This window comes from Gadus macrocephalus, chromosome 5 (genome assembly GCF_031168955.1).
Source record: "Gadus macrocephalus chromosome 5, ASM3116895v1".
In the NCBI taxonomy this organism is placed as follows: Eukaryota; Metazoa; Chordata; class Actinopteri; order Gadiformes; family Gadidae; genus Gadus; species Gadus macrocephalus.
Window position 1 is genome coordinate 10,533,606 of NC_082386.1, and position 70,124 is coordinate 10,603,729.

The window sequence follows — 70,124 nt, forward strand, 5'->3', positions numbered from 1 at the left end:
ACCTCCACCTCCTGTCAGAAGTCCTCCAGAACAGGTCAGTGCTCTGTGTGAGTAGAGTCTTTTCAGGTCAGTTTCAATGCATGGCCTGAACCACTTCTTTAAACTTGTGGACTGCTCTGTCTTCATTCCCAAAAACGGGATGCTCATGTCTGGTCTCAAGTCTTTTCTGGCCTTGAGTTATAAAATAATAGTTCAATTAATTGTGTAACTTGGTTTCGGATGAGTCAAATAAGTTTATTGTTGGGCAAATGCTGATATAAACCTGCTGCTGTAGCTGAAAGGCGAGGCTGAGAGGCTGGGGACCGGAGGCTTGTGGTGCCAGGGTGGACCGGAGACTGAGGCTGGAGACCAGGGGCCTGCAGCACCGGACCAGAAGGTAACCATCACCAAGCTCATCTGAAACACTAAAATCCACGGTAGTTTAGGTCTGGTTTTGATCATCTTATCACTTTAAATCTGTGCCAAGCTGTGAGTAAATTCATACGGGGGTTATGCAAGAGTCATATGAGCCACTAATGTTACTAGTGCTGATACGACTGTATTGGATGAATTGCTGAACGTGACAATCTGCAGACGTTGTCTAATTTAAGTGTTTAAATTTGTCTTCCATTTTACAAGTGAACCTCAGATGCATGAGGTGGGGTGTGTTGCGTCCACAGGTGATTTACTGCTGAGACCAACTGTGTTTGAAACCAGGAATCCATGGCTGAAGGAGCTGATGGAGGAGCCGTGCTGGAGGCCCTGGGCTGGTGGAGGAGCTGGTGGAGGGCCTGCCTGGTGAATGACGGCTGTCGTGGGGTAGATGGAGCTTGACTCTGAAGTGATCATCACACTCCCTGCCACTTCTCGTAGAATACTGCTACCCCAAACTACCGGCGTTTGTACCATATATACCAGACGACTAAATCTGTTTTACCACATGTTGAAGCAAGACTTCCGCTGTTTGTTCCAGACCAGGACTCTGTCTGAGGAGAGCTGCTGGAGGAGCGGAGACGCTGGAGGACGACTAGGAATCGACCAACAAGGATTCCTCGTAAGTTTGTAATTACTTACATGGTTGACTTAAAGGGCAAAATACAGCTGTTACTTTGACATGCGTTAACCAACTACCGCTGTGTTTTTCTTACTAGAACGTGTTTCTGGAGCGGAGGCGAGCTGGTAGGGGAGCTGTGAAGGGAGGATGGAGGATGACATCACTCTACCAACAAGGATTGTAAGTTTGTATTAACCAAACAAACTGGAAATAAAGGGCTTAAAAATAAGACAAACTACATGTTTGTTACCAGACTTTAGGGCCAGACTCGCGCAGTTTGTTCCAGACCAGGACTCTGGCTGAGGAGAGCTGATGGAGGAGCCAAGACTCTGGAGGACGACATCACTCCACCAACCAGGATTCTCGTAAGTTTGCCTAAAATAAACAGAGTGGACTTGTTGTAACGTAGGATTAGTTTGTCCAGTACAAGTTATGGCATACTATTGTGGTTGTTTACCAGACAAACTACAGCTGCTACTTTCTTACGCGCCATTAGAGCCCAACTACTCCTGTGTTTGTGACCCTACATTAGAGACAAACTACTACTGTGTTTGTAACCTGATATTAGAGCAAACTACTCCTGTGTTTGTTACCTTGCATTAGAGCCTAACTACTCCTGTGTTTGTTACCTTACATTCGAGACAAACTACTACTGTGTTTGTTACCTCACATTAGAGCCCAGCTACTACTGTGTTTGTAACTTGATATTAGAGACAAACTACTACTTTGTTTATTACCTTACATTAGAGCCCAACTACTACTGTATTTGTTACCTGATATTAGAGCCCAACTGCTCCTGTGTTTGTTACCTTACATTAGAGACAAATTACGTTTGTAACCAGACCAGGAATCTGGAGGACTGATGGAGAAGCCATACATCTGGAAGGCAAATCCTGAGGACCACCAGGACTCTACCATCAAGGATTCCTTTATAAATGTGCATTATCTGGACATAGTGGACTAGGTAGGGGGTTGGGGGTTCAACTCTCAAACGAATGGTGCCGGGTTCAAGTCCTCAGAATACAGTGATGCGTCCTTGAGCAAGGCGCCCTAAAGCCTGCCTGCTCCTTAATGACTTATCTTTGGTGCAGATAATGTTGCATCTTTTGAATATTGAACCTAATCATTGTCCTTGTTTGGTCCGGGCAGACACACCTGAGCAGAACCTCAGCTGATCCTGTTTGGTCGGGGGTAGACACACCTGAGCTAAACCCGCCCTGATCCTGACATCCTGCTGGTCCCGTCTCCTCAGTTCATCTGAGCCTCGTCCTCCAGAAGACCTGCTGAGCTCAGCAGTTGACCCCACTTCTTGACCCCACTTCTTGACCCCACATGTAACCTTGTGCTTCCACACGCCTTTCCCTCACGTCGATCACTAACCTCACTACTTCACTACTCTCTACTGCTTCCTCTTTTCTTCCTTCTCTGTGGTTCAAACCTTTACATTGAAGGCGCGTCTTCCTGCCCTCAGAGGGTTTAGCGTTAGGGTTGAGAGTCAGGGTTTAGAGTCAGGGACAGAGCTGGTCAGGGAGGACTGCTTTTACACAAACCTCTTCACTTGCTTTCGGAATGGTGGTGACATTTTGAAAAGATTCATTTGGGAAAATGTTTTCCTCTGCTTTCCTTTACAAATTGTATTAACTTCTGTCAAGTGTTTTTGTTTATATATTAAAATCCCACATTGACTTCTACATGTTTGTTGCGGTTCATTTAATTGTCCTTTAACTTGGTTAATGTCAAGCTAAACTCCTGCTATACATTTAATATACATGATTGTTATTCTGCAATGTTCACATATTCCATTTTGTAAAAATATGAAACCTCCATATTACTACTAAATTCAAGCCTATTCATGTATTTAACAATGTACATACTGCCCCGCAGTATGTACATTGTACTATAGCTACGTTCAGTGGCGGACTCAGACTGTTTGAAGGGCAGGGGCGAAAAAATAAAAAGGGCACATTCTGGACAACATGGGGCCCCACCAGCGGACACAGTGGCTTTTCCACCTTGATGGTGTTTTGTTCCCCCAACGGAGCCTTAAAGGCAGCGCTGCCTGGAAGGTCCTATCCCCTAACCTTAGCAAGCGCTACCTTGAAGGTCCCATTCGGGGCACTTGTTACATCTCCATGTAGCACTTAAAAGAATAGTTGGGCTCATAATTTAAACGTGGGGTCTGGGGGTCCTCCCCCAGAAAAGAATTTGCTTCAAAGACACTGTTTTCCCTTATTCTAGCGACATTATAAACACCAAAATGAGTTGTTGACATCATTGTGCATTTTCACATTTTAGCCAAAGAAAGGAGGATGCCTTACCTCTTTCATCTTTACTAACATTTAAGTAAAAATTTGACTGGAGAAAATTCAATGTGCTGCTAACATAAAGACTTTGACCGCTGAAAGCCAGCTACAGAAACATTTAAGGAAGTTTTCTAACTTGGCATCTAATTGCGCTTTTCCACTATGGGTACTGACATACTCTTAATCCGCTTTTTGCTTCGTTATCCAGTGGAGATTTAAGTACCACTCGATGTACCTGTTTGTCATGGCGACGCCACATGAAAGCAATGCCTCGCATTCCCCGTTTGTCAGCTACCAAAGAGAGGAACGTCTGCACCTCAATAGCTAACCACAACATGTTTTTTTGGGTTTGCCATATTCTTGCTCCAGAGGGCACATCATCATCAGTGCAACCTAGGGCACTCATTAATTTTTGTTCACGTGTAAAGGGCAGCCAATAAGGCACTTTCTCTCATTTTCACCACCATAGAGGGCACTTTAGCACACTTTTTCAACCATGGGGGCACCAGACGGGCAGAAGGGCACTAGAAGGGCACCAGACGGGCAGAAGAGCACTAGAAGGGCACTATAAGGACCAGACGAGTAAAAGGGCACTAGAAGGGCACTAGAAGGACCAGACGGGCAGAAGGGCACTATCAGGGTACTAGAAGGGCAGAAGGGCACTTGAAGGACCAGACGGGCAGAAGGGGACTATCAGGGCACTAGAAGGACCAGACGGGCAGAAGGGGACTATCGGGCACTAGAAGGGCTCCAGACGGGCAGAAGGGCACTATCAGGGTACTAAAGGGGGCACTAAAAGGGCACCAGACAGGCAGAAGGGGACTATAAAGGCACTCATTAAGGCACGTCATTGAATTTTCTTGTTCTAGAGGGCACATTACAATTTATTGTATGAAGGAGCACCCTAGAGGGCACCTAATCATGTTTTGCACGTGAAAAGGGCAGCCAATAAGGCATTTCCTCTCGTTTTCGACACTCTTGAAGGGCACTTTAGCACGCTTTTTCAACCATTGAGCCACGAGGGGGGAAGGTCGCCCCCCCCTGCCCCCCCCCCTGAGTCCGCCACTGGCTACGTTGGTTCAAACGGTAAATGTAGTTTGGTGTGAGACTGTTGTCCAGCAGAGGGAGCTGTCACACACCTTAATTATACAGAAATGTCTGTGTATTTACATTTTAAAATGTTCATGGGCTGGTCTAGTTTGTCTACAAAAAGCTCTGCCTCCAGCAACAGGATTGGTCGAAACATGTGAAGGAAATAAAAGCCCAGTTCACCAGATCTGAGGTCAGCTGCGGTCAGATTTTGGATCATGAATGTATTGAGCTCGGAGGAGGACGGCAGGACGCGTGTTTACCTGGTCGATTAGGTCCTGAACGCAGACCCTGAACCCAGACATCCTAATCACAGACCCTGTGTTTAATTAGCCCCGAATATATATATATTTTTTAAAGTAAAAATATTTATAATTATTTATAAGTACAAGCCTAGTCTAGATAGTCCTTCTGGCAAGAGAATAAACAGTTTAAAAACATAACCTTTTTACCACCTCAAGTGAATTCCCCAGTCAGATGTGTGTGTAAAGTCTGTCTCACTTGTATTAATTTTACTCTGAAATAACTTGAATGGAACTTTAGACATTTGGGGATAAGCAGCACAGCAGTCAGGTAGCTATTTTAAGCTATAATAAACTGCGCATTTTGTTTATTTAGGTGAAGCATTATGAAAGAGACTCAGCCTTCAAGGCTGGCGACCAGGACCAGTACAGGATGGCCAGAGCAAACCTGAGGAGAGGGATCAAAGCAGCCAAAGTGGACTACAAGAGGAAGGTGGAGAACCATCTGGCTGACAACAACCCAAGGAAAGTGTGGTAGGGTCTACAACCCCTGACGAACTACAAGGGCACCCCATCGGATGCAGTAACTGCTGACACAAGTTCAAAAACCCCACCTTGCTCCTCCTCCTCCTCCTCCTCCTCCTCTGTCCTCCCAGCCCCTGAGCACCCACCAGCTTGAGCTGCAGGAACATCAGGTGAGAAGAGTCCTGAAGGCCTTAAACCCACACAAAGCAGCAGGACCAGACGGAGTATTGGGAAAAGTACTGAAGGCCTGCGCGGACCAACTGTCAGGGGTCCTAACAAGGATATTCAACACCTCTCTGGAACAGGCTATGGTCCCACCCTGCCTCAAAGCAGCCACCATTGTCCCAGTTCCAAAGAAATCCACCATAGGCAGCCTAAATGACTATAGACCAGTGGCACTAACATCTGTCGTCATGAAGTGCTTCGAGAAGCTCGTCCTCCACCACCTTAAGTCCTGCATCCCTCAAAACTTTGACCAGCATCAGTTTGCTTATAAAGCAAACAGGTCGACAGCGGATGCAATCGCCACGGTCCACCTAACTGCAGCGAGTCACCTGGAAAAACAGGGGAATTATGTCAGGATGCTTTTTGTTGACTTTAGTTCGGCGTTTAACACAATCCTGCCGAACATTCTCACCAGGAAGCTAACTGACCTGGATTTCCCTGCCCCAACCTGTGAATGGATTTACAGCTTCCTGACGGACCGTCCACAGACAGTGAGGATGGGGACACAAACATCTCCCACCCTGACACTCAGCACGGGCTCCCCTCAGGGCTGTGTGCTGAGCCCCTTCCTGTATTCTCTTTACACGCATGACTGCGTCCCCGCCCATCACTCAAATGTCATCGTCAAATTTGCGGATGACACTACATTGATGGGTCTCATCTCCAACGGTGACGAGACGGCATACAGGGAGGAAGTCCAGAGGCTCACAGCCTGGTGTTCAGCTAATAACCTTTTGCTGAACGCCAGCAAAACCAAGGAGATGATATTTGACTGGAGCGGGACGAGAGGTGACCTCACCCCACTCCAGATAGACGGGGTCTGCGTGGAGAGGGTCTCCTCCTTCAAGTTTCTGGGGATGCAGGTCAGTAAGGACCTAACCTGGCACACCAACACGGCTGCGGTGGTCGGAAAGGCTCAGCAGAGGCTATTTTTTCTAAGACTGCTGAGGAAATGCCAGGTTGGGAAAAAGCTGCTGCAGACCTTTTACCGGTGATGCTGTTGAAAGTGTACTGGTGTATGGCATTACGGTGTGGTACACAAACTGCACAGCCAAAGACAGGAAAACCCTGCAGGGGGTTATTAAGATGGCAGGAAAAATCATAGGATGAAACGGCATAGAATCATGCCGTTCCAACTGAACGGCATGTGCTGTTCCAACTGAACGGCAGTTACCGTTCCTGGACGGCGTATGCCATGGTATGTCAGTGGTCGCGGTGGCACATGCCACAGGCCAATAAACGATCTCGACGTCTCTCTTCTTGATACACCTACAACTGGTTCAGAAATGTAATTCACTGTCTCAGATTATTGTATAAAAGAGGGGGAGTTAATTATTCGCTAGTAGATGAGCTATGATGGCACAATTGGATCGGGGAATCCAACATAGGTTCTTGAAATGCAACACTGCTCAACGGCTTGAACAAATCCGTCTCTCTTCTGCTCTTTTCAGCTCTCTCACATTACTCTCAAACCGTGCCTACTAGTGATGGGAATTTCGGCTCCTTTTAGGGATCCGGATCATTTGGATAAGCTCACCATCTAGAGCAGGCTCGTTCGGCTCCCAAACGGCTCTTCATATTACCACCTATGCCTTTTATAATTCAGCCAAATGTAGCCCATTTTGACTTATGATTTGTATGTGTAGGGCAGGCCTATATGACACTTAAATGATTCAATGCATCCTATTATTATTCAAAAGTAAAAATTACATTTTCTAATATCAATAAATTGCTGTAGCTGATTGTTTTCATTGCATATGAGTGCAACGTGCATTCCCGCCCCTCGCTGCTTGCTTATGGGTATGATCCTTGTCTATCCCCACTTTATTGGTTGCATGCATGCGCGTGACAGTCAGTCACTGCACATATGCATAGCATGCACGTAGCCCTGTAGCGCGGAGATCTTCATATAATTCTGCCTAGGCAAACTTTATATAAAAATAAAATAAAATAAACAGCTTGCGGTCGGGAGCCGACTCCCATCGTTCACTTAAAAGAGCCGGCTCTTTGAACCGGCTCGTTCGTGACGGACCCATCACTAGTGCCTACAGCGATTTATCTACTAGTTTAAAGTCGACACCAGGATATACCACAAGGTGTCATTTTCCCCCTGTGAAATAAATACATACAAAATACATAAATACTAACCTGCTAATTAATTCCCTGTTAAATCATGTTGGTTGTGTGTTTTTCCAGCACTGAGACCACCTATCACTCCACCATTCACTGTGTCCTGTGTCCTGTGTCCTGTGTCCTGTATTGCCTAGCAACCATTCTCAACCCCATGAAGCACATAACAGAAACCCATTGACGCATGATCACTGCCAGTCCCGTAAGAGAGATTCAAGAGAATTAAAAGTATCTCAATCTTATTTATCAGGGAAAGATGTATTATACTGCAACCTAAATGGTGTGTTTTTGTGCCAGTGAGACAAAGTTAATGAACAAACTTGGTAAAAAAGTGAAAATATTCCACGTAATCAACACCATGATTACAATGCTTCCCCATGACGCATCCTAAACCAGAAGCAAAAAGAAAAAATAATTCTGGCCTTCTTGCTAAATTTCAATAACCAGTTCCTAATCCCCTTTTTTTGTAAAGCACTTGTAATAATTACAATATGAATATAATAGATACTATGATTATTCTTATAGGAGATTACAGAGTAAAGGTCAATTATACCATTTTATCCCAATTATCTAATAATTCAAACACAATGCTCTGTCTCCAGTAATAGCCAACACTCTATAGTAATGTTTATCCTTTCCCATGTGATCGGACTCCCATGTGATGCTAAGGAGGGGGGCTATCTGAAAAGAAAAGGGGCCTGAGAAGAATGTGGTTGATGAGGGGGTGGATGTGTGTTAGTTTGTGTGAGACAAGAGAGGGATAGAGAAGCAGAGTACAGCAACAGTGCGTAAAGTGCACCAAGGGGGCAGCTGACAAATGATGAAGGTAAGAATTAAAAATGTGTCTTCTGATTTTTCATAAAAAAGGTTGTTACGGTGATAAGTGTCCATCTTTGAACCGGTTTGTAGATGGACGGGCAATTTGAAGAACATTTTCCTGAAAGAAACAACTTTCACCCCCTATGGGCCTCTTGATTACACATGCGATTTGGTGACCCACAGGGTGGGTTTTGTGTGCCAGTGTTGGTTAGTTTGTTAGAGCCTGGTTGGTTTGTTATCACAAGGGGTACAGGGATTCCTTCCACCAGAGAAACAAGAGAAGCAATCAGGCAAGGAGCCAACATCATTTTGTACAAAAAATGTTATTCACTGCTCGATAATGACAAAAATATTTGTTTTACTATTGACATTTTTCTCCAAAGCTACTTCCAGTAATTACTATTACCGGAGTATTGCAAAAATATTCCTACATACAGTTTCAAAATCTAAATCATACGATACAATATAGCAGGAGCAGAGGCTGAACTCATTATCGTTTTTAAATTTATAAAATGTTTTTGAATGGAAATACTCAAATCTTGTTAAATAATTATCTGTGCTCAAGATTCAAACCAATAATTGACAGACGGTAAGTTTGTCAATATGCTGGTGTGGATTTCTCTTATATTCTCAGTGTTTGGAACAATGTACATCATGTGTCAGTTTCAAGAGTATTCTCTCAAAACAGTGGAAAGTCAAATAATCTTTTCTTTTTTTTAACATTTATGCCTGAATTGGCTCCAGTTAAAGTCCTCAGGCTCAGTCACATCCTTGTCCTTTGTATGTTTGCATTCATAAAATCTAGGGTAAACTCACACTACTGTAGACATCCAGGATGAGTGCAATCAGCAACCTGACACAGCAAGCAGCCTTGGAAAGCAGCAGCCTCTACAATGGATCGAAGGGGTCTTACAATGGGAGCAGCGGTTACCAGAACCCCTTCTCACCCACTATGGACAAAGCCATCAATGGCTTCACCATCATCATCCTCTTCATCACGATGGTGTCTCTTGGGTGCACGATGGAAGTGGCCAAGATCAAGGACCACATCTTCAAGCCAAAGGGGGTTGCCATTGCTGTGGTGGCCCAGTTCGGCATCATGCCGCTGACTGCCTTTTGCCTGGCCACCGTCTTCAAGCTGGAGCAGATTGAGGTCCTGACTGTGTTGATCTGTGGGTGTTGCCCAGGGGGAAACCTGTCCAACATTTTCTCTCTGGCACTGAAGGGAGACATGAACCTGAGGTAAATCATTCTCGAATCGTGTTAAATGATTACCTGCTTTTTCATCAACTGCAAATACAGGACTACAAGCCTAAACTTGAACCTGAAAGTGTTCAGCGTTCCATGCCTGATTTCTGTCCTTTTTTCCCCATGTGTTTCGTTTCAGTATTGTCATGACCACATTCTCGACGCTCGCTGCCCTGGGAATGATGCCCCTCCTGCTACTCATCTACAGCCAGGGCTTGGGCAGTCTGCAGAACGCTGTGCCATACACAGGCATCACCATCGCCCTCTTCATGACCCTCGTTCCCTGTGGCTTCGGCATCGCCCTCAATCATTACAAACCCAAATACTCAGCTGTGGTGATCAAGGTGGGCCCTTCCTTCCTTCTGAACTCAGACATTAGTTACCTCCACCGAGGAGGTTATGTTCTCGCCACGTTTTGTGTGTCTGCCCTTCTGTGTATCTGTGTGGGAAACTGCGCCGGCAACCAGAAGTCTCAGAAGATGATTTTGAACATAAGATGAACAGATTGATTTCTGCAGTGGACTGTCTCCAACATGGGTTTGATTCTAAACCTTTACAAACACTTTGTCGAAGGATGTTGGTGGCCAGACGGGACGTTTTAACTTGTTTTCCCAGCGGCTAGGGGAAACATTGAGTTGGTTTGCTCTTTGGATGGCATATCTTTTATAAGACCAACAATACTGCTGGAACAGGGTGATGGCATTTCAGCTGAGTCTTCCATTCAGTGTGAACTGAAAAAGCCACCAAGTCATCAAAAGCCATGACAGAATAATCAAAATACATAAAACCTTTTTGAGTCAGTTCTTTTAGTGATTGTCACCCCAAGGAAATGATTGGTGCAATCATTTTCAGGCGAAATAAAGTGAAACGCCCTGGACACACAGATTAAGGCTTATCTGCCATCAGATTTAGGATGTTTAAGTAAAGGCTGATTTGTGTGACTAGTGTGCGGTATATCTCAAAACCCTATGCTAATTGTGCAATGTCTCATGGTAATGAAGATGTTTGGTGACCTCCCCAAGCCCCGCAACATTTCTAAAGGGACCTTCTGGGTTGTCATTGGATTCAGCTCGGAGCAGCCAATTGGCTCCCTCAAAGCCAGGCCGACTTCTACTAAGCTGATTCCTTAGCAGTGGTCTTTGCTCTACTGAGCACATTGCTTAGTTGAACAGTGATTTGTGGTCACATGTTAACATTTGTTTGCCTTCTTACAATTGACTTTTCCTGGATGCGATACGCCTCTCATCTGAAGCTCCCTCTTGGTAGGTTGGTCTCAGCATCTGTCTCATTTCCTCGGTGGCCGTCGGCGTCATGTCGGGCATCACCATCGGGGGGTCGGTGTGGGTGGTGCTGTCGCCACAGATCATGTCTGTGGCCGCACTGATGCCGCTGACCGGCTATACGCTCGGTTACGTCATGTCCACCATCTTTAAACAAAACCATCAGTAAGTGAACTATTTTAATGGAACTCATTTAACATTTGGGACATTTTGCTGAATAAGTGTCACACAAAGCAAACTTTTTTTTTTTGGTTAGATGTAGAAGGACTATCTCCATGGAGACAGGCTGCCAGAACATCCAGCTGTGTGCAACCATCTTGAAGGTGGCGTTCTCTCCTGAGGTCATCGGGCCCCTATATCTCTTCCCCCTCATCTATATTGTGTTCCAGGGAGGCGAGGCCCTCGTTTTCATCCTGCTATTCAGATGTTACGAAGCGTTTAAGCCCAAAATTGAGGGTAAATGTCACAGCTGAACATATTGTGCTATCATGTTTTTCTTAATTCTCACCATCTCCAGTGTGAAGCAAGCAAGTTCAACCCCTCATCTTTCAAAAGTCTTGCTTCTAATCCATTTACTTTTTGTTTGTTTGCTTGTACAGAAAAGACAGTACATCAAAATGTTAACGGTAACATGGAGGAAATTAAAACATATTGAAGGAGTTTGCGGTTGGATCTCCCAGGCTGAAGTGCTGCAGAACGATGTGTACAGTGTCATCAATGGAGGGTCGAGGACAAACAGCCTCCTCTCTTCATGTCGTTTACCTCAGGCAGTAACATGACACGGATATGTGTGTCACAAGTCTAGAGACACTGCTCTTTAGTACGCATAAATGGAATTTTTATATTGAAACAATATGACGATTGGTAAATTAATATTGCCATAAAGAACTATCTTTTAGGGTAAATGTTTTGAAATAATATATCACAAGATCATTAGAAAAATAAGATTGTGTTTAGTGTAAGATTAGACATGCTTTTATGATGTTATAATAATTATGTTTGCGTGTAAATTTACTTTGAAATATGCAGAGATGTAAAGTTTATTAATAAATTACCATAAGGAGGCCAACTGAAACACATTTGTCTGCGGTATTTTGTGGCATTAAAAATAACAATGAAAACAATGGTAAAATCGACACCTCAAATAATATTTAATTTGAATGAACATATTATATACAGTTAAAACATAAGTTATTATTTTTACAAATATTAAAATACAATCTTTAAAACAAAAAAAGTCCATTGCTAAATCCAAAAGGAAAGCAAAACGTAAACTTGAATTCCGACATACCATAATGAACAATAAGTAATTTGTTTCAGATTTTCCCATCAACATTAGAAGCTGTGATATTACATGCCTGCGGTAGAGTTCCACCCAAGCACTGTGAAAAGATCCTTTTTAGAAAACCTTTTTCCAGGATTGTGGAAGCATAAAAAGAAACGGAAATAAAAGAACTGTGGCTGATCAACAGCAATCTGGACATAAACACTCAATACTAACCCCATAACCAAGACTCAGCGAGAGCAGCCTTTGCAAGCAACCAGAATAAATTAAGTTTGGACATTTTTCAGGGGCGAGGTGTGTTAAAGCTACACAAAACGATCACGAAAGGCGTCGACGTCAATTCACATTCATTATGAAAACATCATTCAATTCCAGTGAATTCCTTTTCTTACAGATGCTTGTGCATAGAAGTGAAAAGCTAAGGCCATTGGAAGGGGTATGAATGTAAACGGTAGAGAAGTCCTAGGGCCCCAGCTCTTCTGGGCTAAAGGACCAGACGACTCACTAGATGGTTAAATCCAGTCTACGCGCATCTCACAGTCTTCAGAGTCCTGTGACTCTGGACATAATGGAGGGGAAAAATAAAAAGATTAAAAGAATGTGTGCTTGGGTATGACAGTCCCGGGGTTGGCTTGGCAGGCCTTCATGCATCATTCCTGGTGCACGTGTAGTGTGTTAACCCCCAGGTTAACAACGTACATTGGGCAAGACATAGTGATGAGATGGATCCCTCTCTAAATACATACCTTGCTGCTCCCTCATGGGGCTTTCTCTCTTTTTTTTTTGCGCCTAAATCGCAAGCTAAGCCGAATTGACCAAAAGATCAAACTTATGCATTTGAGTCAGACATTAAGTACACGCAAGGATTCCTATAAAATGTTGAAGCATTTACGTATGTACAATGTGGAATCCCATCCCTCTAGGGGTGCGGGGGGGGATTCTGAGAGTCAAGCAGCCTGTTTGAACCGGTGCGTCGGGCGGTCAGATGGGGGGGGGGGGGGTCTTCTGTGTTGACAGCTGCCGTCGTCTTGCTCAACGCCACAGTGTGGGGAAGAAGCAGCAACGGCACCATGCAGTCTCTGATGTGTTCGGGCACTGCGTCCGGTCGGTCAGTCTCAGGCCTCCTTCAACAAAGGCATATCTGCGGAGGGGGACAAACAGAGGACCACACGTTCAATATAGCGCTGTCAAGGGATTAAAATATTTAATCGCGATTGATGTCATAATTAACTCTTTCGTGCTAAAATTGTGCTGCTAGCCTTTTAGTGAGATCAGATTGTTGAGAAGGACAGTAATAAAATATGTTTGGTAGGATGGATATAAGAAGAGAGACCCGCATTGAATTCACCCCGGTCCAATTGACATCGGGTAGGTGCATGACATTGGTAGGCCTACAGTAAAACTTCAATAGCCCAGGCTTTTATTTGTTTCAATCACTGAACTTTCGAAAACAAAACTCTTGCTCAGCAAAGATGGGAAGTACTATAATATTTATTATTTAAACCAGTATGAATATTCCTACCGTACGTAGGCCTACACACATTACCAGGCTATCGAATAACGCCCACACACACACACACACAGGTAATCTGGAGAGTCGGGAGAATTCCCGGTGGGCCGTTAATGTTTCGGGGCTATCGGGCTGATTACTGTGGGATAACAATATTGCATTTATAAAAGTTCCTTGCCGCGCCGTCCGGCAGCCTGAGCTGTGCATCCGCAACCTCTCACTCACTCAACAACCGCGACACAAAAATACTGTCAACGTCGCAACCAAGTCGATTTTGTCTAGAAGGGAGTAACTGAGCGCCCCCTCCCAAAGTGGTACAGCCCAGGTGGGCCTTGAACTGCGATTGGTCAGAAAGACGTAACAGCTAATGACAACATTGAACTCTCGTGCAGGCTCGAACAGAGTGACACACAAACATACACACACTCTTAAGGAGTTTTTCACCCGGTCTGTATCCTTGCTTGCCCCAACAAGTTTGTGCGGCGTGCTTGCTGTTTAGTTTCCGGTGTAGCTAGATCCGGTATGGTGTTGTCGTTTTTCTAACGTGATTAGATGTTTGTTGTTGCTAGACAGCAGGTGAAAAAACGACAACGTTTGCCAAGCCAAAAGAGCGCGCTAAAAAAATTAACGCCATTAAAATTGGTTTGCGTTAACGCCATTAATAACGCGTTAAACTGACAGCACTAGTTCAATACCATCCTTCAACAACAACAACCCTAACAACGACAGCTGCTTAGCAGAGCGAGCGAGCGAGCGGTTCCGGGCCCTTACCATCGGAGAAGTCCATATCTGAGTCCACCAGGGACAGGCTGTGTTGATCCCTGCTGGTGGGGGGCTTGTTATGGTGGGAGGGGGCCGCGCCGGCGGCCCCTGCGTGGTGCTCCAGGGCCCAGCAGGACGATGAGGGGGACGGCGTGGAGGAGGAGCAGGAGGAGGAGGAGAAGGAGGGCGGTAAAGTGTGGACCACCGCCATCTCCGAGTGCTGGTGGGACGAGGGTCTGGAGGGGCCCGCCTCCGGACTCTGCTCGCCCTCCGACAGCACGATCTGCACCCGGGACTCGGGACCCGGGGTGGGGGGCCCCCCGCCGTTCACCGCCTCCTCGTAGGAGGGCAGGGTCACCTGGACGCCCTCCACCATGATGGACACGGGCTGCCCGGTCACTCCCTGATCCCGGCTGGCCGAGAGAACACAACACCGCTTTACTGTGAGGTTACATTACGACACTCTACGTTAACCACCCAACAAGCGCCTGACCCGACATACGGTCTGAACCCGGATGATCCGAGATGAGAGGCGCCCGGGAAGGGAGGACCGGCGACCGCACTCACCGGTGGAAGGACTTGAGCCTAGGCTGCAGCAGCACAAACAGCACCACCAGCAGTAGGACCAGAGCCACAGAGCTCGCCGTAGACGCCACGATGGACAGCGTGGGCATCCCCAGTGGCAGCTTTGGATCGCGGTCTGTGGGGGGCGGCACGGACATGGGAGTAAACAAACAGGATTTCTAATGCCATTATACTAATGAAAAGAATAATATATCTCATTTATCTAGCACCTTTCATTGTTAGTGAAAATCTCATGGTGCTGTTACAGTGCATTAAAGTCACTAAGAACAGTAAAAACGACAGCAGGGGAAAAACTAGATAAACCGTCCCCTGTTTACCTCCATCCATCAGGCAGCTGATCTGCATGGGGTCGTCCCACTCCCCGTTCAGGCAGGTCAGGTACTTGTAGTCCCCCTTGAGGATGAAGCCCTCGGCGCAGAAGTACTCGATGACCGTGGCGTGGGAGAGGCTGCGGCAGGGCGCGGGGTGGCAGGTGTAGCCCCCGTTCTCCGGCTCGTACGGGGGGAGGCACACTGTTCGCGGATCGACAGATTCCTCATTAGAGAGACTCTTACTCTGGGACCCTGTGTTCCGGAAAGCAGGCAGGATGATGGAACCATGGGGGAGCGTCTCTGCTGGCCGCACTAGTGCGTCCGTTAACCCTGACGTTTGACCAACACACAGCATTAAGCGCCAGTGTGAACAACAGCAATGTCTTACTTGCATCATTTTGTCATCAATGTACTGGTTTGTGCAATTCCAATTGTAGCAGGCATGCGCACGTTCCAACGCCATCAAGCGGAATTAACACCGCAAAGCAATTTTGACAAATGATATCGGGAACGGCTGTTTATGTGAAGCCAGGAGAGACGGACACACTGGGTCGATCCCCCAGACTGGGTCTAGCGTGGTCCTTTAAGGGTCACGGGGCGCTGGTGAATTTACCGTCACTCCGGATGCAGCGGGGCGGCTCCGACGACCAGCGGCCCAGCGGGCTGCAGGTGAGCAGGCTGGCTCCCTCCACCAGGAAGCCCGAGTCACAGCTGTACTGCAGCACCGTGCCCACGGGGAAGGAGCCCCGGTTGCTCTCGCTCAGGTTGGTGGAGCCGTGCTGCACCATGACCGGCCTCACACACACTAGGGGGAGGGACAGAGGAAGAGAGTTACACACCACTAGGTCACGGCAAAATAGGCTCGGCGGTATCAAGGGTGTTTAGAAATACCGTTCAAATGATTAATCAATACCATCAAAAAATACAGACTCTCTATTCAACTAGTTTCTGACATCTTATGAATAAATATATTATGTTGATAATAATTCTGTAAAAGTTAGTATATATAAATAAATAGTCCAAAATAAATTTGCCGTTAAATTTTGATTTGAACATCCTTACTGTACTGATAGTGATATATTATTGTTTCTCTTTCTTCTGACAAATGAACTCATGTAAGTCACTTTGGATGAAAGCGCCTGCTAAATTCCCTAAATGTTAAGGTAATTTTAGAAAGACATAGGTTTCTTCGCCAACAATTAACAGCTGGCACGGTTCCCAAGCGTTTCACGTTGTTCCACGTGGTTCCACGTGGTTCCACGTGGTTCCACAACATCCTGACATCAAAGCTGAAGGGACATTTATAGCAGTTTAGCGATGACGTACGTTAGAGTTGGAACCAACCACCAACCTTGGCTGACGCAGCTGACCTGCGTCGACGCGTCCCACTGTCCCTCCTGGCAGGTGACGTATTTGTAGTCCCCCTTGAGGAGGAAGCCCTGGTCGCAGAAGAACTCGATGACGGTTCCGTCGGAGAACCGGCGGCAGGGCGACGGGTGGCAGGTGTAGCCGCCGTTCGCCGGCTCAAAGGGAGTCCGACACACTGATGAGGAGGAGACGAGAGCACAGCATGTAGAACAGAACGCACAACAGGGTCCCTCTTTGGCAGGCTTGAATCATGTTGTTTTTTTGACTATGGACAAATGATACGCCACTGCCATTTTTAAAACAGCAGGGGAGTGTGTGTGTGTGTGTGTGTGTGTGTGTGTGTGTGTGTGTGTGTGTGTGTGTGTGTGTGTGTGTGTGTGTGTGTGTGTGTGTGTGTGTGTGTGTCGTCAGCAATTGAGTAGACGAGCGAGGAGAGCGAGCGGTAGCGTATGTGTCTCAGTCTAGTGAAGAACCGAACAAGTCCGGTTATGTGTAAGAATGAAGTAGTCAATCTACTTGCCTGTCAATCTGACAACTTGACCTGATTGATACAATTTAGCCAGACATTTAATTTGTCTGCACTAACAGCTAATATCATGTGGCTGGATCTGGACTGGAAGGATAGGAGGGATAGAAAGGTGTGTCGCGCTTCTGCCTTCTCGCACCGCGAGACAGGTTTGTGGCTCTAAGTGTCACGATTTCAGTTTCGATACGCATATCATTACAGCCCTAGTGGAAACCATAGTTGTAAATATCACGAAACTGTAACCTCTGTACTCAAATTACCTCCTGTGCTTAGTTAAATACTAACAAATGAAAAAAGCTGTATTTCTCTTCAGGAAGTATAAATCACAAGCGTTTATAAAGAACAGTCAAACTAGTGACTGTGATTCATACCTCCTCAAAAGGGTGTTCAACTCTTTGGCAGGTCGGTCTTAAGCAGGCAGATTCTATATCTTATAGAGAAGCAAATGAAACAAACCCAACCCCACATAACCTAGTATGTTCGTCTTACGGCCACTGTGGACGCATCGCGGCGGCTCCGCCGACCAGTGTCCCAGCGGGGTGCAGGTGAGGGTGCTCGGCCCGTCCGCCACGTAGCCGGGGTCACAGCTGTACTGGAGCACGGTCCCTGCGGGGAGGGAACCCCGGTTGCTCTCCGTTAGGTTGACCCAGCTGTTCGGCACCATGTAGGGCCTCACGCATCCTGGGGTGGAGAGGGGAGAAAGGGGCGCGATCTGAGAAAAGGTTTTGCGGTTTTAGACTAGAAATCAAGCGGCTATTGTAGCAGCTTCACGTGTGCCCTGCGTGAGACTCGACATGGCTGCTGTGTTGTTGAGCTGCAAGGAAAACAAGAGCCATGAGAGGAGAGCCACCTGTGTCTAGAACGATAGTTCTGGGTGGTAGAAGACTATACATAAAAATGTAGTTAGAAAGAATAGAAAGAGTAAGTGTAACTCTATGGTCTATATGGAGAAGTTATAAATGGGTCATATTACAATGTGATATTGGAACAAGTGAAAGTAGGCAGGACAAGCTATTATACTTCTTATCAGCTTTGGCAGGGTTGCAAATCTGTCTGCCTGTTGACCTTATTTATGGTGTTGTGCGTTTTCTGGGTCAGGCGTGTGGGGCTTTTTATTGCTTCCCCACGGTTGAAGTAAACTTAAGTTAAGTGTTGGAAGAGAGCCTTGTGATGGTGAGAAACTAACCTCCTCAGGTTGTCAAACCACAAACTGGCCAATTGACTGCAATATATATGCAATTGTAAACACACCTTTGTAAAATGTCTGCTAGCTATTGCCACTCTTTGACCCAACTAAACATACTGGAGGAAAAGGCTGGCTGATCAATCTAAATATTCAAGTCAAATGTAATTTGAATTTTCAACAGAGGTTTAAGTAAACGTCCAAGATTTCATGCAGGTTGATTATCTATTAAAGCAAGTTGCCACATTGTGCCAGGTGAGACATGAGTCATATGCATGACTGATATTTTAATTGATTACTAATGTATAACACAATTTGTATATTTTTGTTAATCAGACAATTTCACAGTTTATCTCACTGGCCCAGTGGTAATTGTGGAATCCATAAAACTTCCAACTGTGTAACTCACCTAAGCCATGTCCAGTCGACAACACTGCGAGAACAACAAGCAGGGAGAAGGGTCGTATGTTGCCAGAAGTGCAGGGCCAATAGGCGTCTGATATTGACGCAACCATTCCATTGCACATCTTTCCTGGCAGACACAAGCCGACCTGGCAAGAACACAGGAGGACTTAACGTAAACAGACATAAACATGAATGCAATGGCGACCAATCCGAAAACCTTGACCCAATGCGGACACCTGCATGACGCATGAATTCTGCATAAACTGGACAGTTGCCAGTGAAATGGGCGTAATTTACGAAGGAACGTTCTTATTTCCTAGTACTTTAACACGGCGACGAAAAAGGATCTTCCGCTTGTTCACAAACAGTCGTATACAGTTTGATTTAACGCACTGGATTTAAATCGACAAACAGGTGAACGTTTGGTTGAGTTAAAGTTAGACTATGAGCTGTGGTTGTGACCTGGTTGGGAACGGCCGGACTATGCAGCTACACGCCCATTTCCACTCGCTTCCTTGTTGTTGCCCTACAGCCCCACCAGAGAGAACAATGCAACAGGACAGCTATTATAAAACATCGCCAACACATGAATGCTCACGCCATTGATATGTTCGGAAATATAATACCTGAATACAAGGAAAAACGTTTTACCGGGCTGTCATTGTTAGCTTCCCTGTTGGTTAATCCCATATTATTTTAGCTAGCGTGCTAACGGGCTCAATAGCAAAGCAATTCTCGACGGTACTTACCACAACACTGCCTCGTATCCCCCTCAACCTCTTCCACTCTCGCTAAGTGGTCATTCAACACGAGTATAAATCCATCATCAGGTTCACATAAGGTTTTACTGGAAAACAGGGGGTATACAATTACACCGAAAGGCAGTGTGGCTAAAGTGACAGCTAGCTAGCCTGGTAACCTCTAGCCCGCTAGCCGAAGTGATCGAATCTGAATCCCCAGCTGGGCGGGGGGTGGACCCTGATGACGTCACGTAACCTTAGAAACCAAAAAGTCACGTTAACTATATGGATGTAAACATCCGGTTGAGTTGGCGTCCATAGTTACCAACCGAAAACGTAAAATGTATTTTAGTAGCGTCTGGTTTGGCTAAAACCCTCAAACAGAACTACTAAACAACAGCCAGGACGGATATGACGAGGGGCACTCTGGATCGAAGACCCCGGTCTGCATCGAGTGAGCGGCCAGGTAGCCGGGCATCGAGCGTGTCCTCAGACGAACCTCAGGTTGTCAGCAGGACTCCAAGCGGTCTTTCAACCCGCCTTGATGCTCTGAGGAACGAGTACGCTAGCCCACAGGTAAAAATAAATAAATAAATAAAGATGTATTGGCCTATATTTACGGAAGAGTATTAGCGCCATACGTGAATTATTTTGAATTCTGAATAAAGTCTGAAGTCTGAGAAAAAATTAGAATGTCAGCAGTCAATTTAAAATATAAAATCAAATGTTGCCCTAATCCTCTACAGTATAAATCTTTACAGTAAAACATGTACAGGGATATCCTAGAAGGCTTCACGTGAAATCTGCTCAACGAAGCAAATACATATTTAACGCACTTTGATGTAAAAAATATGAAGAAAATCCAGCATCTACAGGCCCATATGAAAAAGGCCCATATCTTCGATTTTTCCAAAATCTCACTTTAAGGAAAGTCAGCATTACATGATATTTAAAGCATTCGCACTCCATCATGAGGACACAAATATTTTTTTAATTCTAAAGCGGAAACGAGAGCTTAATGAGGCTGAATTAACATTTTATTAATTTATTCATTCCGCGATAAAGAACGTCCATCTGTACATTATCTCGCCTATTCCATTTTACACCGAATATAGCATGCGGTAATTGACCAATCAGAATCGAAAATTCAACAAAGCCTCTCAATAAACCAATATAAAGGAAATTTTATATTGGTGGTTGCACAATCTTTTATTAGGTATCCACGATGACCTTAAATGATGATAACTACCTTGAGGATGAGCCAAGTACAAGCGAAAGCAGTCTCTTACAAAATCATACGGACGAAGGTTAGTGTACAGTAGGTAGACAGTCTCAAGTTTCTAAATTATAAAGAGAGGAAAGTATACCATTATTTTTACCATGCATGTGCCTAGCTGTATTTCTCATCCCATGCACGATCAACTTCATGTCCATTATATAATTTAAGTTTACAATTGGTATTCCTATAGGGTTTATGGAGATCCAAAAATGAACCATAATGTATTTTTCAACTGTAACATGCACATGTGACATTCTTTCAGATGCCAAGGCTATGCCTACTAACAGAAAACATAGGGATTGTAAAACTCAAGAAGCACTGGTTGAAATGGCCAGATTGGACTTTGTCTTGGCTGCATCTGAACTAAAGCTTAACCAGGTTAAGTTACAAAGGAAAGAATGGAGTCAAAAGCGTTGGAGCGAATACATGGTATGTAAACAAATTGTGGTTTTAAATAAGTTATTTGTCACTAGGCCTCTTTCTCAGGTTTTGGCCTTAATTAACATACCCAAGGTAGATATCACAGCAACTACAAGGGCTATAATATGTAATCTTGATACCAAAAGAAAGAGGGTTAGGGTTACCATAGGTTATCATCGATGAGATTGATATGAAAGTGAAATAATGAATGTGGACAACACTGGGTCAGAGAGAATACAGTTAAAAAGCAGCCATTAATAGAAGATATTATACACGCTTGAAATACATTTCCTGTTTTAGGGTGAATACCACCTAGCACTTTAGCAACTGGTAGCACATCGCACAACATCTAACCTGTTCCAATAATTGATGCTAATAAAGGGAAGTAGGGCCAAGATAGATAGCAAGGGTTGAGTAGAGGTAGGTTAAGCCTGAGACTCTAAATATAAACAATAAATTGAATGGAAACCATTTAACCCCTCTATTTAACGTCAGGGCAAATTTAATTGAATGAAAAAAGCCAAGCCATTTTAATTGCGGCCCCAAGATGTCAATAGAGAATGTGTTCTGATAGAAGGCAATTTATCATTTTTTTAAGAAAAGGGGTCATGAAATACATAGCCCCTTTTCTTACATGTTTATTATTTAGTTTGGTGTTAGAATTGTGTTTAATTTTGCCAGCAATGAAGATTGATCCATTGAGAATTGAATCGCTTTAGGCTGTGTCACATGATGCTTTCTTAATTCTTGATCTACACTGTCTGTGCTAAACTGTGTGAAGATATTGACAATCTGTGAAGGCTACATTTGTTTATCTGTAATTATAAATTAATTTCACAAACACAAAATGCCACATATCTTGCAAATACATTAAATATTTAAACTCTTAATTTTCATTTTTGGAATTGTTGCATATATTTGTCGATTTTTTTTTTCACACAGATTGTTGATGTTTGTATACAGATTTCAGATGTATATACGTGTTGTCAATCTTTTCACACCAATAATATTGCTACAAATCGACCCTATACCACCCCGATGGCAGAGTATACCAAGGACATATGAATCTACTGCCGAAGCTGAAAACACAAAGTCGTTTTTGGCACTGGAAGCACCTCATCAAGGTATGGATACTAATTGAAAAGTTTTCCTAAAATGTAATTTTTGTGTCATATTTTGGCCCAAATAGATATTTGTGTTTAATTTGAGATTTAAAAGTGGAGGTAGACTGTAAACCCATCTTTAGAACTCAACCTTCTGATGAGGTTGAAATATATAACAAATATGAGGAGCAAAGTAAGATTGTACAAATAGAACTCAATAGCAAGTCATAACACGTTTGTGATTCTGTCTAAAAATGAAAGTTTGGAACGCCTCACAGTGTTCTTGAATCAGTTTAAACTTTTCAACACTTGATGGCGCCAGCAGCAAACGAAACTGCCACCTTGAGCTGGGAAGAATGCCCTTTACTTTTTATCCCTACAGGAAGTAGGGATAAAAACCATTTATAATGGTTTTGAGTATTAGATTCAGCTTCTTTTTTTTTTCAGCTCTGAATGCAGTCATCAAGAAACATCCAAACACAATCACGTTTTTGCAATGAGACAAACTGACATGTGTGCTGCTTCTCCTGTCTCTCCTTTATTTCTAGATGTCAGCACTAGCTACTGGTAATCATCATTTTTTCCTATATTTTAAAGATGTATTTTCTGATAGGTAAAAAGAATATGACCCATTTACCAGAGGTAGATGATTCTCCCCACTTCACCCCGATTGCCACTCCCCAGGGCAAGTGCAAGAAAGACTTTGTGAAGAGAAACATTGAGGTATGTCAATGTTTCACAGAGGGCAGGGGGAGCAGTGCCTGAGTTCATCACGTGACCAGGTACACATTTCTATTGCTGTTTGTTTTCCCCTCAGTGGAAAGTTGTGGAAATCTATATGTATGTATCATATGTGACAGTCATGTGTTCCAGCGAACGCTAGATAGTGTAGACAGGTCACATATGGATGGATAGATAGATTGATAGAGAGATAGAGTACCTTTGTTTTCCCCATAGGGAAATGTGTCGCAGCAGAAATTCACATAAATGACAAAGAACACAGAGAACAAAAAACATAAAACAATGAGGAAGGTAAAACGACAGAAAAACATATTTCAATATATATACAAAGACGGGAACTACTATTATACTATTACTAGATCTACTATTCTAGATCAAAATTGAATAAAAACTAGAATTTTAACATCATGGGGAGATATTGATAGTTTTGTGGGGAAGGGAGCTGAAATGATCTGGGAACTTCAGAATGTGCGCGATGTGATGGATGACCTTCAGCCCTCTGTCCTTCTCATCGGTCCGTGGAACGTGTTAGCTTGCCGGGGACGCTGGAGGCCCTTATCGGATGACACCAGCGGAGAAGGCGCGGCTGGCTGAGCTCCTCAAGGAGTCCGACGAGGAAGAGGAACCCGCTCTCGGAGGAGCCGGCGACCAGGAGGTGGGCTGGCACGCAGTGCTGATGGGCAACATGTGGGGAAGGATGAGCGCATCTCATTCTGAAGTTTTCCTGTACTCTTCTTCTTTCGTTGTTTTGTAATCCTTTCACATTGGCAAGGTGTGTAAGTGTGTCGTTCGGGAGCTTGAATGTATCCTTTGAAGGACTCTGCGGTGGTTTATCGTTGGCATGGGTTACTCTGTTTAGGTTGCAGGGTGGAGCAGATTGAGGAGAATAAAGGAAACCGTGTGTGTTGGTGTACGGCCCTTCAGTTAGGAGAGGTCTCTCACGAGACCCACCATGAGCCAGCACACCGAATTACTATATATATATATCGTGGCAACACGGCACGGTGAGCGAACCACCTCCTCCCAAACAGGACACCATTTTTGGAAAAAACAAAAAGGCACCATTAATCCTAAACATAACACAAAGTCTCTGAAAACACAAAATAACGAAAATCCTGGGAGTAATCAACGGTCCCATCCTTCGTGGGTGGAATCCTGTCACCCACGAGGACCGGTCTCTCCGTACAGGAGCCACATGGCTGGGAGAGCCCTGAATGAGTGGAGAAGCAGGCTATTCAAGCCCTGCTTCTCCACCTGTTCCTCAGGTGCTCTGCATCTCCTTAATTGGCCCGGGCCGGGTTGCCACAATATATAAAGACGGAAACTATCAAAATGGAATAATACCAGAATGTTAACCTCATGACAAGATATTGCTAGCTTGACGCAAAAACAAATTTGCGTCAACGTCTTTCCGTCTGACGGAAAAAGGAGAAAGGATGGGTCACAGTGGGACCACCAACATCTTGCAAGAGAGCCCTCCCACCTGGAGGGCCTTGTTCCAACACACACCTCAACTAGCTTGGCGCACCTATCCTTGAATACTTTTCCTTCTTCAACTCTTGGCTTAGCTGATCTCTCCCCTGGTGGCGGTTGAGTCCCCTTTGAAAGCACAGGGACGGAAATGACATTGGGAAGGTGGCTCATGGTCCTAGACCAGTACTAGTCCTGCATATCGTTGCGTTTAATGGAACCCCAATCAGCTGTGCCCACCCTTCACCAAATCTGCCAAAATACTTCTTTACGGTATCGCTCTATTTTTCAATGTTTTCCTTGACTGCTGAAGCGAGGCGGCGGCCCTTGTGGTGTCAGACACCAAACCGTCGAGGTTGCAGATGCTCTGGGTTCTTTCGTTGGCAAGAGGTTCTCTTCCTGCCTGCTGTTATCTCTCATATAAATGGCATCAACACAACAAGGCTGTATTTATGTCACGGCCCTGCAACTTGGCTGTTAAAAGCGCTCCCTTCTGCTGACCCGTCTTAGACCTTGGCGAGAGTCGACACCAGACTTACCGTTCTGAACGCTGAGGAAGGGAACGTCCACCAATTGCCCTGGTGTGAGTCACTTAAACGTATTTTCCATGGTACAATGTTATTTTTTACAATTTAGTTAATTGCTCTTGAAATCTGACCAGTCCCCATAACAGCCCCCATGAAAAGGTAATATAGTCAGGGAAGTTTTAGTATGCTTGGTCGGTGTTGCTCCCCTCTTAAACTTCTCCGGTCTCTCCTGTGTCGACTGAATAGGCAAGCACTCTTCACTTAACGTCCAATCTATGAGGGTCACATGTGTAAATAATGAGTAATATTCAGAGAGAAACAGAGCAAAGATGAAAATTGGAAGCTAGCCCCACTGCTGTGTTTTGATAATTGACATTTGTGCATTTAGACTGCAGCCTGCTGGACCTCTGTGACTTATTGATCACCATGTGATTCTGGAGGCCAGAATCATTTGTGGCCAAACACATTTTGTTCCACTGTGGTTTATATTACACCATCTTTTAGCTTTTGATCTGAAATTCCTCTCACTCATTTCCTCTTTTGATCTACAGCAGCCATCAAAATGATTTAACGACTGAGGCATGAATGAAATGAATGGTCCTTTTAAAGATCACAAAGTTTGACTTGAGTTGACCTGTTGAACCTGGAATCCACAATGAGCTCTTGTGTTAGGTTAGCATGATAAACTGACCACAGGGCCCTTATCACCAACAAAAAGGAAAACAGGCCTGCCATGATTCCTGCCAAGGCCTTTTACAGACCCATCCGTAGCATCGCGCTGATGTCTCATCTTGGCTGGCCCGTGCAGTTATGTCAGCTTCCTAGGCCTTCCTTTTGAGAGCATGCTCTGCACCAGAGGACCGTTACACAACTCCTACCTCACTGATGTAATCCCCCCCTCCCCCCCCAGATGAGCTCATGGTCCACCCTCTGGATTCTCATGATACATCCACAGCACTCATTGTGTGGAAGGAGCGATTGTTCAACTTTTTTTTGCTGGTACTTGGCAGCATGCTTGGCAAGCTCCGCGGCGTCATTATCGCTCTCCGTTTCCACCGTGCAGAGGAAGGGAATGCCGGGTAGAGGAGTCCGACAACGACGCTCTCCGGGGGAGATGGCCATCGTGTGTTTTACAATCAACGCTTGGTTGAGCAGATGGGTTGGTTATGCTCGAGTTCTGCCTGCCAGGAAAATCACCTTCTGTGTTCTTCCTTCTGTGTCATTCATTTCCAGGAGTTGTGTTTATTATGTTTATGGGTTGTCTAGTAGCTAGGTAGGTAGGTTGGCAGGTTGTTTGGTAGATAAATAGATAAATCACCAGATAGGTTGGCAGGTTGTTTGGTAGATAAATAGATAAATTACCAGATATGTTGGCAGGTTGTTTGGTAGATAAATAGATAAGTTACTAGATAGGTTGGCAGGTTGTTTAGTAGATAAATAGATAAGTTACTGGATATGTTGGCAGGTTGTTTGGTAGAAAAATGGATAAGTTACTAGATAGGTTGGCAGGTTGTTTGGTAGATAACTTGGCAGGTAGGTAGGTAGGTAGGCAGGTCGGTAGGTTGGCAGGTTGTTCAATAGATAACTTGGCAGGTAGGTAGGTAGGTAGGTTGGCAGGTTGTTTGATAGATAACTTGGTAGGTAGGTAGGTTGGTCGATTTGTGGGTTGGGGTTGGGCAGATACAAAGATGGACAGATGGATAAACAGAACAATCTTTTTCTATACCTTTTCCACCGCTAGGGAGATCCATTTGTGTCGTCCTTCGCCACGAGCCACGCCTCCACCCTGGAACCAGCGGACCTGGAGCGCCAGAGACACATCAAGTACCAGCTGAGCCTCCTCGGCCCGCTGGGCCCGGCGGAAGACTTCTTCCCCGTCTTCCTGACTGGCAGCGAGTCTGAGGTATGTGTACAGCGGCGCCCCTCCGCACCATGCCAGCTCTGAGTTCACTCTCATAGGGTCCTCCATTAACTTCTCTTCCTATTCACCAGCCAGGGTCATTAGGCCTTATAACAAGGTCAGCGCCGCGGGGTGCCAAGGGAAGTCTCCTATAAAAGCATTGGTTGTAAATTACCTGGCAGCCCCCCTCGCCGTAAAAAAGGAGAGAGTCGATCTTTGCAGTAAATTTGTTGCTGTAAACACAGTGTGTTTCCATAGGAGGAATTATAGGCTTTCGATGCATCATCTAGCCCTGGAAAGCTTTGTGTTGGAAAATACTCGTCGGTACATCGTTATACAATGTGGCTGTTATCAAGGTTTACCCAGGCGAAGGCATTTTCAGACCCTATCCATGGCTACCATATCACACTATGGCCTTTGTATGTGGGAATACCTTGCTTGGGAGGCATTCTTTCCCAGATTCTTTGTTAGACTCTATTAAGCGAAGGAGGTGACAAAGCATCAACCGGCGTATATGTATTTTCGTCGATTTCGGCACCAATATCCAACATCTTAGCGGGGACTTGCGGCGGCATTAATGTCAGCAAATATCAACAGATATCGCTAACATTTCACATGAGAAGTGAGGGTTGACCCGGCAGCACCTCAGTCTTTGGCTGCACGGCCGTAGATATAGATACATAAATGAACGATTTATTTCAGACTCTGTTGTGGTCTTGTTCCTAGACGTGCGCTCATGTACTATCTCATTCCCAAAGGTTATCTCACTACACATTCACGATCCAGATGGTAGACTTATCCTTGCCATAGATTGCCAACAAGAAATAAAAAATATGTTTTTTCCTGGAGTTGTAAAACCTTTTTTTCCTTTACAAGGACATTTTGTGAACCCAGTGTCCCACTTGAATTCTCCTGGATATAGTCAAGGAAAATCTGATGTGCAGCGGGAATCTCAAACGACAGCACTCCATGTGTGATTTTGAACCCTGAAGTCATGTGCTAATTTCTGTTGCTTCATATCTCCTTAATTTATTTCATTCTGTGTACTGTCAATCTATAATACTATGTGGGTATGCTGTGTGTATACAATCGAGTCCTATAATTTATAAATTCTTCGTAAGGTGCTGTAGGTTAGATGCAGGATGTAACATGGCTCTTGAAAGCAATGTGTTGGGCCAGGCATAAACTCCACATAAACCATCCTGCATCTGTTCTATATCAATGTGGTCACTTCTGTTGATCCCTCAAACAACACATTTTCCGCCCTTCTGTTTCTTCCACTTTTTTCCGCTACAACTTCACTGAAGGTCACACCTGCCAGGCTTTCAAAGAAACTGTTATTTTCCCTGACTTAAATCATATTTCCCTCGTTAAGCCTACATTTAAGGCAAACTACGCTCGCGATAAATCAGGGTTTTTACAGCCATTTGGTCAATCTGTGCCTCTGTTGCGGGGAATCCAAAAGGTGATCGTAAAAAGTAAATACGCATTTGTTATGCGGCGGCGACCTCTCTGCTCGGCACCAGTCGCCCTCCTAATTGAAACCGTTTGCTTCGGTACTAGCGCCTCAACCACCTGCCTTAAATACACGTCCACATCAAAACCCAGCGCTGGAGTAAACAAGAGGGAGTGTCGAGCGCTGGGGTTTCCAAGCCTCGTCTTGTGCCTGTGTGATTTAACCGTGGCACGGATCGCTCCGAGGTCGGCCTCACTGGAAGCGTCCTCTGGGTGCCTTCGCTCTGAGACGGATGTACTATCGCCGGTGACATGCAAAAAGGTAGCGATTAAGCACGCTCCAGTGCGCACAGGGATGATGAGCCGAGGCATAAACCTGTGACGCGAGAAATTTGGCTTCATATTATCTTCCCCCCCCCACCCCCAGCCCCGGGAAGGCCACGGTTGATGTGCAGGAGAAGTAAGCCATCAAGCCTGTGCGTACGCCTGTGTGCATTGACTTGGTCTGGGAGGGTGGAGTGAGTCTGTGAGGCTTGGCAGTGTAGTCTGCTGAGCACCACAGAGGAGAGGCAGCCATCCTCATCAGGACGTAATTACAGGGGTGGTAAAGGTGGAGGAGAGCCAGCTCTCGAACGGGCACAAGCCCTTTCATTTGGCAATATTAACACATGCACTCACTGCATTTACTGTCAGCTAAAATGACCGATGGGGTGTACTCTGCATTCGCTTATTATTTCACATCATGTTGCGCATAAGGATCTTGTTATTCTGGATGTGCGTTGGTTGGAACACATGTCGTTTACAATTTGTTTTGGTTGCAACAGGTGGATATATTCACCTGTTGCTGTTGTTCAAACTCATCTTACAATGGAACTCTTGGCTCACGAAGACCAGAGGAGCAACAGAAATTTAGGAAGCTCACTTTGGCGGTTTTACTTTTACGTTCTGTCTCTGATTTCTTTATTGTTAAGCACTGACAGAGTGACGGTTTTATACAAAGGTTAAGCAGCAAAACCACAATCACAATGATGTTGAACTTTCCTTATACTTGTATCTAATTACCCTCTTCCACCAAGTTGTCTAAGCATGAGGCCCACAGACTCAATAATCTCATCAGAGAGGATGGTTCTGTCCTGAGAGTGGAACTTGAGGTGTTGGAGGGGTGGATGCTGAGGCAACTGCTCAGTGTTGTGGAGAATACCTCTCACCCCCCTCAGAGACCTCCTGGGTGCACCAAACAATGCCAAATGAGGGCTTTTCTACCAGTGGCCATCATGCGTACATTACTTTTGAATATCACTTGCAACATTGCTATTATTACCTTTTTCAATATCATTGCTAATATAACTCAATTTCAGGTGCAATTTTACTATTCTTTACGTTTAGTTAATTTTGTCATTGGTAGTTTACTTATTTTACTAAATTTAACCTACTTTAGCCTATTAGGCACTGGTCTGAGCATTTACTTATTATAAACCTTATAATTATTAATCTATAATTATTGCTCTATCTTTGTTTGCTCGTTTTTTAGCAATATCAGGCATAATAATTTCCTTTCGGACACCTAAAGTTGTATTCTATCTTATCTTTTGTACATATTCCATCATGCCTCCTTGAACCTGGATGTTGTAATGTGCTGAACCACCCACGTTCAACTCCATTCCATGGCTGTTGTGCTTAAGGTTCTCAGCTGTCCCTTGGCACATGTTTCTTCCCCATAACTGCCTCAGAGTTCACTACTTTCGCACTCATTTTGTGGCTGAAACATTACAATCAGGTTCGTTTTTATGGATGCTATGATGTTAGTGCATCTCGTAGTTGTAAAGCATCAATATGGTGAGTCACAGCCTATCAACCATGGGAGTGAACCTAACACAACGTGGCTGACAGATTAAATACCACATGCATAGTAGAGCACGTCATCGTACACATAAATCAGATATCTCTGTGAAAGGGAGTCTTCTCTAGCCTTGTGTCATCCGAGCTAACGGTGTGTATTATTAATCGTCTTCCACAGACTTGTCTTGTATCAATGTCAATCATATATGTTATAGACCAGATATGTTTAGCCTTATGTAACTGAAAGGTAAACGTTGATGTGAATAGTTTATGTATAGCGAAGAGTCAACAGTTTTAACTTTTGTCTCTTTTTGCGGCATATCGTGGACCTTTACTGACGGCTCAGACATATAGTCCTGTTTCCATGTTAATGAAAAATATTTATAAAAAAAAAAATGATGTTACACAACAGGATTCTTCATCTCGCTTCTGGTAAAGACGTGTTGCCTAGCGTTAGCCTGCATAAAAAAGGACCTGACTTTATCTGAATCTGACTTTACGACAGCGTGATGCTATTCTTGTGAATACCCTTTGCCAGAGGAAAATGAGAGAAACATTTTGTCCCCGTCGTCCAGATAAAAACCCTTATTTTTTTACATATAAGAAAGAAGAAACTGTCCTTGTGTCTTTTCATTGGAAACACACTCGCAAAGAATCCACAAAACAAAATAAGAGTGAATCCGAGGAAGTCCTTTCTCCTGGCCTTCCGTCAATGATAATCGACTTAGCGTAGCATTGACATGCTAGTTCTATTAGCAGCAAAGCAAAACCTGATCTCATCCACCAAACAAACAGGGAAGAAATAAAACGCTGTGTGTGTGTGTGTGTGTCAGGGGCGTATTAGCCTGGCCCTCCCTCACTGCAGGACGAGGTCAGTCGGCTGGTGACAATTGAGAGCTCATGTAGTCATCTCGCGGCGTCCCCGTGGGGTTATTTTCTGCGAGGATCGTGTGGTCCAACGGTATATACCACACCCATGCCAGCCCAACCCTGTAATCCTCCCAGTGCCCTTGTTATTGTGTGCTCATAAGTGGTGTTATCCCGAGATGCTGGAGTGTTAAGAGTGCTCCAGGGGGGCCGGCTGGCCGTGCAGAGTCTTACTCATCCCTTTTGTCGCGCAGGCTTTGAATAGGACTACCAACTTGACACCGTGTTATTTGAACTCAAGCATGTCCACTACTTACTTACTAAAGAGTGTCTGAGTGGACTTTCTGGAAGCAACAGTTTGCTAATTCCTATTATTTATCTCCAATAAAATGTTATATATTTAGACTCTGACTTGAGTCTACTGTCCCCGTGGTGCAGGTGCCATCTGGATACAACCACTCCACCACAGAAGAACGGTGGCATAATAGTGTCGTTTGTTCTCATTGTTACCACCCCCAATGTTAGCACAGACTAGATAGCTGTGTGCAGCAGACATACGTTTAGCTTTCATGCAGCTGATGTACCATCATTGTCCATATTCTGTCTCGCTGACGATGTCCGCAACAAGGTGGGGGGGACAAGCATAGAATTACGATGGCCTTGTCCATGTCAAGGCAAACTTGCTCTGACACTAATGTCCCTTTCACAGCTCACTTGCGTCACAGCGCTCGCCACAGTGTCCGTCATAGCCCCGCAGCCGCATCACAGCCTTTGAGTCCCGCGTGCACTACGGTGCATGCTTGCAGTCGTGCTTGCAGTCGTATTGGCAGTCGTACCCTGGGTCAGGCCAGGTCAGGTCAATCGGGGACTTTGAAGATTGCTTTATCGCTTGCTTACTTCTCATATGATGCGTCATGTAAGGAATTCCGGTGGACCCTTTTCGTGCCGTCATTGAATTCCTGTTGCCAATGAAGATTTAAATGTGACTATGGAGGAAATGCATAAATATTTGTGTTTATGGTGTGAACTGCAATATGTCGAGCGCTAGTTTGAATCCTTCTCACGATTGGCCAATCTGTTATCGGTTAGGGCACCCAATCGATCACGACAGTGATATTTGTGGAAATCTTTGTCACGTAGGATGCCGGACTCTGCTCGTGCCGTCACTGGTGAGGCTCGGAGCGGGGCAAGCAAAGTGCAAAAAGATGCTTGGAGGTCTTTCATGTCCAGATGCTTTGAATAAACAGTGGAGATGAAGTAGTGTTATTCTCAAGCTCTCGATGTCCTGATTTTTTGACTGGTGCGTCATTGTCTGGCAAAAGACAGTGGCCACTCAATAATATTAGCAGGGTGCAAAAGAGTATTCCTGGATAGGATTAGATCGAGTAGACTCCTTGTGACCTTTGGAAAGGGGAAGGCTTCTGTGCAGAGGGTTAGGGTTGGGATAGCAGGCATCCAAAACATAAAAAAAACAATGATATTCACAATTGAATCTTAATAGCTTGAGTATGCATAACCTGAGGCAGATCAAATCTCTACATTTAATTTTTTTCCAATTTTCTAACGAAATACCGGAAACGTATATACCTGGCTGCCTATTAGTATGCTCTGTTGGTTTGAAGGATGTTTGATGAGGTGGAAAAAACGAGATCAACGAGATTACCCGAATGAAAAGCTATCATAGAATCCAGATGACCCACGAGTAAATCACCTAATAGGACAGGAATTTCCAGCAGACAACAAGCAGTTGTCCAGGAGGACAAAAGCAGCCTAACCAGAGCAGAAAGGGACAGCTCGGACCTAGTTGAAGGTCTCTTATTGAAGAAATGCTTAGACTTTGTTCTAGATAGGTATGCTCTCATTTTCATGGGAGACGGTAAAGTGCTCTCCTCACTCATGTAGAAACTATCCCGCACGTTTAGCGCCCCTGCTTCTGCTCATAAGTGAATAGCAATGGATCCAACGGGCAAGGCATGAAAGTCTGTGGCAGGAGAACTCTGGAGGAAGAGGAGGCCTCCCAGGGACAGCCAGGAGCTAGCTCCTTACTCACTCACCGTGGCGCTCTTGCAGGGCCGTGCTCGGGGCAATGCATGTGTGCACACACAGTCCTTGGCAGGCGGCCCGAGTCCACGTGGCACAGCCAGATCCTACTACACTATGCTTCACATTTGCAGAAAAGGGCAGAGAGAGAGAGAGAGAGAGAGAGAGAGAGAGAGGGGGTAGAGAGAGAGAAGACAGAGAGAGAGAGGGGTAGAGAGAGAGGGGGGGAGAGAGGGATGAGAGAGAGAGAGCGGGGAAGAGAGAGAGGGCTAGGAGAAAGATAGATAGAGATGCATAGAGATGGATAGAGATAGATAGAGATAGATAGAGAGTCATATATATAGAGAGAGAGAGAGAGAGAGAGAGAGAGAGAGAGAGAGAGAGAGAGAGAGAGAGAGAGAGAGAGAGAGAGAGAGAGGGAGGGAGAGGGGGGAGAGATAGAGAGTGAGAGAGATACAGAGAGAGAGAGTGAGAGATAGAGAGAGAGGAGATTGATAGAGAGAGTGAGTATGAGTGAGTCAGCGTGGTAGTCTCACTAGCTCTTTTTGTTTCGTCAAAGTACTACCAGCACCGGCCTCCTCCTGTCCAGTGACTTCGACAGAGATCCTGTCCAAACGCCATCAACAAGACTTAGTGTCTGCAGACACACGGGATTGTATAGTTGATTGGATTCACCAGAGGAATAAAAAACATTTTCCAGTAAAATGAATAGGAAAGGGAAAGAGAAAAAAAATACCAGAGCAGCAGTTAACTGTCAACAAATTATAGCGAACCCTGGCAGTAGTAAAGAAGCTTTCCTTTCCCATAGATTTTTCTTTCTTTCTTTCAATCTTTCTCGGGTTCCTTCTGCGGGTTGTACTTAATAGGGGAATCAGTGTAACAGATTGGTATTGTATGATGTGACGGTCCATGGGGCTTTCAAGGACAACTCCATCGCAGCGAGATGTGGCCGAGATACCGCCCTGAGTGGCTTGTCGTGAGTCTTTTGGCGAGAGCATGGAACAGTGTGTCTGCTTGCTCTTGTAGTTGTTTTAATCTCAATCTGCCAATGCTACAGTCATCCCAGAAGCATACGACACCCAGAAGCTCTAGGTAGGAAGCGAACAGCGGGGGTAGGAAGCAACCGCCGTGGTCACAGTCACACATAAATAACAAACACTCCATGGGCCGAAAGACGGACATGGGAGCTCTCTCTCTCTGTCTCTGTCTCTGTCTCTGTCTCTGTCTCTGTCTCTGTCTCTGTCTCTCTATCGGTCTCTCTCTCTCTCTCTCTCTCTCTCTCTCTCTCTGTCGCTCTATCGGTCTCTCTCTATCAGTCTCTCTCTCTTTCTCTCTCTCTCTCTCTCTCTCTCTCTCTCTCTCTCTCTCTCTCTCTCTCTCTCTCTCTCTCTCTCTCTCTTTCTCTCTCTCTCTCTCTCTGTTGTGTTTGCTGTTGCTGGGCTGTGGCTGGAGAAGGCATCTGCACGGGGGAAATCCAGCTGTTGCATTTGGCTAGAAACTAGTAGGCTACATAACGCGTCCCACTTTGAAGTGCAGAGGAATCTCAGACCCCAGGCTACCGCGACTCACTCAGTGGCTCCCTCCGCTGTCTCATGAGGATGATATAACAGATACCCTCTGACAGAGGATTAGCCCCTTGAAAAAGCCTAAATATGTTTCATATTTTTATTATTGAACACGTCCAAGGAAGGCTTTCTGCTTTGGCATCCTAATTCCTATCTGGGATTTGTACATTTTGTGTTGCGTTATCCAAGAAGTAATTTGGCGATAGGTGTCACCAGATTGAAATGCTTGATCGTCAATGAAGTGTTTGAGGAATTGTGCAGTCATCATCCTCCCTGACTTGTCTCCCAAGCCTAACACCTACTTGTACCACTCACCCTATGCAGAGGTTCAGCAGCCACTGTACTCTCTCCTGGGTAGGCAGAGCTCCAGATTTGAAAGGCTAAAATCGGTCTTGGAAGATGAATCGTGAATATTGGAATGATGAGACAAGAAAACAAGAGAATGATCGGTAGCTGATTTCGAAAGGAATTTTGCGGTGAAGTTACTTCCCCAATTGTTTTACTGTCAAAAAACCTGCATGAAAATGTTGGCAGTTTTAAATGTCAGCTCCCTGGCATAGGCTGAACGCACACCATGGACTGTAGTTTAGACCTACAAGCTTGCAGGGAAACAGACATGCATTTATCGCAAACTCATGAACAGAGTTCATTTCTTGAAACCCTGATTCTGTTTGACATGTTTTGCATACCGAACGGATCAAAAGGCTCGTTGGAGACCCGTTTGGGACTCAATGATCCAATGCGATTATTGAAGACCTGCAGCAAAACTCCAAGCAGCTGCACAGCAGAGAGCCAGTCATGGGAGATCTTGGCCCCTGTCCGGATAACCTGAACTCCTGTCCCACCCTGCATTGGAGAGTCTCTCTGTCTGACCCGGCGAGTTCTGCCTGTCACACATTCCAGGATAATAAAATACAGAGCGATCCACCACCAAGGAGCGATATTAACGTAATACAGACTGTGTGTCCCTGAGCAAGGCACCTCACCCTAACTACTCCAGTGCAAGGCCATGCAACGTGCATAGATGACAGTGCCACCGGTGTGTCTGAATGGGTGAGTGTTAGGCATTATTGTAAAAGGCTTTGAGTAGCTACTGGTGAGAAAGCGCTATATTAATGCAGTCCATTTTCGTTGTCTATTTGTGCATGCTAATGCCTTAGTGAACCGGTCAGAGATATTAGGATTTTAGACTATATTAGAATATAGAATGTCTTGTTCATCTTCAACGTATTTAATTATGGGATGGTAGAAACGTTTTTGCATCAGTTTTGCAGAGTAGATCCGACCAATCTTAATGGAGCCACCCATGCACCCCTAAGGAAATAATACACAATCCTTGATCTTTGGTTTGTACTTAACTCTTCCTATCTACGGGGAGTTCCATACAGTCAGAAAACAAAACGTTCCTGATGTTCAAACGTAAGGCAATCCTGTTTCATTTGAAGATGCCGTTCTGCATAGGATAAACTCTGTCATGTAACATACTGGTCATAAAAAATGCAATCTCTTCCATGCTTTGTATTTTAAACGGCTGTCTTCCTTTTAAATTGCATTTGATGGGAATAACAGGATGTCTATTTAGCATGTGTGGCCGAGCCGTACCGTTTAAATACAAAATACAGCAGTGGGCAAATCCCGATTTATAAATGGACTGCGGCTTTGATGGGGACTTCACATGATATTCCCATGTTCTGCCTATGTTGTGGATGACGGCGAGGAGCTCGAACCAAGGACACCGTTCCTAAGCATTTCCAAATAAAATAAATAACATTATATTTTTGGAAGCGTGCACTTAGTGGTGAAACGGGTGGTGAGTAAAGCTAGACTTTAATTCTTATTTTGCCTGGTAGGTACGCGGCTCTTCTCACTCTGAACCACGTCAGGGAGCCTCCACCCTGGGGCCCCGGTATGGGGGGGGGGCCGGGGGAGGGGGCTCCGAGAGCCTGGATGAGTGAGTCCCTAGAAAAAGAGCTCTAATGACAACCACTTAAAAGAGACTTCAGATGGAAGCTGTCATCTGGGCTCTGCCTCTAGGTGAGGCCACACGCACTCCCTATAAGCTGCTACTATTTTTTCGGGGAAAGGGGGCGGGGGGTACGAGGAGGTTTGGAAGGAATCCCAGAAACGGGAGGTCAGCAGTTCTTGCTGTACTCGGCAGGAGTAGGAAAGCTACTAATCTGCAAATGTTTCCAGTGCGACAGTGCAGCCGTGTCTTTTCATTTGCGTCGAAACATTCTGTTTGTAGTACCATGTTATTTGATGGTACACATGCAACCTTACTTTGCGTTTCTTGCCATGGGGGGAGCTCCATGCATGCCTTTTACTCGACCGCTGGCCAATTTGCTGAACCCTCTTCCCCTGCCCGGAGATCCACCAAGATTACATCCTACCGTGAATGTGTCAAAACCGATTAAAGACATGTAGTATTTATGTTAAAAAACATTAGAGAGATTCAGCCGGCTCAAGTAAACCGCCGTTTGCTTGTAAGTAAGACTTCATTGATATGTCTAGATTTAATGAAATATCCATCCATTTCAACATTATTAGATCATGCATAGGCCTGACTGGCACTTATGCTAACCGAAATAGTTGGAGAGTCTAACCGCATGGCACTGGATGAATGTTGAGAAAACAACCCTGTGGTTGGCAACATCCTCTCCAGAGCTGGTTTCTGGCCCACGCTGGAACCTTACAGCCTACAGTTGTGTATTTATAGAGGTCAGAACATATAGCATTAGCCCTGGTCATCCCCTGGTCAGCGGACAGCACCTGTCCTGTCTGCCATGTGTCCCACATCAGGACGTGTCAGGGGACGAACGGAGGGGTGGGCGGTGTGGTGGACACATGTCACATATTAACCTCATGTCCCGGGAGATACGAGCCTCCACGGAGAGAGGTGGCCTCCCGGGTACGACTCACCCGGCCGATGCTGCAGGGTCGGCTTAGCTCAGGAGGGAGACCAGGTCACTGGGAGTGTCGAGGTGTTCCTGTGCAAGAAACCTAACCCTGACTGCCCAAGACAAGCTGGCTGTTGCCTTGCAAGCTAGATAAAAGTGTCTGCAAAATGCCCTAAATGTAAATGTAAATGCTGCCCGATTAGTGGTTTGCACCATGTGAGACGCCTGCCTTGTCTCTTTGTGTCAGGTCACTGGATCGGACGCCATCTGGGGGCTCGGCGGGGAAAGCTGGGCCAGCAGTAGATGTGCAGTGGACTACCTGAGGAAAAAGACAGCGGGCGAAGCCTCATCTCCCAGGGACACAACGGCGGCCGAAGACATCAACCCAGAGATCCCAGTGAGTTCATTGTGGCTTGATTCATGCGCATACACACACAAAATGCGTGCACACGCACGCACTTAAATATTTTCTGACGCGAGTCTCTCTGTTTTCCTTGCTCTCTTCCTTGCTCCCCTTGCTTCCCTTGCTCACCTCGTTGCTCACTCTCACTTTTTCTCTCACTTTCTCACTTTTTATAGCTCTCTGCTATCATTCTTCGGGATTCAAGCTCCACATTTTGCCTTGGAGACTATTGGACAGAGTGTGTTTTAAAAACCTATTTAACTGGTTTAACACAAAACTGGCAACTCCTGAACTCCCCCCCCGAAACCAGGTTCCCAAGGACACAAGAGAAGAATGCTTTAAAAACAGAAGCCAACGGGCCTGGTTTCTGCACCTAGTGCAGCTCCTGGCTACTAGCGCTGTTGTCAGGAGAAGGGAACTACTCGAGCGATTGGTTTTATGGTTTATAAAGGGCAGCCCCAGCCGACCGTGTCCACTATACCAGAGGATACCTGCTTCATCCGGACCGGGTTGGTTGGAGCTCAGCACCGAAATAACATACACTTTCAACTTCTTCCCTCACCGTGGCAAGCCACAAGGTGATGTCATCACACAAATGACACATTTAAACTTAAAAAAGGCTCCCCTTCTCACACTGCGGAGGTGATAAAACATTCAAAGCGCTTGTCACACCCATCCATGAAAGGGCAGTGCCATGCAACGGATTCGCCATAATTAGAACAAAACAAAACAAGTGGATGACCCATTTTTGGTTAATTAACTTTAAACTTTTTTTAAGTTTCAAGAAAGCATAATGATGATTGCAAAACATCAAAACCAACAGGCTAACCACTGGTGCTGCTAGGCACAAATTACACCCCTCTGTTTCTCTGGGCTTTATGTGTGTGCATGGGGCCGCAGGAGTTTATGTGTCACTATTAGTGCATGCCGAGCTGCCAGCAAGGGTCTGCAATGTAAACACACGCTCTGTGTATTATCAATGCGTTTGGGGCAGCTTTTGCGGCCAGGAGCACATTTAATGCAGTGGAATTTTTCTGGGAGCGCTTTCTGAGACATTTTCACACAGCCCTGACAGGCTACAAAGAAATCCACTTTGCCGAATGCACTCTCTTGTCTTGGTGTGTTCACACGATCGTAGTCTATCCTCCATAAGTGTCTGTCTTTGATTTCTATGAAAGACAGACACTATGAAACTGTTCATAAGAAGGTATTGAATGACCTAATATTCCAATAAGGATATCAATTTCATGTAATTCCTCTTTAATTGAGTTGCGAAGACACTGTCTTCTTTTAATTATTATAATTTGGTTACATAAACATATGAGATCACTTTTTAAGGGCTATTGTTAGCGTTAGCTGTTATTGCAACATTTTAAGACTCATTTTCATTTGAGGGCGACCACCATAATAAAGCTCTCTTCTCTCTGTGAGGACTCATAATAGTGTTATGCCTTTCTTTGCCATGTTTGAAGACAATGGTTTCCAGCAGGCTTTTTCAGGCGAGGCTACAATGTATTTCAGATGACACTCGTGAGGAAAATACCAAATATTAACTCGGGGACATACCAGGCGTAACTGCGAGCGGAATGAAAAATATGTAGACAGATTATGGACCTCGTTCAAGTCTCTTGTGTTTATAAAATAAGAACATTTTAACTTTGGATAAATACCACTCCCAGCTACCGGCGACAGATGGAAAGGTTTTACAGCAGGAGGGGAATATATTATGTTTAGTCTGGACTGCTGCTGAAGTGTAAAAGTTAAAATGAAAGACGGAAAATGTGAGTTCAGTTGGCCTCCTGAGGTTGTTAATGTAGTTAATGTGGTTGAGTGGCGATTCGCCTTCCCCCACTTCCCTTGGTTAGTGTTCGAGCCAGGACTGCTTTTAAAGGGATCCAATGAGATCCACGTGATAGCCCTACCTGATTTACTTCTTTGCTGTGATTTATCCTCCGAAACTCAGCTGTTGCGTTGGATTCAGATCTGAGGCCAGCGGTGCATGCACGTCAAACCCCACGTTGGCCCGGGGTCCTGAAATATTCCCGCTCTTAACTCAAGGGCCTTCCTCTGCCAAGGAATCTCTACCCCGGATTTTCCATTGTTTGCTGATCGCTTATTCAGTGCGTAAGCAAACCCATGGCTTTTATTATTCAAAAGCTGGTTATAGTCCTGATGCTGTAGTGGTAAAGGTAGATACAATAGAGATCCAGATTCAGATTGTCATTGACTGTGTTTGTCTTTTCTCAATCTATTTCGGTTCTGTCTAACACAAACTAATGGCTCCCAGAATGAATAATAAAAGTGTTTTGTAGTTTTATTGTTGGCATCCAGCTCATCTGGTGTAATGGATCCTCATCAATTGATCTGGTACTGTTTATCCTGCAATCGTAGGCACTGATGGACAACAACGGGCTGCAGACAATGCTTTTAAACCCTTTGGCAGAGCACTGCCAATGTAATTACACCAGTGTGAACCATGATCTCAGGATTGTTCTTTGAACGATGATGAAAAGAGCAGGATTTATAAAACCAGACAGAACCTTTTCAACATCAAGCCATGTTGTCATGTGGCCAAATCCGATGGCATTCTCTTTATAGCTACACACACTTGAACACTTTAGCATGTCAATATGCAGCCTGAGAATGACGGGCCTCCTGTTATCTCTGTGTACAATCAAAACCTTGTTGCACAAACAAACCAAAAATATGAAAAAAAAAAAAAAGCATATTTCTGCCTTATCTTAACAGGATTGAAAATGAAGAATGTGTCGTGTACTAATCAGGTTGGGTTGTTGTTGCCAATAAGATTGTAAAAGATCAATCGTTGCATTTAGGGAATGCCTCGTCGCATAGCAGAGAATCAAAATCCACTTCATGTGGGAAGCCAACCATGGAAGATTAAAGCTTGCAGAAAAGTGTCAAGTTCTCTTTTCAGACTTTATTGTGCTGCCAACTTCCCAGTTGTGCAACACCTTTCCCACTGCAGACAATGTGGTCTATGTGGCCACATAGACCACATTGTCTGCAGTTTCCTCCTTCCTATGGAGAGGAAGGAGGAAAACAAGGATTCTCCTCTCAGTCTTTCTTAGCCACCTAGACCACTAGAGCTTTCATTTTTTGGGACAGCTAATATATATATTATTTATGGTGTATTTATGGTGCATGATCCACTAATTAACTTACGGACATTGGTGTCATTGAATATGGTTTGGCAGTCTTTAGTCTCGTCCTGGAAATGTTATGCGATAGGTCTTAACACTTTGTATTATTTCTCAACTTTCCTCCCAGATAACATCTATACTCTCAGCTTTTAAGATTTAAGTTCTCCGGCATAAGAGAAGGATCTGAGTCAGCCTCTGAAACAGCTCTCCCCTTGGGTTTTGAGGAACATGATCATGTCCTTTGACACCATCTACTGATACTATCACAAACCCACTCCTTCCTTTGGGTTTCATAACGAGCAGTTGTCTCAAGCCCTCTCCCCTTCACACAATGCGGTTATGGATACAACCGTATAATTCATAAAGAACACACTACTGACTCACCCTGCACTCTTAATCTGCGCAGGCAGGGCATTGTCCACGCGACAAACACAATCCCTGCCGTTATGACCAGCGCTCTGGCTTCCTGCCGTTCGGTGGCTGAGTCAGGCAGCTATGCGACTGAAGTCAGTGACCCCTGTAACTTGAGTGGCCCCCGCTGGCGGGGAACTGGCCCTGAGCCCTGGGACCCTGAAGAGCAGCCGGGACTGGCATGGCGGGGTGGTCCGCACTGAGACGGCCGGAGGGTGGGTGTGGACGGAAGGAACTCCAGTGCTGTCATGTTCGTCGTCCAGGGATGAGACAGTGAGGAGCCCTTACGCGTCTTGGGACACCCACCCTCCTGTTATTGTGGAACCCCTCGGAGTCCCACTGACCTAAGTGTTGCTAGCCTATGATTAGTACTGCTTGCTATGGCAACATCATGAATCTAGTCTGACTTGGTGGATTGCTACTAATGTGCTTCTACAAAAGGTTTACAAAAGGTTCATAACACATGAAGTAGGTAGCTCGATTGTGTGGTGAGTTTGAATCATATTTCCTCCCGCACACATGGAAATGTATAATGTTAAAAAACCGACAGATGTATACGATCAATGCCTGCTGAACAGGTTATGTCTGGGTCAAGCCGGCGTAAGACGTGAGGCAGGTGGTTTGAGGTACGGCACAGAGAGCATCTGGAGCTTCCTGGAGCCAACCCAAGAACCTATTGAAAAAACCCAGGGTTAAATATGGGCCTTAGAGGCGATTTGTCGAGATTTTGAGCTTTCAAATCCAACTTACATCTCAACAAGCCGCCTTTTCACATTCTCCTTCTCAAGTCTTTTAAGGTCCTTCAAGGACACAGATCTTCATCTCTGTGCCGAGGGGATTTACCGCCCGATCCCGACAGGTCCGGTGTGTGGTGTTGAGTGGGCGATTATGGATTCACCACCTCCACTTTATATTTCACATGTTCCTGCTAAAGGAACTATGGCTGGGATGGATGGCGACAACCATCTCCACACAAACAGCTGCACTCTCTTTTCCCCTGGGAGGTGTTTATACACAAGTTGGATTAGATTTAAACCACTTTGCTCTGGTGTAAATGTGCTAAGAGGAACAGCGATCAATGGCCTCTTGGAGTAAGAAAGTGCCGGCTGGCGAAGTTCTCTGAACTCTCGCCTGGTCCCACCGGCCTAGCAGTGTTTTACATGTTCATAATGAGGCCTGACGTTCCTATCCCAGTGATAACATCATGAGACCAAGGCGATGCCCAGAAAACCCCCTCAAACAAGCGAAGCCTCTCTCTTGTCCATGTTTCCATTGGAAGGCAGTTCTGTTATCTGCACTGGTTTCCATCTAGACATCAGTGCTGCCACTGACGCCTGGCTCAGGGGAAATATAAAGTGCCTGAGAACTGCTCCCACACTCCTGACGGAAAGGCCGTAGGAGACAGACAGACAGAAGGCCGTTGAGCTCACCTGAACTCAGACGCCTGGTGACACGGCGGTCTGCAGAGCAGTGGTGCATCAGAGGTCGGCCAACTTTCACGTCTGACCATCAAATTTCAGGCCATTAAAAATGTGGGATCTTTCTTTTAAGGTCTCTCTCTCGCCCTCGCCCTCGCTCTCGCTCTTCTCGGGACATGTAGCCAACATTATGGTTCTCTCCCTTTATCCCTTATGCATGTCATCTGAAGTACATTATGAACCTTTCTCTACATCGAGACACTAGGGTTCAGCGAGTTGTCCCCTTTTTTATTGCCTCAATCTATAAACACACAAAACATTGACTCTGCATTTTACGTTTTCATTCCAGTTGTATCGAGTTCCGCTGAGTGTGAAACATTCCAAACTGCATCCATTAAATCATAGATAATGCATGCTTTCACAAATGCACAGCCACAATTCCGCAGGCGCACACACACACACACACACACAGACACGCATGCATGTCGGTTGATACACCCAATTTTACAGGGCCCAGATAAGAAGCTCCTACAGCGACTTGTATACCAACCACATGTGCTGCTTTCATCTCCGGCGTCCTATTGAAAGGTATTGAAAGGTCAGGTCTACAGACAGGAGAGCCGTTTCAATGAGCCCCACAGATGGGGAATGAATGTGTGTCCATAGCCCCTTATCTTCTGCAGGGCTGGGTGGAAACAAAGGCCTGCAGTGTGGAGAACTGCAGCGCTCGTAAAAAAAGGAAAAACACAGTAATACCTTGGATGTAATGACCCAAAGAGTATCATTAGGTTTGAGAGGATTTCTTAACATGGGCAACTCAGTGTGAGGGCGATGGAGGAGGTAGGTACAGTCAGGTAGGGGGGGGTGCACCCGGGCCTGGGGGGTGCATTTGTTGTCAATCTATTTTTTTTGTGTTTTTGGGTCTTGTTTTAGATTTGACGATCGGGGTTAAACAACAAAATAATTAAGCTACTTGGAGGAAGGCCATAAACGTGTTCGAGGAAAATGTAGTGCTTCTAGAGAAGGCCCTTGACATGACAGCTTCTAGTGAGGGAACCAGCCTGGGCTTTGTTTCCAACCATGTTCTTGCACGGGTCAGACCACTGGAGTCCGGAGCGATGACACAGGGCGGTGTGGACCACGCCAGGAGTTCAGTCACAGAGCGGTCTCGGAAGCCGTTGCGTAACGTTTACGAGAAACACTGAGCTAACTCGATCAGAATCGTGATGGCCCTTTTGTTTCTTCGCCTATGCAACCCGTGTGGTTACACCTAGTAGAAACATGCTCTAAACACTCGCTCTGAACCGTGTTTTTCAGTTGGCGCGCTACTATCACTCACTCACGCAGATGAATTAAAAGTCTCCCTGGTTGTCCAAATAAACCCAACAGCAGATTTTGTAAGGGACGGGTGCCAAAAAGATAAGTCAAACTCCCAGGAACGACTCCCACGGGATAAATATTGACGTTGGAATTACGGAAAGCCTGTCCTCATCCTAACCTAGTTTTGGAAAAGGTTGGCTCTCCCAACCCTGAATTCACATGAAGTCCCTCAAGGATCCGTGAGGAAGGATTCTGACTTCTTCAGCAAATGAGAAGAACAAAAAAACACGGTTCCGTCCAGCTGGAAGCGTTTCAGGCAATTCAGGGAATAGTTTTTAGCTCGTTTGAACCCACAGGACGCAGTCCAACTCTGCACAAAGAATTCCACATGAGGATTTTTAGTAGCATGAATGAGCATGAAGACAGTTTTATGCTACTTCCAGCTTTATAAAGTTATGTGCAGCGGGTAATTAAAATATAAATATACAAAAACTTGTCTTCATTGGTCTATTAAATAGTTTGGTGACATCGCTCCAGAATGTTTGTGAATTGGGCGTTCCCTGTCCGCTAATGTGTATATCTTGCTATACAAATGTTTATATGCTACTAGTAGCCTTGTTTAGAGGGATAACCACGCACCTTTCTCGAGAGCTTGTGCCCTTGTGTCTAAACCTTGCATGCACGTCCGTTCTCCCTCAACAGCGCATTAGTGCAGAGCAGCTGCGTTCCCTGTTGGAAGAGGCTGAGCAGTGCCAGAGGTCTCATCCTCGGCCTCCCATCTCCAAGGCCAAGCTGGCGGCCCTGCTCAAAGACCCATACACCACCAGCTTCTCCCACAGCGGCCCGTTCCCCGCCGACGACTAACTGCCGCCAGAGAGGATTGTGGGTCTCTTCTCGACACATCCCTGTCCACACACCAATGGCCAAACAAAAGATATGGATGCACAATAATAAAGTTTGTTCAGGTCAGTTTTTTGTGTTGTTTCAATCCCTGATACACTTTGTTCACGTCAGTTTTTTGTCAATCCCTAATTAACAGTACAAACAAAAATGAATCTTGTCCCGCCTGTGTTGTGGGTGTGGTGGCACACCATTTCGTTCTTCGTCTCCGTAATTGTACCACTTGCTCCTGTAAGTTTCAAAAAGCATTTGTAACGCGAGTGACAAGACAAGATAACTTTCTTCTAATGTTTAATTAGAAAACAAAAAATTATAATATCAAACGCAGGGTCAAAAAACGATGTTGCTACCTATAGTTTTTGACCCCAAGTTAGTTAGGTCCAACCCTAGTTAACAGTGATGTCATATTTATTTTTTAACATCAGAAATACAAAATATTGAACCTTGGTTTAAACATCAAAATAGATTATCATACATTAGTAAATTATTCATATTAAACTTATATAAACCTTGCAAATAATAATACAATTATCATTACCAATAATTAATTGTTTTTAACTAACTTATTATTATAAATCAATTAGTTCCTCTTTGGCTCCTACAGTTATTTTTTTCGTTTTATATGCGTTCAGGGGGGTGTATTCATAAGGGATGTCTTATTTGAATGAGAACAGCAACTTTGTTGTCCCCATCACAGCGGTCGAAGAGAGAACAGGACATTCCTCTCACGTACTGCACATCACACTGGAGCACAAGCGCTGTGTGTGAGGCCTTATGTTCAGGGTGTTGACCGACAGATCGATGCAGAGGGAGACCATGGGTTTGGTCTCTTTCGGAGAAACAGCAAAGCTCGGTTGAACTCCTATTACCCAAGGCCTGCCCCCAAATCCCTGCCCCTGTAGGTGATGAGATTCAGGGTTGAATTAAAGTTGTTTATAGTTAGTGCAAACCGGGACATTTGTTAGCTATGCAATACATCTCACTCTCATCCTTTTTGGTAAGCAAGCAGGTAGAATAGAAAGTGATGGAAGTAGAAGATTTTGGGGTTTGAGTGCTCAATGCGATAGGCTCGTCTGCACCTGGTTGACCTGTGAGCAAAGCTTATTTATTTTCTCTCTCTTGGATTCCTATCGGGTCTGCTCTCTCTCTCTCTCTCTCTCTCTCTCTCTCTCTCTCTCTCTCTCTCTCTCTCTCTCGCTCTCTCTCTCTCTCTCTCTCTCTCTCTCTCTCTCTCTCTCTCTCTCTCTCTCTCTCTCTCTCTCTCTCTCTAAAATAACAAACAAGCAAGATAGGTGAGGTTCCATGGCCTAAACCAATATGTAATTTTAACTGATCCTCCTTATTTGAAATGCCATATCATATTCATTATGAATACCGGAGGAGGAACTACAAGAAGTGCTGCATGAGCAAGTGTGGCGTAGCTATGTAGCCTCTGTTGCTACTCACGTTGAAGCCGTGTGGAAAAAAAATCTAGTTTTCATTGGGACTACTTTCTGTCACAATGTTCCCATGTCTAGTAGGGGGCCAAGTTAGGATTTTCAACTCAGGTTCACAGGCACACACATAGACACTAAAACCAGAGAATTAGCCTGCAATGTAATAAACAAAACGTGTGTCCAACATTTTGCTACATAGCTCATTGATCATCAGGGAGTTATGAAGGATGTCAAAGAAACACACACACAGACCACCTTTTGTCTTTATCCTGGAACACATGTGTGTAGTATACATTTATTGCAAGGGAACCGCATTGAGGCTAATGTATGGCCCACTAACCTCGTTTCCATGGCGACAAGGTCGTTTCTAATGTAAGGAGACCTGCAGTTAACCGAGTCTGTCTGGGTTTCCTCAGAGGGGAGCTGTGAGGGCTGCATCGGGCCCCGAAACGGCTTGGCTCGTAAAAGACCCAAATCGGCCATCTTTATTTTACTCTGGAAAATTATGAGCTGTTTAATGAGATACGAATGGCTTTGAGGGCTATGACTACCATCCCCTCCCACAGCATGCATGTGTGTATGTGTCTTGTTCATGTCTTTCCACTGGTTCCTTTATACAATAGTAGTGTAAAGCGTAGACTAGGCGACACTCTTCCAGAGTTTGCATTCAAGTGAAGGGGGCTCCTCATTCCTTGCTTCTGCTCGTCACGTGATCGCCGGGAGCTGGAAGGTAAGGTGGGTGGGTGATGCACGTCTCAGGTGTGATCGTAGAAGGATCGATGCTTTAGTAGGCCACACTTCATGTTTATTGGTGCAGGCTTTGGACTTCTTAACGATTCTGCCCTTTTCTCCACAGGACTGTATGAGACCCAGCTAATGGATTCCAGTTGTGTTGTCCCACCATGGCTACATTCAGGTGTTTTAAGTTTCAGACCTAAAGGAAATGCGCTTTACCTCTCAGACTTTAGCAATTATGTCTTAATGGTTCAGCATGAAATAAAAGCCAAGTAACTTGAATACACTTTTTTTTTTTTCCTGAAGTGTTTATTGTTCCATGACATTACACATCACTGGTAGGAGTATAAACAACAATTTGTGGGTAAAAACTATGGTACAAATGTTTATAGAAAAAGTTTCCCTAGTATTAAAAAAAAAGTACAAAACCAAAAACAACAAAGACATCCTTGTGTCAGTGTGCAAACAAACGGGATCGATACCATATTATGGCAACGTTCCTGGATAAATTATTTAAATAGCATTTATCTACACAAATGAAATAAACTCTTAACATAGAACATAATAATTTATAAAAATGCACAGGACATATCGCACAACATAGTAAAGGGAACATTTCTTGAATCTATTACACTGCTGACCGGGCCTCTTTTTGCTACAAAAATATCTTATATACAGAATATAAATGATTGTACTTAAGTCTGTCTTGGGGAAAAAATACAAGTCAACCAATGTATACTCTGCTGCTGGAAAAAGATATTCTCGTATGGTGGCCTCAATACAAACTCTAATAATGATGAGGTAATATTTGTACTTCGTTTCAGTACTTTTCCTTTCAGTTTCCTTGTAAAAAAATGTACACACAAGCTCAGGCACACCGATCGTGCTTACCGTGCAGATTAAGAATATTTGGAAATAAAATTATCAATTAAAACATCTGGCATACGCCTTACAATAACATACCATGGCATTGTATTTTCCAGGTTTTCTTTAATTGATCACTGACTTTAGTTTTTTTTGATGGCAACCATGGTACAAAAAATCTCTGACAAATAAATAAATAAGAAATTAAAGCAATACAGGTCCATTCCTCACACACAAAAGACTGGCACTTGACTAGTTACGTCCCTTGACACTGTTTTTAAAACTCAAAGATATCACCACATATTATTCTAAAATATTCTTTTTTCAAAGCAATACACGTTTGCTTTGAGGCCCTGTGCTGTCCTAGTCATTGTACTCCTCCCTTCTTAGTCCCTCTGATGGTGTTTCCTGAGCCAACGGGTCAATCTCGTGGGACAGTGCATAGCGTTTGGTTTAGGCCTCCATTTGGAAGGCCTGCAAGACTCTGGGTCAATGAGGATAAAATGACTCATTGATTATCGATGATAATGATTCATTGGCAATGTGGTCTTCATTACTATGCTCTCAGTTTCCCAACTGCACATGCACGCACGCAAACACACACACACATAGAAACACAGATATAAACACACACACACACACACATTCTTTGATAGTATCAGTCCAGTCTATTCGTCCATGGTCCCCTCCACGGGTCCTTCGAGGGGAGAGAATCGCTCCCAACTTAACCAAAATCCTCCTAGGGCATTCTTCATATTCAAATAAGTCTTTTTTGAGTCCACAGCAGATCAAAATTATTGCTTAAAAAATAAAACATGATGAAAAAAAATGTCTTCCCTTTGATGGCCATACTCGGCAAACGCACCACAAGTGAGGACCGGGATCTAGTCGGTCCTCGAAAGCAGATCCAAGAATTATAATGAGAAGGTTAAGATGGACCTCAGAACGAGGCCAACGCGTGGTGTACGGTGCGGGGACACGGAAGTCTCTCGAGGGGAATGTACGGGAGGCTGGTTATACCTTCTACATCTTCTTATCCATTCCGCAAACGGTGTGTGTTCTCGTGGTCGAGTGTTGCGGAGAATGGTCGTCGCGGGGCTTACAGTTCAAAGCTCATAGTGGCAGGTGACAGATCCGTTCTATCCATATCAGGACCTCACGGGTTCAGTTATGAATCTGGTAGTACAAAAAAAGACATGCGTTAGAATCAAATGTACTAGCGACCATTCAAATCCCTTTTCCTGAACACATGACCGACAGGAGTTTTTAAAATGGGTCTTACCTCTGCACGCATATTTGAGGTCGGAGAAGTACACCATCTCCTGGGAGAAGACGTAGAGGCCGAGGCGTCCACCAGCGTACGTTTTGTCGTAGATGTTTCCGGAATCCGCCATGATCCTCTTGCCTTCGTACATCACCACCCTGAGTAATGAAAAGTCACATGTTAATACATTTGAACTGAACGATTACAGTGCTCTTGATCTCTGGGAAGAGCTTTCATATGTAGTGCAAGGGCTGTTGGACATTACCTGATGAGTCCACTCTTGGGTCTGTGCACCAAATGCCATCTGTAGGCTGTGTAGTCCTTCCAGCCAATGTTCCTGGGGTCGTGCCACAGAGTACGCACCTGGAAGAATTACAGTCAACGCGTCAACTTGATGAACATCCACCTATGCAATAAAAGTCTCCTAATGCCCGTATCTCATTGATGTGGAGTATTTTATAGACGGGGTGAATGGAAAACCCACCTGTCCGGCCGTGTCTCCCGTGTGCCAGAGAGCATTCCTCAGATGTTCGCCAGGCCCTGTAGTGGAGTTAACCACTTTGATTGACAGGCCAGAGTAGCCCTGGGCTCTGGTGGGCGTGGTGGACCAGTAGGTCTGTGTGATCTGCTTCCACATCACGGTGTAGAAGCGCGAGCTGGACTGGTAGCCAAAAACAAAGCCGGCGTAGTCATCGTCTCTGTCCGTGTTGATGAAGAATGTTCCGCTGAAGTCCACCGCATTGAACTCATCATAACCTGGACGGGGATGAAGGCCGGTTTAGTGTTGTTGGCCAACAGCAGCGACGCGCCTTGACAGATACCCTGTGCATACTCGACCCATACAATGGCAATTAATTATCGTGTGTAAGTGCAATATGTTCGACATACCGACAGCGATGCCAGGATCGCAGTTGACGGTCTGCACCAGCTCCTTGCCCTGATGCCGGACCACCCAGTTGGGGTCGATCTGAGAGGTGCCTGTCGGGTCCAGAGGAACCATCTGGAACCTGCGGAAGTCTGTTTCGCTGATGTCAGTGTTCTCTGGGCAGACGTCATAGATATCCAGCACTTTGTCATCGTCAAAGTCAGTTTGGCAAACATCCCCTCGGCCATCCCCTGGAGGAGAGAAATCAAAACACATGCTTTTGAAGTGGAATACAACCAGCGAATATGACAAAATAGCGGAACAGGAGAAGGAAAGGATTTGTCACAGAGCGGTTATGTAAGCCTAAGTGTGATGAATAGAGTCTGCCCGAGTTAGCCACGAGAAATGTCTCCAGTGTAGCGGACGCCCAGTTGACCGCCGTGGCAGCGGAGAGGGGACTCACCATCAGAGTCCAGCTGGTCAGGGTTGGGCACCAAACGACAGTTGTCTTTCTCGTCGGGGACGTCATCGTTGTCGTCGTCGTGGTCACAGGCGTCGCCCTTGCCGTCCTTGTCATGGTCGACCTGGTTTGCGTTGGGGATGTATGGACAGTTGTCCAGGTTGTTTTGGTGCCCATCCTCGTCGATGTCCTGGTTGCTGTCGCACTTGTCCCCTACGAGGTCTGAGTCTGAGTCAATCTGTAGGAGAAGGGAATTCCTTTAATACAAATCCTTCTAATAGAAAATCCTTTTCTTTCCTAAATACAAAGTAGGTGAAGTCAATATGAACTTTGTTCAATGCTACTAATTTTCTTTTGATATGATCTTTTGGTATTTTTTATCTGTGAAGACAATAATCCAATGTCCTTCCCTTTTGGCCTAATTAAAAAATTTCCACATTCCTCTCTTTCATCGGAGAAGAAACCTATTCTAAAGAACAACCTTCATCCTTTGTCCAGAGGATAGGCCGCCTGCACAGTGAGAGCTTAAGGCCCAATCCCATTTCTTCCCCTTACCCCTTCCCCTTACCCCTCCCCCTTGTTTTGAAGGGGTAAGGGGAAGGGGTAAGGGGTAGAAATGGGATTGGGCCTAAATATCACCCCTCAGGTGCAGCTTATCCTGGAGAGAGTGCGAGGGGAAAGAGGATCTATGTCATTACCTGGTCAGGGTTGTGCTGAAGAGGGCAGTTGTCACAGTGGTCTCCAACTCCATCCCCATCGGAATCCCTCTGGTCCACATTGTAGACGTACTGACAGTTGTCCTTCTCGTTCAGAATGCCTGGTGAGAGGACACGATTTGCCCGCATTAGCTTACAATAGCTCACCAGAAGCACCGGAGAACTTCAAAACCTTAAGAGGACTCTTACCGTCGCCGTCAATGTCAATGGCGCAAGCGTCCCCCTCGCCGTTGTTGTCGGTGTCGGTTTGATCCGTGTTAGCTTCGAAAACACAGTTGTCACAGCGATCGCCAATGTCGTCTCTGTCAGCGTCGTACTGGGCAGGGTTGTACACTTTGGGGCAGTTATCCTGAATTCATCAAAAAAACATTTTGTTTAAAATCCATTAGCTTAACACGCAGTTGTGAAATTAAATGGCACCAGATGAAAAAATAAACATTTCAATGAGGCTGGTTTGGAACTTGGACGCTGTCTTTTCGCTGCAATGTGATATTCCAATTTGAGAAACCTAGGGTTTTCTCACCACAACATTATAGACCATTTTCTTGTCTAACTTTTCCAATCCACACGTAGAATTATGGTGTGCCGGCCCTTTTGTCCTAAGCCTAGGCCATATGATATTATAGTATTTACGTGCTACTGGCTTTCCACAAAGTGTTTCTGCTGGAAGTCCCCATGGAAACACAGAGGATTCGATTTCTACCACCCAAAGGGAAGATGGTTGAAAGAGGCTACTGCTGATTACTATGTCTGGTCCCTGAGGAAAACAAGAGACTAAAGAAAAAAAAAAACAGTGTCACGCCTCACCCTATCATCAGAGATTCCATCGTTGTCATCATCATGGTCACACTCATCCCCCAGGCCATCTTTGTCATGATCTTCCTGACCAGAGTTGGGCAGGCTGGGACAATTATCCTATAAGAGAACCAAAACAAAACTGGTATGAAGAGGGCATCCCCACAACAAAACACTGGGGAAATGATGGTGTATCCATTTCTGTTTTTTTCTCCGTATCACTCTGCTTACCTTCTTGCAGTGGTATGTAGCGTTCGCCACACACAACAGCTCTGTGTTGGGCCATCCATCCAAGTCAGTGTCTTCTCCACAGATGTAGCCATTGCCAGCATATCCTGGCTTGCACTCGCAGCGGAACATGGTATCAGAGAAGATGCCCAGGTAGACACAGTTGGCATTTTTATTGCAGTCGTGGCTCCCGTCCTGGCAAGGATTACGAGGCTTGCAGACCTGAAGTAAAAATGGAGGGTTATAGAATCCCGGTCCTACCGACAGTATTACTTCACGAAATGGACTCGAACATGAAAACCAGCAAAAGCTCACACCTGTTTCTTGGCGGTGGCTTGCTCGACCCCCCTCCCGAATGGCTGGGGTCCGGAGTACCGGGCGGGGCAGGGCAAACAGTTGTAGCCAGGCACTGTGTTTTCACAGCGATGCACCCCGTTGTGTGTGTGACAGGCGTCGGAGACCTCTTTACACTCGTCGATGTCCTTGCAGTTGATGCCATTTCCTCTGTAGCCAACCGGACACCGGCCACACTTGAAGGTGCCATCGGGGAAACTGGTGCACTTGGCTCCAGCGAAGCAAGGACTCGAGAGGCAACCATCTACAGGCCGGGGCAGACACAACAGGTTGTTCTAGACGCTAGTACAAGAGTTGCACCTTTTACATTTACATGTTCTGATTATAATTCAGGTTGCTTACCGATAGGACACTCCTGCTTGTTGCACACTTGAGACATGGCGCCACCACCAACACAATGGTTTCCTCCATATTTTGGTGCAGGGTCCGTGCAGAGACGTTTGCGCATCTGGATCCCACCACCACACGTCAAGGAGCAGGTGTCCCAGAGAGACCAGGGTCCCCATCCACCATGGACTAGAAGAAGAGGAAACACCATCATCAGCCTTTTGTCCTGGACTCTAAAACTTGGCAGTGGAAATCCCGAAGATTCTGTTTTGTTTTCTTTGATGACAGCTTCGGCGACAAGCAGTAATTGATCCCAAAGATCCCTGAGCTGTCACCACTGACTCCTTGTTCATAACATTCATAACTACTGCAAATGCAAGGTCTTTCATAAGTGAGTTAAGGGCTCAATCACTATTGTGTTGCCTCATTCGTTACTACACCGCAGCACGACTTACTAGGACAAGGAGACTGCTTGCAAAGCTCAGTGGCGCGTCCTTCTCCTTCACACTCTTTGCCACCCATCTGGGGCGTGGGGGAGTTGCACAGGCGGATGCGCGTGATCAGGCCCTCGCCACAGGACACGGAGCAGGAGGACCAAGGAGACCAGTGGCTCCAACCACCGTCCTGTTTGACTGTGAACAAACAACACAAAAATCACAACGGTTAACACGCCGTAGAACTCAAAACTCCGGCTCTGTCGGCAGCGTTGATGAGGATATCAAAACAGACTCAATGGAGGTTGGCGTTGAAGAGCGGCGAGGGGAAAGGCGAGGGACTCACAGCGCTTGTCGCACTCCTCCAGGTAGCAGTCCCGGGTCTGCACCGAGGTGCCCTGGCAGTTGTTGTTGATGCGGTCGCAGGAGCGTCCGCGCTGCTGGATGCCCCGGCCGCAGGTCACCGAGCAATGGGTCCACTCGGACCACGGGGACCAGCCGTCCTCTGCAAAGGGGTCTGAGGCCGAACACATTACAATCAATTATTAGGAATTAGGATGAATTTGAATTGTTGTCATTGTTATTATAATATAGTTTCTATCGCCGTTATTAGTATTATTATTACATCGTCATTATCAACATGATAATCTTTGTCACTCGATCATTGCTGTTATTAGCATTTGTTTTATTATAGTTATTCACAGTGTCATTATCATTGTGATAATCATTGTCATCACTCGATCCTTACTGTAATTATCATATTGTTCGTATCCTTTGAAAAAACGGGCAAAGGCTTCAGCGCCTATGCTCTCCTCGAGCAGAGAGACGAGCTGGTTCTTACCGCTTCCGCAGCGCGGGCAGCACTCTCCCTTGGGCACGGTGGCGTTGGTGCACGGGATAATGGGGCACTTGATCTCATGACAAATGGTGGCCGAGTTCTGCACAGAGGAAGGTTCAGATCAGTACATGGATAACGGCCTGCTGGCCTGCCACCCCGAATCACACAGAAAGGACACAAAAAGTAAGTGAGGTGGATCTGTGCCAAGGCTAATTGCTATGTTTCAGGGAAACTCATCCAGCTGTGCGTGTTAAACACCACTAAAACTTTCCACCCAACACTTTATTACACAATAGATTAGCATGTCTCACCACACAGCTCTAAGTGAAGGATTAACATTATCTATGTATAATTGGAGGCTGGAACTCTAATGGACCAGGCTCTCTTATCCCATCTCCACAGCATGTAGGGAGGTGTGTTTGACGGGTTTCTTACCTGGCAGGTGCACGTTGTGCATCCGTCCATGGTCCACTCGTCCTGGTTCCTGTGCACAATGCCGTTGTGCACGCACACTCCATCCTTGGTCTTGATCTGATCCATGATCATCATGTTGTCATCGACCTGGGGGGGGGGGGGGGGGGGGGGGGGGGGGAGAGAGAGAGAGAGAGAGAGAGAGAGAGAGAGAGAGAGAGAAAAAAACACACACAAACAGCAAGAGAGGGTGTTTAGGGAAAAGTACGGATAACATTTGCATTGCCACTGTTGCCAATAGGAACAAAACCCACGCCCAACACACGCACACACACACACACACACACACACACACACACACACACACACACACACAGTGATTAAGACATTTCTTGACTCTAGTGAAGCAGGCGGGAGAGAATCAGTCAGCCAAACACATTTTGTGCATTCAACATGGGTCTCATTAGGGACTTGGCCCTGGCCCGTCGTTACAGTGACAAGTGGCTACGCATTAGGAATGCAATGAGCAGGGGGCAGGGGGGAGACACACATAAGCGACAGACAGGGGAAGGATGACAGAGTGCAGGAGGCACGACCCGGCGGGCGTCCGGACACTCACCACTTGGTGCAGGGTCTTGGACAGCTGCTTGACGACCACACCAAGGCCCTTGAGCTCCTTGAACATCCCAGAGATGTCCTCGCAGGAGAAGCCGCACACGGACGGCGCATCTGATCAAAGCGGAGGAGGAACCAGGAGTGAGTTACATCACCGCAGACCGTGAGGAATATACGGGCGGAGGCGTGGTCGGTGGATGGGAGCCGATCAACGGCGTGGGGGTGAGGGGAGGGTGGGGGAGACGGGGCTCACCTTTGCTTTTGTGGCCGGTGTAATCGGTCCTGATGGCTGGGCTGGAGCCGTTCATCTGGTTGTCGAGGGTCATCATACCGGACAAGGTCACTGCGGAGAGGAAGGAAGCGATGGTTAATATTCTGTTTGTTTCTTTTGGAGCGGTCCATTTGCACCGATGAACGAGATTAGTCCCGATGAGTATAAGGAAACTCACCTCCACTTTGGCATCCCTTGTTCCTCAAGATGGCTTCAAGAGTGGTTCCAAAGACAAACCGTACGTTCTGAAGCACTCCCTGAATAAAAGGACATAACATTTAAAGCACATATCATTTGGATTTGATTCACAGTCTTTTCAATTAAAAGTCAAATTGTATAATATCTGTAACAGCCCACTTTTTGATAGAAGATTTCACGTGTTGTAGTTCACAATTAATTTTCTGGCAAGCAAGAACAAATTGATTTACCTTGAAGTCTTTCACTGTTCCCTTTGCGATCCTCATGCGGGCAGTGTCTATAAGTTCCTGTGACAATACTTTGTAGATCGGCACATCCATCTCGGACACATTTATCTCCTCGCAGCCGACAAAAAGCTGCACACGGTCGTCCTGCACGAACAGGGTGATGTTCTCCCAATGTCCAGTCGCTAAATCCGCATCTTCAATCGACACGACCTGTTGCTGGGTCTTGGTGGATAAAACCACATCCAGCATTTTCGCCTCGCCGTTGGATATGATCTCGAATATCGGTCCGGATCCGTCGGTCTTCTCGACAGTCAAAAGACTCCCCCTGGTTCTCTTGAACTGCTTAAGATTGAGGAGGAGGATGAAGCCTCTCTCTGTTTGAATGGAGTCGATGAGGTCCCGGAAGGACATGTCGGGTACCGGGGGGATCAGGCTAGCATTGAGGACCTTATAGGCAGGACTGTTTGGGTCTGCGCCTCGAACCTGGGTCACTCCGTTGTGCCTTCTGCTCACCTTGGCAAGTTCGAATAAGTCATAAACACTGTTGTCCTCGCCACTCTCTGCGGAGGGAAAGCAAAGGCGGTTAGTTTGCCCAACTCTCGCCTCACAATTTCGGCCTGCAAACCGAATGGACCAATATAGCAAAAACGGTTGCTTCCTCTCCACTCACCTGCCACACTTCTACTCTCACAGCTCCAGAGCATCAGCAGCAGAGCGAGGCTGCACCGCATCATGGTGAAGTCCCGAGTGGTACCTAATCCATCCCAAATCAATTGGTTACAAGATATAGTCCACATCCTATCTAAGTAGGCCTAATCTATGACTTGTTTTTAAATATAAAGAATAATAATAATAATAATAATAATAATCATATAAAATGTAATGATAGGCCTTAGGCAAAATCATTTATTAAAATAATATATTAATTGAAAGAAATTCACATAGGTACCTTTGAATATGATCATCCGAAATTAAATAAAGTATAAAATATAGAATCTCCCGATTAAAGTCGTTGTCCCGGTTGTTTCCTTTAGTTCTTCAGAAAGTGCATTCAGGGAGTTACAGCCTATTGCTAAAATAAAGAAATATAGTAAGACTTGGTAGTTCTAGGGAGCACTGATGCTTTAGACTGTTCTGTTCATGCTGGAGGCATCAGAGCTTTTTAAATGCTTTCAGGACATTCCTCAAAGCACGTCTCAGCCAATTGGAGCGTCTTAGGGGACGATCCAATGGTTATTACCTCACAGCCCGTCACAGTTCTATCCGAGACACACACACATAGGAAAAAAATGCATTCCACAGTTGGATTTCCATCACCGGACAACTATTTAATCCGCACACAGGAGCCAGGCGGTCGTTTCCTGTCAACGCTTTGTTTTTCGTTAGAGTATCCACATTTTGTTTGACTCTAACCCTAACCCAATAATTCTGTAGCCCTATATTAGAATGGAAATATAAAACATCAGTTGTCCATAGTTTGTCAAACATCCGTTAACTCATGACCTACAATTTAAATGATTTTACCTTATCAACACCTTTATATTTATATATATAAGCTGTCATGTTTTATACATTAGATATTTTAAAGTTAACATCAACAGTGAAAAAGTTTAGGGAAGGCTTGCCTACTTGTTTTTTCCAATAGTTCCACCAGGGGCGTCATTGAGCCTTTAATAACATGTGCAACCACACATTTAATCTTTCTTTCGTTGTTTCTCTCTTAGTTTCTTCCTTTTCTTCCTTCTTCAGTCTGCATCTTATATCAGTACATTCCTGTTATTTTCTTAATATTTTTATCATTCTTCCTATACTATTTCAGTTTACAACATAGCCTTTGCAATATTGATCAAGCAGGCAAAAAAAAGGGCCGAACAGCTCTAGGAGAATTCTGGAAGAGTTATCTACTGGCCCATCTGTCAGCTGTCTTTCTGGCTTACCGGCTGATTCAGCATTTTACGGCATGGCTCTGATTTGGGCATTGACCTTATTCGTTTTTCGGACATCAATTGATGTTATAACCATTTCTTCGAAATTGTACCCCAGAATTCCCAGATATTCTCACTCCAAAATATTTTGTCTGAATCAGTTTGGATGAGAAATATGGAGCCCTGACACACAGGCACCCAAACATCTGGATACCTGTCTTCAAGCCTGTTCGTACAATCTGCTGGAATTCCAGATCTTCATGCGCCCGCAAGGCCCATATGAGGCGCCCGCAGGCCGGTTCTAAACATAGCACAACTCATTCTTGAACAACTCTTTCCCACCTTTTTTAAATCATTGTTGATAATTATTGTGAGAAATCATTAACATGATCAGTGTCTTCACATAGATGATTATCATTAATCAATAATAATAATAATACATAACTAAAGGCAAACCGAGCAAATTTGTTAGTTCAGAAGTGTATCAAACTGGGTGCCCTTCGTATGACGAAGTACCCATGAAGTAGCTCTCAGGTTCAAAAAGGTTGGTGACCCCTGTGCTACAGGCATGGCGGCACCCCTCAGGAATAAAACACTGAAGCAAAGGCCTCTAGAATAAGTAACCCTAAAACAAAGTCAAAGCACACTCTCATAGTTGAAAATAACCTGGAGGATTTTGATGTTGAATAGCGCTACTCGCTTTTTTCCTTCCCAAAGGAACATGTCGGGTTAGCGTCCAGGGCAGTGCCAGCTGTGACTGGGCATGTCTTTGGGCGTGTCTGATCGTCACAGGGAGGTAAAGCCTGGGCGTCCTTGACAGAATGCAGGAAGCAGGCCGGCCCGCCAAGAGCACCGGAAACAGCCCATAGATAGCACATGTTGACTCGGCAATCATCCCTTGGGTGTTTTTCTGGCGAATTTCACATGCAGACACCCACACACACACACACAGACACAGAAAGACACACATACACACACACACACACACACACACACACACACACACGCACACACATAAAGACACACAGAGCTGCACACGCACACACACAAAGGGAGACACACACACACACAGAAAGAGAGCCACACACAGACGCACACACACAAAAAAGAGCTGCACACACACACACAAAGTGACACACACACCCACACACAGAAAGAGACACACACAGACGCACACACACACACACACACACACAAAGCTCTACACACACACGCACACACACATACACAAAAGTCAGAGACACTCAAACACACAAACACAGAACTTGTCTCTTCGGGTCGGTGGGAGAGTTCATGTTTGTCTTTGTCTCCCTTCAGAGCTGTATGCTAGCTGTGTTGGTCAGTGGTGTTTGGCCAAGTGTTAGCCAAGAGGTTAGCCTACGCAGCTGGTCCGACTTGCCGACTGCTAGTGTGATAAATCCTTTCTACAGGACCGTTCATTCATGTTAGCACCCAGCAACCGGCTCATCCTAGGTCCAATTATTCATTCTATTATTATATCATTATTACGATTAAATAACATAGTGCTTTTCTTTAACATTTGTCATTACCAGACCTTAATTATTATTTAATTTAAAATTATAACCTACCTGTTTGCCTTGAGTGTAACCTACCTGTTTGCCTTGAAAAGCTAAACCTTGGTGATCTATAGATAGGGACCGATTCTTTTCTGTACATGACACAAAATGTAACGTTCATATCATGACCATTTGATGCAATACATTGGATTCAAATGCAGTGAAAAGTGGATGATAGTTCCATATCGTGATTCATTATACGGTATATGGATACACACACTTTGGCATTATGACATTTGTTTAGTTTACATCAGTAGATCTGCCATAACAGTACACATATAGCTCATATAGCTGCTGACAAATACTGTTGAAATTCCCCATGGTAGATATTAATTATAAGCAGAGGATATAATCCTGAACATTATTAGAGTTGATAGACAGTTTTGATATGCATTCTTTAATTATCAACCCACATTAATCGCTATCAGTGTTAACAGAAAATCAAGGACATGACTCACAATACCTGACCTGGAGTTGAGGTTTGGTTTAAACTTTACTGGGAATATTTGTGCGGTGAACAATGGATCCAGCTAACATTAACACAGTGGCAGTTTAAAGAGCCTTAGAGCCTCCCTGGTCCCTTCAAGGCTTGAGATGCTTTATCACCCAGTGTGATTCAGCTGGGGAAAATTATCAGTTCCTAGCAACATCCACTTGGAAGCCGTTCATCTTGCTCTGTGGCCTGCAGCTAAACTGCTTTTACAGCAGAAGACTTAAAAGGCTTATGGGGGGGACTAATAAAGCATGTTTGTGTCAAAGAACTGTGTGTATTCACATGTTAGCCGATAGGCCAACTCTAGATTAGCGAGGGATTCAGTCGGCTTGTGTGTCTTGTCAATCAAGGTGAATCGTCTCCTGGAATGGAGGCTGTTGACGCTTTGGCTTCTGTTGGAATAAAGCCTTTGTTTGAGGCTTTACTGTCAGTGCAGTGAGCGTTATTGAGATAAATGCTCCAGTGTAAAGTTACAATTTATTTATTATTAATTTTTAACTTGTATTTATGTAGCCCTTTGATTCCAAAGCATTTCAAATAGTATATACTCAAGTCTGTGTACTAATAAAAATATAAAAATGCTAAACGCTTACAAACTTAATAATAAGTCAGTGTAATGGCTGGGCTCTGGGAAGTGTCAATCAACAATTTAGAGGCTTTTACAGAGTAGAAAAGGGTGGATCTGTATTCAATAAAAAGTAGTGTTTAAACCCTGAAGGTTCATTGGCTATGGTGGTCAGCATGGCCACTGACAATCCTGGCCCGATTAAAGGTTGGCAGAGCACACGTTCGTTACCATGGTAGGCTGTTGTATTTACCAGATAAGAGAGATGGCTCGTCAAAAAACGGGAACGGGGACGGGAATCTAAGTCACCGTTTACGAGCAGAGTTGAGGAGGACAAATTTTGCCAGGCTTGTCAGACAAGCCAAACAAATTTTCAACTGTTTTCTTCCAGGAAGTGGCCAAAACCTCAAAGAGAATTTAAGCCTGCTGTCACACTACATCACTGATTGAAATCCATGCATGATCTCTGAGGCTGAATTGGGAAATATGGATATTACCAGTGGCTTTAGAGCTGGCACAGGTTGAAAATAACACTATGGTACTTCTCTGTCTGGCCATGGTCAAAGGTTGCTTCAGAAAAAATGTTGGTTGATGTACAACCAAACATACAACTTCTGGACACGACCTCTGGATACGACCTCTGGACGATGAATTTCCACGGAATAAGAAGACGATGAAGATGACCGATCGGTCGCAGTTTACTCGCCACAATTCCGGCAAGTGATGTCACCACCAGTGTGTTATTATGTTGGACGGGCGCCCTCACGCTATCCTTTGACTCAGTGCTTGGAGACAGACAGACACCAACTCAACCATGGTGCTCCTTGCGTAGCAGCTAGCTATACAAGCAGAAGAGCGGCTCCGATTCACAGAGCTATGGCGTGCAGCGTGTGATGCTACGCCGGGGACGGGCGCCGGTGCCAAACCGCTACCGTTTGACTAATGAGCTAACGGACCGCACGCCACTCAACAGACGACTGCAGACGACTGTAGGCAGGAATGTTAAAGGTCCTCTCAAAGGAAGGTAAGAATGCTAGCCTGCAGTTTGTAAAAGCACCCAGAGCCATTATGAAGATGTCAGCTATCAAGTAGGTGTCATGGTGTACAAGAGACCACCAAGGACCACACAAGTGGTTAATGGCTTATTAAAAACAACATAACTTATTTTGTATTGCATTCTGCCATTATAATGCTATTCTGGGGAGGACTTAATTGTTGGAAACTTTAAATGTTTGAACACCTTTCTAAATATAGGCCGTAAAAACTCCAACTCCCGTTCCACATATTATAATGTCTTTGTGTGTGTGTGTGTGTGTGTGTGTGTGTGTGTGTGTGTGTGTGTGTGTGTGTGTGTGTGTGTGTGTGTGTGTGTGTGTGTGTGTGTGTGTGTGTGTGTGTGTGTGTACATGTGTGTGTCTGCGTCATTGGGAAAGAAAATACATTGTCTTGCACCCTTGAGGGAAACACCTTATTATTATTATTTGTCTCCATCATCACTTGTTCCGTACGTGTTATGAAATGTTATTGTTCCGTAGATCTAAGATTCCCTTGTCTTCTTTATGTATACACACTTTCCAAGCTATTTCCCTGGAAACAACATCTTTAGATAAGGTATTAAAACTAAAATACAGAAACAGTCCAACTGGACTTCAACGGAGGGTTCTGCGGTGAGTTCGGAAAGCAAGTTACGAGGGGAAGCTCCACCAGGCCCCGTCTCTCCCTCCATTCCACATGAATGGAGGGATGGAGTTTGTATAAAAGAAAATTCTTCAGAAATCAGCCTGCGCACGGGGAGCTCACCAAAAACAAAGGTCAACAACGCTATTTCATCCTTCCACCCACCCTTCCAGATTTGTCCACAAGACAGCCCTGCTTTCCTTGGCCGTCTCCCATTCAAAATGAACGATGTTTAACTAACTGCGTTCTATGCCAGGAAGTGTGTGTGTGATACTCACCCCCTAAGTGGGTGCTAAGGGATGCACATTGAGTGAAAAACTGGGGTTTGAATGATGGTCAGGGTTTGAATGTTGAGCCATGTTTCCTCGTGTTATCACCTCCAACGCACCAAGCAGCCGTAAACGGTTTATAGCTTACGTTATAGTTTTCTTCCCTCTCTTGACATCTTATGCTCCGCTCCGAAGTGGGCCTTTAAGTTGCTCTTCAAAGACACTTGTCTAGGTTGAATCCATAGGGGAGACAGCTACTTACAAAGTGCCTTCAAGTTTTAAACTGAGTGGAAAATAGTTATAATGTGTCTCAAGACAGAAAATGATATCTGTGGCCTACTTTCTGTTAAATTGTGTTGCTGGTATTTTGACATTACCATAATGTCATAAGAGTCTTACAAGGCAAGCTGGTGTACCAGTCAGGGTGTGTCTATCTCAGGTGCACTAAGGTGTACCAAGGTGCACTCAGCGGGTGGTCAGAAAACCTCTTTGCTCATTGGCGAGGTAGGGAGCGGCCCTGCCCCCACCAAGGAACAAACCAACAGTCAAAGGTCAGTTAGAGGTCAGTGAGAGGTCAGATGACATCACACACGTTTCTGTGGCTGATCAACCTACTATGAAAATGAGTAGTAAAAAAATAATAAAATAAATGTAAGGCCTGAAGATATACATATGTTCAGCTTAGTCTTTCAGAATAAACATATGGAGGATACCCCAGTGCTGGAAACTGGAGTTCAGAGACTGCATGTAGTTCCTGGAGGTATTTATGCATTCACTTTAGCCCTGAATAAACACCCAAAGACGAATATAGCGCTGGTATTCCAATTTCTGGGGTACCCTGTTTCTAAGATGTCTGGCACATGTCTTTGCTTAGTGGAAACAGACGGTATCTCTGATATTTTCCATTTACTCTATAGGTCATGCACTTAAATGTTTTCTTTCGTTGGAATACCTTCATACTAGTCCACAAGTATCTTTTTTGCTGTAGTTACCAATTTGATTTGAAGTCAACAATGTATATGTCATATCAATATGACCTAATATCCTTGATTCTAATCTGTGTCCAGAAACGTATAAGATGAGAAACAGATTCTTCCCACATCAGATATATTTTCTCTATTTGTCATCTTCCTCAAGGCTGTATCAAGCTGTTTTTATCCTTGCTGGACTAAATAAAGTGGTATTCACTGAAGTCTGGATAGTGCACCATTCCAGCACTCCTGCACTGGAAACCTTAGAGGCTGCCAGCATCTTAATGCAGGACGTTTTTGTAATAATATCTTCATAAAGCAGCACTGAGTGTCTTCATAGCCTGCTGGGCTGTTCCTTCCGGGCATTGGCTTGATATTTACTCCCGCCACCACCACCACCACCACCCCAGCCACCATCACCACCACCATCACCACTACCACCACCAACACCACCCCAGCTCAAGCAAAGGAGCCAGAAGATATAATTTCGATTTTACATTTTGTGATTTTTTCCATATGGGTGTTGATGTGCGCACATATTGTAAACCCATGGATTATTCTCCCGGTAGCCCCGTTTGGCAAAGGGATTGCTCGGTATTGGAAAACAATGTTTCCTGGCTTCACATAGACATTGAGAAGAGATTCAACGTTACATTCTTTCACTGTCTTGGACGATCCATCCCAAACATCCTTACTTTGAAAAAAAGAAGGCAAGGGCATTAATGGCTCTGCAACAGGAGTCGCTGGGATGGAAGCCACTGGTTGTGTCTGGGAAAACTGCCTAGGAATGTACCCAAAACACAAACATTGTCCGGATGAAAAAAAGGAAAACCCAAGCAATCTTTTTTATACAGACGGGGACATGTGGGCTCTCACGAGCAGCTTGTATAATACTTCAGTGCCTTTTTTAGCTGAACATCTTGAAAATCAATCACTGAATTTGGCTTTGCCATTGTTCTTTATTTTTTACCAGCTTCCTCAAAGGCTGCAGGGGGTAGCTACTGCGGAAATGTCCCAAGCTAAGTGGAGCTTCACATTTTATATTGACTATTTAGCGATTTAGCAGGACATTTTATCCAATGGCACAAATGAGGGATACAGCTTTATAATTCAGGGGCAGGTGAGGCACATTGCCCAATGTTGCCTCCAGGTAGATATGGAAATTGGGTTTGAAACCTCTACATTTCAAGGATCTCCAACTCTCAAGACGACTCACCCAGAAGTCCCAGAAGCACACTGTAGCTTGTATGGGAGTGACACACGCTTTAGCTCGTATGAAAGTGACACACTCTATAGTTCTTATGGGATTGACCCACGCTATAGCTTGTATGGAAGTGACACACACTATAGCTCGTATGGCAGTGACACATACTGCCATACACATACATACAAGCGTCTTAGAGTACCATATTAAGCGCTATATAAATTTTATTTATTATTATTATTATACTATAGCTCGTATGGGAGTGACACGCGCTATAGCTTGTATGGAAGTGACACATGTGTGAGCCAATTATAAAAAAAAAGCAATTGCAATAATATTCTTCAGTAGAAAGGTTGCTGTTCTTGAGGTTTGGTTTAAGTAGGCTTCTCTTGAAATCAGACGTACATCTCAACTTATAATTGTTACAAAGATGCTTGAGGCACACATGAATGATTTGTATGAGATAGCTCGAAAATTGCTTCATACTCTGTCCTTCAAAGCTTGAACATGACTTCACTGAGCTTAAACATGAGCTGCTGTTGTCCAAACACATATTATGTCTTCATCAGGCTTTGCATGGAAGATTGAATCTGGTTAAAGTGCGTATTGGAAGTTAGATACTGCAGTGAAGAATCATATAGGAAAAAAATTCGAATAAACGATTTTTTTGTTTTTATTAATAAATCTACACTCCAAGTGGCATCTTGAGCCGTTTTTGTGATACAATTTTACTTCCGCATCTCAAACGCTCGTTTTCGAGCGTGACGTAGGAATTGGTAGACGGACGTTCTAATCATCATAGACTACATAGGCAACATAACAACAATGGATAACAGTTTCGGACCACTTCCGTACAATTTTGAGCCAGCTAGAGGGAGAACAGCAACCACCTAATAGGGAGAGACACCATGGCAATAGGAGGGAGATAGAGTTGTGGTGTCAGGAGAATTATGGTGAACCAGGAGCGGCTGAACATCAACACGGCCACGGAGGAAGAGCTCATGACCCTGCCCGGGGTCAACCGCCCCGTGGCGCGGAGCATCGTGGAGTACCGGGACTGCATCGGGGGCTTCAAGAAGGTGGAGGACCTAGCGCTGGTGAGTGGGATAGGCGCCACCAAACTGGAAATTATTAAAGTGGAGATCTGCGTGTCGAGTAGGACCAGTTCGTCGCAGCACTCCCCGTCCTCCCTGCCGAGAGACCCGGAGCCCTTTGCACTGATACAAATACTGACCATTCATGTGGCTGTTTGAGCATGGAAAACATGAAATGAATGTATGTTGGTTCAATTAACATACCGTACATAGGTTATGATTCTGGATGATTTTTTAGGTAGTGGCCATCCCCAAAATTGTGTAGCTTCTCTCAGCTCACGTTTAGTTGAAGTGTGCAGTCATGTGGCCCTCCGATGGTTATGATGAAAAATGTGGCCCTCTTTATCATGAAAGTTGCCCATCCCTGTTCTACACGGACACGCCCACTCGTCTGCAGGCTGTCGGAGGAAGCCCAGATCCGTGCTGGCGGTGTGAGGCAGCGGGGTTATTACAGGTTATCAGCTCAGACTGGGTCCACTCATGACAATGCAAAACAAACACACGCAGAGGAGCCGCGCAAATGAACGTGTATTTGGTGACAGAGGCGAAGTCCTTTCTCTTCACCTGTACAAAATGCACCCAGGCTCGAAAGCCTGCTCCATCCTTTCTCCGATCGGGGAAACTGAAATCGGAGATGGTTGGACAGGAGGTCGGAGTTGGAACAACCCCCACAGATACAAGACCTCATCTCGTCGATTAGAAAAACCCCAAAACCACAGGGGGGGGAAATACAAGACCGCTCACCGCGGTAACTACTCACAACTGAGGCAGCAACAGCGACCGCGTCTACCAATTCCTACGTAATATGACGCGTTTGACGTATCACATAAAAAAACAACGTTTTTTGAAGCCTTGCTCAAAATAGTCACTTTAAAACTGGATTTTTTGCCGATATACTTTTTTTAAACTGATAAAATCCTGCATTTTAATTTCAAAGGGCAATTTTCAGAGAATGTTATGCATAAATATTTTAAAAAACATTAACTTCCAATACGCACTTTAACAGCAGCTGTTCCAAAACGCCTGGATAAACAGGTGTTATCTAAAATATTCATGTTGCATGCTTCTCTGTGAATATACCTCTAAAAATAGCCTTTTTGACACTGATTGATATCACGCAAAAGTCAATTAGAGGTATGACGGGTCCATTTTCTAGTGGTCATACTTCAGACCAGTACGGGAGACCTCTGAGCTGGTCGCAGGTTAGACGTTTCCCCGAATTATTCAGTGATTCATCACAAAGCCTCGTCAGGTTGGAACGTAAGTCTTCAGGCACTGTGCATCACTTCGCATCATTTCTTTTTACGAGAATAAGCCAGTTGAGACAGATGTTCCCACAAATGTTGGTTAATGTTTGGTGCGGATCACACCGTTTTGTCAACTATTGCCAACTATACCTTTTTTATTGTATTTTTGCAAGATTATGACAACGATTGTCTTCCATCTCTAACATGGCGTGAATTAGGTTTCTTGCCTCCTTCGATTTCTACAATTTAATATATTTGATGCTTTATGTATTTGTTCATAAGATAGAAGCAAAAGCATGTATTTGTGTTTACAATTACTGTACAATTTGTCCAAATTGAATTTGGGTAATTTAGTTCCACGCCATGTGCCGGCCACATGTTTGCAACAGAACAGTTATTTTCCCCAATAATAATCAGGCTATGAGTAACCTGAAATTATACTGTTTGCTTTTGGCACATCATGCTAAAAGGTGGTGGTGGCATGACTTTCAAATGGACCTTAGAGGATTTTCCTCATTATATTTAGGAAAATCCTAAATATAACATGTGGTGGTCGGGCCAGTCAAACAGCCCACCATTTTACTGGAAGAAGAATCTGAGGAATGTTCCTCTCCTTACTTTGGAGAGGGGTGGCTGGGGTTACGGGTGGGTCCTTGCATCTTTGATTAATGATGGGTGATTTCTTCCGGAAAAGGAGGCACGCTGGGAACATGCGGTCATCAGCGATTTTAATACTAGCGGGAATCCCACGTTTTCCCCACACAAGGGGGGGGGGCATACTTTAAGTTCTTTGCATCTGTTTTGGAGATGGTTGGCTGTGTGGAGATGCTTGGTGAGAAGGTTACCAAGATGAAGGGAGAACAGGCAGAGGGAATCAAAGCTTGTAGGATGTGAGCTATTGTCGCACTGTCCCTTGAAGATGCCCCCTCTGCCAACCAGCAAGTGTGTTTCCCCAAAGTTTTGAAACAAATGTTGAACCTTTGGTGGTCAAAGCATTTATCGCCAGTACTTTTTGCACCTCTTTTGTCCTTTATGTTCAGTTTGTAGTTCTGAGTAAGAATTGCATCCTCTCATGGAATCGTTTAGCTGAAAACACTATCTATGATCCCTGTGTACATAATAAGTTGGCAGACTTGGATTTTGGATTGTTCTCAGGCGGAACGCATGAACAGAACACTTCAAATATTTGTTTAATCTTTGGAACTGAACGATTGGGAAAGGTAATCTGGTTCTGATATTTAAGGTACTCTATTGCCGCTTTTCCACTGCATGGTACCAGCTCGACACGACTCGACTCGACTCGACTCAGCTCGCATTTTTTGCGTTTCCACCGCGAAAACATGGTATCTGGTACCTGAAGTGGCTGCTTTTTCTAGTACCGCCTCGCTCTAGGTTCCAAGCGAGCTGAGCCGATGCTAAAAGGTGACGTCGGCAGACGGCCGGCCACTGATTGGCCAGAGAGTGTGACGAAGTCACGAGAGCGACATGGCAACCATGCTGGTAACAGCCATAGCAGCGCCGCAGCCAACATATTCCACTTCTTCAACTTCTTCAACATGCCAGCTAATAATACGAACACGAATACCATCGCATCGATGTCCTCCATTGTTGTTATGTGGGTTCTGTCCATGTGTGGGTTGCGTAGGTGTTGTTTGCGTCGCGTACAAAAATACGCACGGCCCTTTCGCGCAGCCGACCCCGCCCACGTCCAGGAGGTACTATTTGCGGTGGAAAAGGACCCGTGCTGCTACCGTGTCGAGTCGTGTCGTGTCGAGTCGTGTCGAGTCGAGCTACATGTGCGGTGGAAAAGCGGCATATGATTACAACAATAGTAACCTTAGCAATCAAATGCGGGAAAGTCTTTGGCTGGTTAGCTAGTTGCGTTCTTTCCCCAAAATGTTGAAAGGTATTCTATAAATGCCACATTAACAACTGCTTGGTAGGAATGACTAACAATCGCAGTGAGGGACTTAGGCCAAAACTGTATTTTAAAACTGTAGCCTGATGTCCAGGCGTGACTTGTAAAACAAATCCTCCAATAAAATCAAACACTACCCAGCATATCGTAGAACAAAGACTTAAGACTCAAAGAATTAAACCATACTTTTATTCATCAGCACATTCAATGGGCAACTAAAAACAATATAAAACACATTTTATCACATACACACATTCAATAAACAAAGAGCCGTTTTGGAGCCCAAAGAGCTAGCTTCATTGGGGGAGGTCAGCCAAATGATCTGACTCACTGAAAAGAGCTGGAATGAACCCATCGATGCACAACAACCAATGGGGCTGAAACACTAAGTCCTTGGCTGACGGTAAAAGGTTACAAGTAGTCACTTTCCACCAAGGCATCAAATTGGTACTGAAGTTTTAAAAGTCTTTCTGTTATTAGTATTAGTTCAGTGGAGTTTCCGAATAGATCAATAGATCCCCAGAAGTCACACAGAGATTCCTTTAGCAGATGAGGGCACACCCTATCCATATAATACCAGGGGATGAGCGGTGTTCCAAGGCAACACAAAGCCTCCTTCAACAAACCTATGTATCTGCTGATGAAAGACTGGAGAACCCATTCAATAGTGAACCCATCTGCACTCTGTGTGCTGAAGCTCTGTTTCCCTTCCTGAGATTCCCAACAAGCTGATTGAAAACGAAACATGCCAGGAAAAATCTGCTAAATTATTCATGGACATTTCCTCTCAAACGGATATTGGACGATATTGAGATTTAAACATCAAACTGCGCGCAGCAACGCTTTTCACTGCTGGAATGG

The 70,124-nt window shown here is 45.0% G+C and overlaps 4 protein-coding genes and 1 long non-coding RNA gene across 11 annotated transcripts; 3 read left to right on the forward strand and 2 right to left on the reverse strand.

The window, feature by feature from the left end:
* Positions 1-669: 669 nt before the first annotated feature.
* Positions 670-1,989, forward strand: LOC132457488 (uncharacterized). 4 transcript variants are annotated; one of them, XR_009525678.1, is made up of 4 exons: positions 670-1,033; positions 1,131-1,213; positions 1,287-1,398; positions 1,853-1,960. It is a non-coding gene; the product is annotated as an uncharacterized LOC132457488 (long non-coding RNA). The 4 variants fall into 4 exon arrangements; XR_009525679.1 differs by having other exon boundaries at positions 671-798; positions 953-1,033; positions 1,131-1,398; XR_009525681.1 differs by having other exon boundaries at positions 1,131-1,398; positions 1,853-1,989.
* A 6,232-nt stretch (positions 1,990-8,221) lies between these two features.
* Positions 8,222-11,969, forward strand: LOC132457841 (hepatic sodium/bile acid cotransporter-like). Its single transcript, XM_060052195.1, has 6 exons — positions 8,222-8,373; positions 9,172-9,608; positions 9,754-9,958; positions 10,881-11,059; positions 11,151-11,350; positions 11,494-11,969. The coding sequence occupies exons 2-6, from the start codon at positions 9,202-9,204 to the stop codon at positions 11,547-11,549; spliced, it is 1,047 nt and encodes a 348-aa protein (XP_059908178.1). The 5' UTR covers positions 8,222-8,373; positions 9,172-9,201; the 3' UTR covers positions 11,550-11,969.
* A 52-nt stretch (positions 11,970-12,021) lies between these two features.
* LOC132457839 (sushi domain-containing protein 6-like) lies at positions 12,022-19,777 on the reverse strand. 3 transcript variants are annotated; one of them, XM_060052192.1, is made up of 10 exons: positions 19,579-19,773; positions 19,292-19,355; positions 18,834-18,975; positions 17,731-17,922; positions 16,699-16,890; positions 15,961-16,152; positions 15,354-15,599; positions 15,019-15,151; positions 14,461-14,864; positions 12,022-13,320 (listed from the first exon to the last, which is right to left on the reverse strand). In XM_060052192.1, exons 3-10 carry the CDS (start codon positions 18,949-18,951, stop codon positions 13,295-13,297), a joined length of 1,503 nt encoding a protein of 500 aa, XP_059908175.1. In that variant the 5' UTR covers positions 18,952-18,975; positions 19,292-19,355; positions 19,579-19,773; the 3' UTR covers positions 12,022-13,294. The 3 variants fall into 3 exon arrangements, with proteins under 3 accessions (XP_059908175.1, XP_059908176.1, XP_059908174.1); XM_060052193.1 differs by lacking the exon at positions 19,292-19,355 and having other exon boundaries at positions 15,354-15,548; positions 19,579-19,777; XM_060052191.1 differs by lacking the exon at positions 19,292-19,355 and having other exon boundaries at positions 19,579-19,772.
* Positions 19,778-19,833: 56 nt separating this feature from the next.
* fsip1 (fibrous sheath interacting protein 1) lies at positions 19,834-49,207 on the forward strand. Of its 2 annotated transcripts, XR_009525778.1 has the most exons (10): positions 19,834-20,145; positions 20,786-20,876; positions 21,111-21,277; positions 22,314-22,392; positions 22,985-23,094; positions 23,645-23,767; positions 26,851-27,012; positions 37,920-38,069; positions 45,088-45,350; positions 47,578-49,207. XR_009525778.1 is itself a non-coding variant. In XM_060052194.1 (9 exons), exons 1-9 carry the CDS (start codon positions 19,981-19,983, stop codon positions 45,247-45,249), a joined length of 1,209 nt encoding a protein of 402 aa, XP_059908177.1. In that variant the 5' UTR covers positions 19,834-19,980; the 3' UTR covers positions 45,250-49,207. The 2 variants fall into 2 exon arrangements, 1 of the variants encoding a protein (XP_059908177.1); XM_060052194.1 differs by having other exon boundaries at positions 45,088-49,207.
* Positions 47,732-57,410, reverse strand: LOC132457838 (thrombospondin-1-like). The gene is made up of 22 exons (XM_060052190.1): positions 57,269-57,410; positions 56,994-57,073; positions 56,327-56,883; positions 56,077-56,155; positions 55,881-55,970; positions 55,632-55,741; positions 55,037-55,162; positions 54,605-54,701; positions 54,110-54,280; positions 53,785-53,961; positions 53,345-53,518; positions 52,966-53,246; positions 52,652-52,870; positions 52,433-52,540; positions 51,815-51,974; positions 51,608-51,726; positions 50,913-51,147; positions 50,473-50,700; positions 50,069-50,340; positions 49,850-49,947; positions 49,603-49,742; positions 47,732-49,496 (listed from the first exon to the last, which is right to left on the reverse strand). Exons 1-22 carry the CDS (start codon positions 57,286-57,288, stop codon positions 49,489-49,491), a joined length of 3,549 nt encoding a protein of 1,182 aa, XP_059908173.1. The 5' UTR covers positions 57,289-57,410; the 3' UTR covers positions 47,732-49,488.
* Between the last annotated feature and the right edge of the window lie 12,714 nt (positions 57,411-70,124).

Bases quoted from the DNA above. Each gene is read 5' to 3' on its own strand.
- LOC132457841 (XM_060052195.1), top strand. From the start codon at position 9,202: ATGAGTGCAATCAGCAACCTGACACAGCAAGCAGCCTTGGAAAGCAGC. The intron at 9,959-10,880 runs GTGGGCCCTTCC...CCCTCTTGGTAG, and splicing joins ACTCAGCTGTGGTGATCAAG to GTTGGTCTCAGCATCTGTCT. The intron at 11,060-11,150 runs GTAAGTGAACTA...TTTTTTGGTTAG, and splicing joins ATCTTTAAACAAAACCATCA to ATGTAGAAGGACTATCTCCA.
- LOC132457839 (XM_060052192.1), bottom strand. From the start codon at position 18,951: ATGTGCAATGGAATGGTTGCGTCAATATCAGACGCCTATTGGCCCTGC. The intron at 16,891-17,730 runs GTAAGACGAACA...CCTCCTCATCAG, and splicing joins GCGATGCGTCCACAGTGGCC to TGTGTCGGACTCCCTTTGAG. The intron at 13,321-14,460 runs GTAAGGGCCCGG...CCCCCTCCGCAG, and splicing joins AGATATGGACTTCTCCGATG to ATATGCCTTTGTTGAAGGAG.
- fsip1 (XM_060052194.1), top strand. From the start codon at position 19,981: ATGACGAGGGGCACTCTGGATCGAAGACCCCGGTCTGCATCGAGTGAG. The intron at 23,768-26,850 runs GTGGGCTGGCAC...TTCCACCGCTAG, and splicing joins GAGGAGCCGGCGACCAGGAG to GGAGATCCATTTGTGTCGTC. The intron at 38,070-45,087 runs GTGAGTTCATTG...CTCCCTCAACAG, and splicing joins ACATCAACCCAGAGATCCCA to CGCATTAGTGCAGAGCAGCT.
- LOC132457838 (XM_060052190.1), bottom strand. From the start codon at position 57,288: ATGATCATATTCAAAGGTAC. The intron at 56,884-56,993 runs GTGAGTGGAGAG...TTCCCTCCGCAG, and splicing joins TGAGAGTAGAAGTGTGGCAG to AGAGTGGCGAGGACAACAGT. The intron at 54,281-54,604 runs GTAAGAACCAGC...GTTCGGCCTCAG, and splicing joins CTGCCCGCGCTGCGGAAGCG to ACCCCTTTGCAGAGGACGGC.